The sequence below is a fragment of the Cryptomeria japonica genome, chromosome 5 (genome assembly GCF_030272615.1).
Source record: "Cryptomeria japonica chromosome 5, Sugi_1.0, whole genome shotgun sequence".
Lineage (NCBI taxonomy): Eukaryota > Viridiplantae > Streptophyta > Pinopsida > Cupressales > Cupressaceae > Cryptomeria > Cryptomeria japonica.
Window position 1 is genome coordinate 349648165 of NC_081409.1, and position 72089 is coordinate 349720253.

Here is a 72089-nt window from a genome sequence, read left to right on the forward strand (position 1 = left end):
CAAGGCCCTAATTTTAAATTAAATTAAGAGATTATTTTATCAAGGCACTAATTTTAAATTGAAATTTCTTGGGAGGTTGCATTATCATCCTTTATCTTTTTAGTGAATTTGCTTATTTAGTTGAAGAATGATTTTACTAGAAATTTTCATTATTCAATTATTTTGCAAATTTTAAATTTCCCTCCTTAGTGCATGAGTTTTACAACTATTAGTCCAACCTATAATTTTCATGTGAGAAGAAGTTGTAGAATTAAGGCTTCCCAAGGTTTAAATATCGAGGAGATGGAGCCTAATTTGGATAGCTTATTCCATCAGGATGTTGGTGGTTCTAGCAATCCTACAATTCTCCCCATTTATCCTCATTCTTTTCATAATTCTCACGATGTAGATGAATCACTAACTAGGATTTTCATTGACTAATTGGAGAAGATTGACAATCAATTTGAATACCTTCAATAATGGATGAGTCAACAATACCCAGAAAGTGAAGCTCTCCCATTGATTGAAGGATTGAAAAGAATGGTTCAAAGTGATAAACTTGTTGCTGATGTCTTGCGTGGAATTTCAAATATTGTTCATATTGATATTATGCCTATGAATATTTGTGCAGATGTCCTTGGCTATACACAATCTCCTAGTCAAGACAATCAATCCACTCCTATAAGTACCCCTACGAATAGTATTTCCACCTTTACATCAAACATCATGGCTACCTCTACACAAAATGTCATACCTACAAGTGTTAGTCAAGGGGGAAACTTCTCTAATCATATTTTTTTCATCTCTCCTCAAGTTAGTCTTCTATTTCTTACCCAATCTTCTCCCATACCTACTTGTCATAGTGTTCCACCTCCTTCCTATAACAATATCCCTCCTTATTCTCAACCCCTTCGTTCATTTAAAAATGTTACCCCTCCTCAATCCAACATGTCCAATTTCAATCCTTCTACTAAAGCTACCATCAATAGTCTTGCTCAAACAATGTCTTCTTTGTAACAACAAATAGCTTCCATGAATCAATCTTATTTTAATGTGCTCACATTTGATGTAGTGAATCCATTATCTAATGATGTTGTCCAAGTTGTCCCTCCTAAAGACGTGGAAGTTACTCAATTGGAGCTTTATAATGGAAGAGGTGATCCCTTGAATCATGTGAAAACATTTCAAACTTTGTGTAGTGACTTTGCTTTGTACAAAAGATTGTTGGGAAAATTGTTTACTAGAACACTAAGGGATAAATATTTTCAATGGTATTATTATTTATATGATTATTCTATTATTTCTTTTCAACAATTGGCTAATTCGTTCATTCAACAATTTCTTAATAATATTGGTCCTAAAATTACTTTGACTGATTTGATACATTATAAACAAGGTGTTAAAGATAAAGTGACTGATTTTATTTGTAGATATAAAAATTAATATTATCAAATTACTTTTCCTGTGCCCAATCAAGATATTCAAAGAATTTTAATTTCTAATTTGCAAAAATACACTAGGGATAAACTTCTCTTTTTTGAGTTTACTTCCTTTATGTAGTTGTGCGTAATACTTCACATCTTATCACGAGTTAATTGGAATGATCCTGTTCAATGGCTCCAAGTGACAAAACTCAAAGTGCTCAAAAACCTTTTGCAAATTTCAAACCGAATAAGGGATTCATCAAATTCAATGACAACAAAAATACTCAAGTAGCAGCTGCAACAGGTGTGCCTCCTTTGTCCAAATACATTAGAAAATAATTCACTCCTCTTAATGAATCTTTGCATAGTATTATGTCACAATTGTTACAAAGGAACGTGTTGAAAATTACCTCTATTAAACCAATTGATACAACTAATCCCTTTCCACCTTCTTATGATGATAAAGCCTTTAACCAATACCATCGTCAACCTCATCATGACATTGAAAAGTGTTATTCTTTGAGAAGTAAGATTCAAGACTTGATTGATAATAATACCATATCTATGGCTAGTGTGAATGATAAAGGAAACAAATTAATAGCTCCTTCTAATCAAAACCTCTAAATATTCAATAACCCTTTACCTTCCCATTCCACTAATGTGATTGAGACTGATCGTCTTGTTTCCTCTCCCGATGACCTTGGCCTTGAGTCTAATAATTTGGTGAACCGTATAGATCAAACTGAACCTTCTAAAGACTTATGCATTACATTTGATCCTAGTGTGACTATTCAAGCACCCAATGGACAACTTTACATGTATGCAAAAATCAAAGGCATACCTTCTCAAGAGGTGCTTATTGATCCAACTTGCATGGTTAATGTGATAACTAAACAATTGCTTTATTCTTTGCAATAGCATCAAGTAACATATGATGAAACTAATGTGATAGTTAGAGTTTATTATGGCTTCTCTTGTCCTTCTATTTGTTCTATCACACTTCCTATTGATGTTGGAACTAAATGCTTGAATGTCTTTGCTATCATTCCTACATTTGATCAATTTCATATGAAGTTGGGACATCCTTGGCTCTCTTGAATTCTATGGTTCATAAGTGTTTGAAATTTCCTCATAATGATAAAATCATAACTATTAATCATATCATATATCAACCTACGATGAGGCATGGAGATGTTTGTATTGATTTTTTTTGGTCCAAACAATTCCAACCTCTTCAACCTAGAAGTGATACTCTCTTTAAATCATATCAAAAATGAAAAAAAGAAGAGATTATTTTATCCTTGAGTAAACCTATAAATCCAATACTTAATGATCATGTGCCTCTTCTTACAAATAAGTCTATCCTTCCTCTTAAGGAAAGCAATATTCTTTCTGCTAAGGAAAAATCTATTCCTTCTCCGAAAGATAAGTCCATTCTTCCTCCCAAGGATAGAAAAGATCTTTATCTTAAGTGCCAATCTATTCCTCCTTCTAAGGATAAGAATATTCTTCTTCCTAAGGATATACCTATTCCTCCTCCTCATGATGGTCCTGGTCTCCTTCCTACACCTCCTATTCCTCCTTTATATGAAGTGGTTCTGCCTACTGCATCTTACAAAGGGAAGCAACCGACCTCTCCTATTGTTCAACCTAAAATACCATCTCCTATACATGCTTACTTGAAAGAAGAAAGTAAGCCTACACCTGATCTAGACCTAAACTTTGCAACCTTTGGTTAAATCTAAAAGAAACCATTATATGAGAGAAAATCAATGGAGATTGTTAGGAAACTCACAGATACTCAGAGGGGGGGTGAATCAGTATCTCAACTTAAAACATGCAGAACATATAGTAATAGTGTACCAGTATGCAAGAAATAATGCAATAAACATAAATGAAAGAAACCACATGAAAATCACACCATAACACAATGATTTAATGAGGAAACCCGGCGTGGGAAAAACCTTGGTGGGATTTGTAACCCACAATATTCACTTACTGGCCAATAAGAGAATATTACTTACACTAGGGGCCTGCACATGCAGGAACGCCAACTGCCTAGAGATCACTGCTCAAATGGGAAGTCTCGCTGACTTACAATGTGGATTATATAAATCCAATAACTTGAACTGTTTTACAATAGCATCTTCAATGCCAGATTCAGTACCGGTTCCTACTTCGTTCTTTACATATACCCCTTAACCTATATTTCGCATAATAGGTCTGCTTAATCTTTTCTCCTTACTTTTTCGCTTACATCACTTCCTTATAAAATGTCTACAACAATCTCTTTTATATATAGGAGTCATTTTACAATGATATCAAGTCAGCTTACAAAGTTTTTCAAATAATTAAAAAAAATGATATATCAAAAATCCTGTCGGCCTTTGTGCCGGTATACTTCCTTTCTCTATGTCAGTGTTGGTGTTCTAAGTGCCAGTGTAGAGTGTGTTTTGTTGATGCTAGTGTAATGCCTTTCCTGTGCCATAGGATTGTAAGGTTGCCATCAATGACAAAACCTTCAATCACATACAATGTCTCATTGGAGTGTGCATATGCCAACAATCTCCCCCTTTGGCATCGATGGCAACACTCATGAGAAATTTCAAAAGTGTATCAAAAATGTGAAGTCCAAAAATGATACCAAAAATGTGTACTCCCCCTGACCATATGATTCCTGTGATATTTGAATTTTCTCGTACCACTACTCCCCCTTTGGCATCAATGACAAAGGATGTCAAGTTGTCAATAGAGTTTGTAGTTTCAACCTTGTAACTGGGTAGTTACAATTTGAAATAGATCCACCAAAATTAAGTTTATACTCTCCATAAACTTTTTACTATCTCTTATTGTCGTCTCCGTCCTTTTAGCTATACCGATGTGATGGGATGGGGTTTGGGATAGACTAGCCTAGTCTATGCTCTTGGATCCTTCGCTTGGATCACCTGGTGTTCTCTCCACACCCTAGGGTCTCTAGGGCTTCCCTTGCTTTAGGAATCCCCTGACCCTGCTCAATCCACCCACCAATGAGTTGCAATGCTGCTCCTAAGGTCTCACCTACACAAGAGACTCAAAACCCCTTACTATGGCTAATAAGGGCTAGGCTTGTTCCACACCTTCCAAGGTCTCAAGGATAGGTCAGGTCTTTTTCATGGTTTTTCCACCAATGCATGTTCCCCCAAGAGGATTCAAGATTCCAACCCCTCGCCGATTTCACTATTTTGTTTTTTTGCTTACAAAATAGGGCTACAAGGATTTTGACCAATTAGGCCTCCTAATTGGTCCTTTAGGGCTCCCTCTCACAAACGATGCACAAACTATTAAAACTCCCAAAATGGACTACCATTCATTTGTCAAGGGCTCAAGGATTTCTCTAGTTTTGGGCCTCCAAATGGCCATATAGTGCCTTGGGTGAATTTTTGGGTTTTTAAGGGTTTTGTGAGGGTTTTATGCTCTGCTTGGGTCACAGTGTATGTTTTGTATTTTAGCCACCTTGTATGGATTGGTGGAGGCTCCTCCTTCACACCAATGGTGCTTCACACACTCCTCTACACCTCCTCCAAATGGTGCACTCTCCTCTAACCAACCTTGCTCTCTTAGACCTTTGGACCAACAACCATTCCTAACCGGGCACTGTCCAGTCTCGCCTAGGAGTGGCTAAATGGTTGGCTTCCCTACATCTTCAAAGGCCTTGATTGCATTGAATTATAGTACAAGGTCTTCTCTTCCATTCCCCATGGTTTCATGGTGGTTCCATAATGGGGAATGGAGTTAAGCATCCATTTACACAAACCAGTCCAAAACTGGACAGTGAGAAGACAATTTTCAAAATATTTACAAACACACCTCACTCACAAATAAAAACCTATTCTAAATGCTCAAAATGAGAGAAAAAACACCATACAAGACACTCCACACTATTTTTCACACAAATCAATCCATTAACTTGCTCAGTTGCTTCATTCAAACTGACTGATAACCAACAAAACAGTCACAGTCAAGCTTTCCTTACTTGGGTTGTACCACAATGATTAACCCCCACATATTTTAGGGTTTGAAACATCTTATACTACCTAGACCTCAGTCAGTGTGCCAAAATTAGGGCTCTCCACACTCAATAAGGGTCTTTGACCTTTTGGGTGGAAAAGTTGCTTGACAACTTTTAAAAGTTGTCATGCAACTTTTGCATCTTTTGAGCAACTTTGCCATTGTTGCTTTTCATGACTCCTGGGCCTATTTTGGGATATCCTAAGGAAATAAACATACCAATAAGACCTAACACACATCCAAGGCACACTCAACCTCTCCTGCACAAGAAATCACAACAAAAACACTAAGGACCCAAAACTAGGACCTAGTCAAGAACAAATGAGCTCATGGCTCTTATTACATATAGAATGGCTTCAAAAGAAGCATAACCCCAACAACAAAAAAGGAGGAAGAGCTTGGAAGGGTTCTCCTGCACCATACTCCCCCCTCTACACACAACTAAGAAATAGAAGAAGAGATGAGAGCCGGGTCTATGCCAAGTGTCTTGAACCTGCTCTCTTCAACCCAGGTAGCTTCAGACTCAAGCTGACCTGCCCACTTCACCAAGTGTTCCATGTAGACTTGGTGTCTGGTGGACTTCTTTAATATGGATTCCAAGATCTCCTCTGCTATTGGCTTCTTCACCTATGGTAAGACATTAACATCTAGGTCTTGCAGCACCTTGGCTTGGTTCTCCTTTTGCCCTGCTATTTCACCCTTGTACATGATTAGGTCAGCTTTATTAAAGACCAATGATATAGCCAAATTTGAAGGCAAGTCAACCTTGTAAGAATTATCCCCATACTTTGACAGAATTCTACAAGGTCCTACCCTCTTCATTTGCAGTTTGGTAGGCTCGCCACTTTGCATCCTAGCTTTGCTCAAATGGACCATCACAAAGTCACCCACCTTGAACTGAACCTCTCTCCTTTTCTCATCCATTTTGGCCTTTAGTTTTTGAGTGGATTCAAGGATGGATTTCTTGACTTGCTCTTGGACTTTCTTGATGGTTTGGGTGAAGTCCTCTGCTTGCCCACTCTTCATTTCCAATTTACCATGGTCTCTCAACTCACATACTCCTCTTGGATGTCTACCATACACAACCTCAAAATGACTTCTACCAGTGGTCCTATTCACACTATCATTATATGCATACTCTTCTTGAGGAATGATTAGGTCCCATGTCTGCCCATACTCCTTAGTTAAGCACCTCAACAAATTGCCTAACGCCCTATTGATAACTTCAGTTTGACCATCTGTTTGTGGATGGTAAGCTGAGCTAAAAGAGAGATTAGTTTCAAGTCTCCTCCATAATGTCTGCCAAAAATGGCCCATGAACTTGTTGTCCCTATTTGAAACAATGCTTAAAGGGAGTCCATGAATCCTAACAATCTCCTTAAAGAAGAGATGTTCAACATAGCTAGCATCATGTGTAGTTTTACATGGAATGAAATGGCTCATCTTGGAAAATCTAAATACTACCACATAGATGTTGTCCATACCTATCTTTGTCTTGGGAAGTCCTACTACAAAGTCCATGCTTATACATTCCCAAGGCCTGTTAGGGACCGACAATGGTTGATAGAGACCAGCATTGCTTGATCCTCCTTTTGCTCTTTGGCACACACCACATTGTTCTACATATCTTTTCACATCTCTTGGCAACTTTGGCCAATAGTAGTACCTCTGTACTAAATCCAAGGTTTTGTTGACTCCAAAGTGTCCACTTAAACTACCATTGTGTTTCTCTTGGATGAGGTTTTCCCTCATGGATCCTCTTGGTACACAGAACTGATTAGCTTTGAACAAGAGACCATTTTGGAGAGTGTAATCTGCATACTCACCATGGAAATGGTTCTCAAACTCCTTGCAAACCTTGTAAGCTGATGAGAAGTCTTCATCTCCTTCATAGAGGTCCTTGAAACCTTCTGTTCCTATACTCTGCAACTGTAGTTCTTGAACTGTCAACAACTTCCTGCTTAATGCATCTACCACCTTGTTAAGTTGCCCCTTCTTATGCTTGATGGTGAAGGTGAAGGATTGGAGGTATTCCATCCATTTCAAATGCCTATTACTAAGCTTCTCTTGAGTGTTAATGTAACTTAATGCCTGGTTGTCTATGAACACCACAAATTCCTTTGGAAGTAGGTAATGCCTCCATTTCTTTAGAGACTGCACTAATGCATACAACTCTAGGTCATAAGCTGAGTACTTCTTCTTTGCTTCATTAAGCTTCTCACTGAAAAATGCCACAGGTCTTCCCTCTTGACTCAATACACCACCTACTGCAATTCCACTTGCATCACACTCCAATGTGAATAGCTTATCAAAGGTAGGTAGGAGAAGGATAGGTTTTGTGGCTACTTCTTGCTTCAATAATTGAGATGCTTTGTTAGCCTGCTTAGTCCATTTAAACTTAGTTTTAAGGCCTCCTTTTATGGTGTCAAGGACTGGTGCACATATGCCACTAAATTTCCTCACAAACTTCCTATAGAATTGAGCTAATCCATGAAAACTCCTAACTTCAGTCCCTGTTCTAGGTGCAGGCCAATTCAAGATTGCCTCCACTTTGCTTGGATCCATCTTCAAGGTTCCCTTAGACACCACAAATCCTAAGTAGACCAACTCTTGCTTCAAGAAGTCATAGTTCTCTAGGTTGATGGATAACTTCTCCTTATGGAACCTCTCTAAGACTAACCTCAAATACTCAAGGTGGTCCTCTTTGGTTCTACTATAGATGAGTATGTCATCTAGGTATACCACCACAAACCTGCCGGTGAAATCCTTTAACACCTCATTCATCAACCTCATGAAGGTGCTTGGGGCATTGGTGAGTCCAAATGGCATCACAAGTCATTCATACAATCCTTCTCTGGTCTTGAAAGAAGTCTTCCACTCATCACCCTCCTTGATTCTAATCTGATGATAACCACTTTTAAGGTCCAATTTAGTGAAATACATAGCACCTCCTAGATAGTCCATCAAATCCTCTATTCTAGGAATAGGAAACCTATACCTTATGGTGATCCTATTGATTTCCCTTGAGTCAGTGCATAGCCTCCACTTGCCTCCTTTCTTTGATGATAGCACTACTAGGACTGCACATGGGCTAATGCTCTTCTTAATCAATCGTTGTTCCAATAACTCCCGCACTTGCCATGCTACCTCCTTGTTTTGATCAGGTGTGAGCTTGTATGCAACTTTGTTAGGTAGGGATGCTCCAGGAACAAAGCCTATTTGATGGCTTATAGACCTTCTAGGTGGGAGTGTTGCAGGTGCTCCATCACTCACTATGTCCTTATACTCTTGCAACATTTGCTTCATCTCCTTGGGTACTTCTGCCTGCAACTTGTCTTCTTCCTCCTTTGGTTTCACAAAGATGGCACACTTCACTATCTCCTCCTCATGTAGCAAGTTTAAGAACTCTTTACCAGTAGCCAGTAAGACACTAGGTGTTCTTGAAGTTCCCTCTTCATCCTCTATCAAAGACTGAATCTTGAAGGTCTTCCTATCCTTCTTGAATGATATGGAGTTCTCCTCTGCATCATAGATCACCTTCCTATCAAATTGCCAGGGTCTTCCTAGCAGCAGATGACAAACATCCATAGGCAACACATCACAAAGGATCTTATCCTTGTATCCTCCAATAGAAAACTCTACCCAAGTCTATTCATTGACTAGCACACTCTATCGTTTGTTCAACCAAGTCACCTTGTAAGGGCTAGTGTGGGGTATTCTTGTGAGTTTCAACTTCCTAACTGCCTCTTCTGATATGATGTTGTCAGTTGAGCTTGAATCAACTATCACCTTGCACACTTTACCAAGAACTTTGCATCTCACCCTAAACAATGCTCTCCTATGTTTGGGTTCCTCCTTAATCGGCTGTCTGATCAAAATCCTATTGAACATCAGATTCTCACCAATTTTTGATTCAATCTGGTTCACATCCGGTGTCTTGCTGCTTGAAGAGTCTTCATGAGCATAAGCAACCCTCTTCCCATTGTTTGATGAGGTAGGCTTGTCAGGGCATCTATATGTCGGGTTTCCCAATTGTCCACAGTTGTAACACTTCATAGTTGCAAAGTAGGAGTTACCTCTGTCGGTAACTCTACCCCTACTTGGACCACCTTGTGCACCTCTTCCTCTAGATTGGCCCCCTCTAAGATTGGTTTCACTGCCATGTTCAGTCAACTTGGCTTCTCCTTGGTTCCTCTGCTCATTTGACTTGCTTTGGTAACCACCTCAGTGGTTCATTTGGTCTCTACCTCTGCCTCTACCCTTGTTATTGGAGTCTCCTTTCCTTTTGTTCCTCTCTTCCACCTTGATAGCAAGTTGATGACATTTTTGAGTACTAGTAGGAGTCCATAAGCTTATCTCCTCTTGAATGTTCCACTTTAGGCCACTTAGATACCTAGCCACCTTAATAGATTCATCTTCTTGGACTTTGGATCTAAGTCAAAGTTTTTGAAATTCTTCGGTGTAGGAGGTCACATCAAGGTCTTTTTGCTTCAAACCCTATGTCTTCTTATGAAGTTGGACTTCATAATCCTCTGGTAAGTACTCCTTGATCTTACTCACCATGGCCTTCCAATTGGCAATAGGTAGCTTTCCCATGATAACTCTCTCTTCTTGCAGATACTTCCACCATCTCAAAGCTGCTCCCCTTAATCTTGATTTGGCAACTTTAACCTTCTGAGCCTCTGTCACTCCCTCACACTCAAAGTGATTTTCCATGCCCTCAATCCATTCCATGACAGTGTCAATGTCCATCCTTCCACTGAAATGTGGCAAACCTTCAAAAGCTTTGGTGTTCAAAGCCTTGATAGCCATCACAAATGGTTCTTCATTAAACAAGGGATTTGGTTTAGGTATAATGTCATCTATGTCAATGGTTTTCTTGCCTTTACCTTTGGTGTCTTCACCCCAAGGTCCTTATGTCCTCTGATCCACCACTTCCTATAGTTTATCCCTTATCTCACTCATACCTTCTTCAAAGAATCTATTTTTCTCCTTCTGCTCTTCTAGATACCTAGCCAGCTCTACATTAGTGACCATTCTGCTCTCCCCTACTGATTCACTAGTATATAGAGACATACACAGTCCTCCAAATCTTTAACTTGCTTTGATACCAATCTGATGGGATGGGGTTTGGGATAGACTAGCCTAGTCTATGCTCTTGGATCCTTCACTTGGATCACTTGGTGTTCTCTCCACACCCTAGGGTCTCTAGGACTTCCTTTGCTTGAGGAATCCCCTAAACTTGCCCAATCTAGCCACCAATGAGTTGCAATGCTGCTCCTAAGGTCTCACCTACTCATGAGACTCAAAACCCCTTACTATGGCTAATAAGGGCTAGGCTTGTTCCACACCTTCCAAGGTCTTAGAAAGGGTAGGTTAGGTCTTTTTCATGGTTTTTCCACCCATGCATGTGCCCCCAAGAGGTTCCAAGATTCCAAACCCTTACCGATTTCACTATATTGTGTTTTTGCTTACAAAATAGGGCTACAAGGATTTTAACCAATTAGGCCTCCTAACTGGTTCTTTAGGGCTCCCTCTCACAAATGATGCACAAACTACCCAAACTATCAAAATGGACTACCATTCATTTGGCAAGGGCTCAAGGATTTCCCTATTTTTGGGCCTCCAAGTGGTCGTACAGTGCCTTGGGTGAATTTTGGGGTTTTTAAGGGTTTTGTGAGGGTTTTATGCTCTACCTGGGTCACAGTGTATGTTTTGTGTTTTAGCCACCTTGTCTGGAATGGTGGAGGATCCTCCTTCACACCAATGGTGCTTTACACACTCCTCTACACCTCCTCCAAAGGGTGAACTCTCCTTTGACCAACCTTGCTCTCTCAAACCTCTGCACCAACAATAATTCCTAACCCAACACTGTCTAGTCTTGCCTAGGAGTGGCTAAATGGTTGGCTTCCCTGCATCTTCAAAGGCCCTACTTGCATTTAATTATAGTACAAGGTCTTCTCTTCCATTCCCCATGGTTTCATGGTGGTTCCACAATGGGGAACGGAGTTAAGCATCCATTTACACAAACTAGTCCAAAACTGGACAATGAGAAGACAATTTTCAAAATATTTACAAACACACCTCACTCACAAATCAAAACCTATTCTAAATGCTCAAAATGAGAGAAAAAACACCATACAAGACACTCCACACCATTTTACATGCAAATCAATCCATTAACTTGCTCAATCGCTTCATTCAAACTGACTGGTAACCAACAAAACATTCACAGTCAAGCTTTCCTTACTTAGGCCATACCACAATGATTAACCCCCACATATTTTAGCCTTTGAAACATATTATACTACCCAGACCTCAATCAGTGTGCCAAAATTAGGGCTCTCCATGCTCAATAAGGGTTTTTGACCTTTTGGGTGGAAAAGTTGCTTGACAACTTTTAAAAGTTGTCATGCATCTTTTGAGCAACTTTGCCATTGTTTCTTTTCATGAGTCCTAGGCCTATTTTGGGCTATCCTAAGGACATCAACATACCAATAAGGCCTAACACACATCCAAGGCACACTCAACCTCTCCTGCACAATAAATCATAACAAAAACACTAAGGACCCAAAACTAGGACCTAGTCAAGAACAAATGAGCTCATGGCTCTTATTACATATACAATGGCTTCAAAAGAAGCATAACCCCCCAAAAAAAAAGGAGGAAGAGCTTGGAAGGGTGCTCCTACACCACGGTGAGATGCTGCAAATGCTTTGCCAGTGTTTTCTATCCCTGTATTAGTGCCTTAGATATTTCCTTCCGCAATGATGCTAGATAGTCCAATCTTGGACTCAGTTTTAATCTTAGTTGCTTTGCCTTATTCACTATTCTCTCCTTTTCTCTTTCTAATTTAAGTAATTCTTCCTTAAAATTTGTTATCTTTTACTCAAAAACTGATAATGTATCAAGTGAGTTAACAAAATCATCAGCAAGTTTATTGATTTCATCCTGTACCTTGCTTATTTCCTTATCTATGTCTATAGTCAAAAAGTTTGTCTTACAAGTGTCTCTGTATAGAGTTTTGTACTCTTTCAATAAGTTACACAGTTCCGGTAGAAGTGTGTCAAAATCTCTGGTACACTTCTTTATTTGCTCATCAAAGAATCTTTGTTTTTCAATTTCTAATTTATCCTTCAATGCCTCTTCCTTTATTTTCTCAATGTTTTGTATGATATATTTACACAAGGTATCAAGTTGTCCTAAAGAATATTTATTGTCTATATTACAGTTAGGAGAAATTACCTTCAAAATTGGTATGGTGTCATCTATTGCCTTATAAGCTTGTGTGCTGCAATCTGTTATCTTTTTAATTGAATCTAATAGTACTTCAGTCGCAATAGTTGATTTGTAGCCTGATGATGAGGAACCTACATTCAGAGTACCACCGGTGGAAGTAACCAAGCTTGTTGTGACCTCTGGTAGGTCTGTTTGTGTCTGCATTTCTTTAAGCAATGGTTTGTGTACTTCTCTAGTTGTCGGTGGCACTGTTTCCTTATAAACCTGTTCCTATTGCTATTCTTGTTCTGAAGCCTTTTTCTCTGCTTGTTTCTCTGATTGTTGCATTGTCTCAGTCTTAGTCTGAGTTTCTACCTGTTGCTCTTTGTCATCTGTCGGTTTCTCTTATGTGTTTTCAGTTTGCTCATCTACTGGAGGCTCACTAGCCATGTTAGTCTTATCAGTTGTATCTTTGTCTACCACAATGTTGATCTTTTGAGTATCAACATCCACTGTATATAAGACTTTAGGATTAGGATTAACATCCTCTACATCCATACTTTCAACGGTCGGTTGATCTTTTGTAGCTATTGTTGTTACCGGTGGAGTAATCAAAGGAGGTGGGGGTAAGTTGTCTTTAACCTTGATACTAGGTGGTCCACCAACTTTACCTTTACCCTTGTCTCTTTCCTTCTGATAAACCTTTATAGGTTTGTGGCTCATGTATTCTTCTTGTTTTTCTTTTTCCACTAGGAAAATATCCCATGCATTTTCTGTCTCCTCAGTCACCTCATTAACTCTTCCAACCATTAAAGAAATGTGTCGGTGTGGAGTAGAAAATACTGACTAGTTGGCTTCAGCAATTAAGTCATCAATTTCTTTGGGTGAATTCATTAGGTATACAGCAAGTAGCTTTTCTACCTTTATTTTCTTGTCAAGTTCTATTACTGCTTGTCTTCTTGCTTCCAATCTCTTAAATAGTTCATCTGGTACTTCATCTGCTACTTCCATCAAAAATTTCTTATACGTATCCATATGTAATATAACACTATTTTCTACTTGTTCTTTTTCATCAGCTGTCAGAGTGTCATATAGTTTCTCGATATTATTCAATTTCCCTTCCTCTGTAATTTCATTCAACAGTATGTCAAGAGGAGCCAAGTCCTTATTTGTCTTCATCTTCTTCTTGGGTGTCAGTTTCTTCTTCTTTGGTGTAGCCTTTCTTACCAGAGATCTCACTACTTGTTATTCTTGTCTTGTCCTCCTAGGTGAGGGTGTGGTTGCTGGTGAGGGATTTCTTTTCCTTACAGCTCTCTTGAAAGTTGCAGGCATGTCATTCTTTGAAGATGTGCCTACCGGTGATAGGTGAGTTTCAAGTTGTGGAGCTACTAACTCATCCTCTGTTATACTGGTTTGTTTCATTACTTTTTCTTTGATTTCCTTTGCTTGCCTGGAACCTCTTCTTACAATTGCCTCAACCTTTTTCACTCTTTTATGGGATTGTATTTGGCTTTCAATAGTTTCTGCACTACCAAATACTTCTTCCTTAGGTTCTTTAGGGGCTTCCAGAAGTGCTTTAGCATATGTTTTAATTATATGATCACCTATTTTGTAGCCCATCTCTGTTACCCAGATTGTCTTAGGGATGACTGCTTCCATCCAGATCTCATCCTTTTTAATTACAAAACATACTTCATCCTTATATTTGTCAACAATCTTTTGTGATAATCTGATTCTTTTCTTCACTTTGGCCTTAAGTGCTTGAAAGAAATCATGGATATTGTTTTCCTTATCTTCTCTCATATTGTTGAATAGTTCAGTTAGTTGTTTACCTACCAGTATATCATATCCAAGTTCTTTGTAGCCTATACCGGGAACCTATTTGGTTATATGTAGCATCAGACATACTAGCAGATTTCCAAACCTGAATGTTCCTTTCTTGTCCTTCTTAATCTTGCCTAAGTTGTCAATTAATTCGTCCTTCAACCACTCACATACATCAATCTTTGCATTGTCTATGACCATGTCATAAGCACTCTTAATGCACAAACTTGACACTGAATTGAGTCTGTTTGCATGAGTTGCCTTATATCCTAATATCATGCTGATAAATCTTACATTAGTATCTTTTACATCATTTACTCTTAAGGACCTTTTATTAGATGTGGCACCAGTTAGGTTCATAACTAGGCCATTGGAAACCTTCTTGGTTTTGTCTAGCCTTTTACTGGTGGTCGGTAACCATGTGACATCTTTCACAGCTTCCTTGGTGATTTTGTGAATTGCATCTAACCAGAAAAATTCACCATGTACCTTGCTTAGGACTATCCTGATCACATCCTTGGGGAATTTTGGAATGCTAAGGATCTCTATAAATCCTAGGGTTTCAATGATCTTATGTTCATCTTTTACATTGCTGGATTCATCACATATGACAAATTTAAACATGGTTTTAATCTCTTCATCTCCTAGTTCCTCAATGTTGCAGTGAATGTAAATTCTGGGGTCTTTAGCATAAACATCTCCTTTAGGAATTTGAGAAAAAGCACCTAAAGTATCATCTTTCTTTGCTACCTCGGGAACTAATTGAAATACAGGTCTAGGTATTTTTACAACTTCAACAATAGTAGGGTTCGCTATATATTCAAGTGCTGAGGTGGATGCCATGATAAAATACCTTTTACTACCTTTAGGATGGATGATTGCTTGAAGTGTTCTTGCCTCTTGCTCGAAATGCCTTAGCTCGAAATCTTCGCGCTCTTCATAGGTTTGAAATATCGATGAAATGAAATGGAGCCAAATCCTCAAATTTATAGTGTCTTTTTGCCATCTACCACATTAAATGTATGTCGGTTAAGTATTCACTTAACATTGTCTACCGGTAATAAAGTAATTTCAAACTTCTCATCTCTAACAGAGGGAATAATAGCACATGTGTCATTAGATTGCCAAACCCTCAAGGAAACTTTCTTCAATTCGATGAAGAACTTCCTGCCGATGGAGCATCACTCTGTCTTGCCGGTGAAGCATCACTCTATCCTGCCAGTGAAGTATTCACTGGTTCTACCGGTGGAGGAGTATTCCCAATATTTAGATAAGCTTTTCTAATCCATTGTTTTGAGAATTCTTGCTTAGCCTCTTCAACTTTTTCTTTACCTTTCAAGCTAGAGCTTTTGTTGTCTACCGGTGATCCTTTACTTCTACAGAATTTTGCAATATGCCCAATCTTGTTACATGCATAACAAGTTACATTATTCTTCTGAATAGCTTTCCCATAACCTATGTTGGTTTGTGTTCTGCATTGATTAGATAAAAGTCCAAATCTTCCAAAAACATAACATCTCACATTCATTCTGCAATTCTCAGAATTGTGACCAACTTTGTTGCACTTAGAATATTGACTGGTGGGTGTGTTGATATTCTGATAATTTTTAGATCTACATTCATTTGCTCTATGACCATACTTATTACAGTTAAAGCATTTTCCATTGAATTTATAAGCATTAGGTTGCCTTACCGGTTTGCTGTGATCCTCTGTGTTAGCAGTACCGAAGCTTTCACCAACTTCAAAGCCAATTCCAGAAGTGTCACCTTTAGGTTTTTGATTCTTTAGCAAGGTGCCAAGTTCCTCTGAGCTTTTCTTGAATATTTCTTTATGTTGATTTGCAGTTTCTAGTTTTCTTTCTAAGACTTCTTTCTGTCTCATCAGTTCATTTGAGTCATTCTGAGTGTGCATCAGATCTATCTTTAATAGATCATTTTCATAGCTAAGTCTTGTGTTGTCATTTGCTGCATCACTTAGTCTTCTGGTCAATTCTTCTTCCTATCTTCAATCTCTTTACAAAATCTCATAGTGATATCCTGCATCTCATTCTTTGTAGTTATGTTCTCCAGTTTCAGCTTACTTAACATATCATTAAGTGATTCCTTCTCATCATTCTCATTTTGCATATTTTCACAAAGTTCACTTCTCTTATTACTTGCAATAGTAAGATTCTCTTGAAGTGCCTGAATGATATCTTGAGTTGCTTTAAAATCATCTTCTAGTTTGATATTTTTCAATTTTCCTGCATCATAGTCTGAGAGAGCTGCTTCAAGTTGCTTCATCAGATTTTTCATCCTTACCGGTGTCAAGATCTTCCTCAAGTTGTTAGGCTTCTAAAAATAGAGGACCAAGCTCTGATACCAATTGTTAGGAAACTCACATATACTGAGAGGGGGGGTGAATCAGTATCTAACTGGTAATTAGAATTTCTCAACTTAAAACATGCAAAACATATTGTAACAGTGTACTGGTATGCAAGAAATAATGCAATAAACAAAAATGAAAGAAACCGCATGAAAATCACACCATAACACAATGATTTAATGAGGAAACCTGGTGTGGGAAAAACTTCGGTGGGATTTGTGACCCACAATATTCACCTATTGGCCAATAAGAGAATATTTCTTACAATAGGGGCCTATACATGCAAGAAGGCCAACTGCCTAGAGCTCACTGCTCAAATGGGAAGTCTCACTGACTTACAATGTGGATTATATAAATCCAATAACTTGTACTATTTTACAATAGCATCTTCAATGCAAGATTTAGTACCGGTTCCTGCTCTATTCTTTACATATACCCCTTAACCTATATTTCGCATCATAGGTCTGCTAAATCTTTTCTCCTTACTTTTTCGCTTACATCACTTGCTTACAAAATGTCTACAATGATCTCTTTTATATATAAGAGTCATTTTAAAATGATATCAAGTCGGCTTCAAAGTTTTTCAAATAATAAACAAAACATGATATATCAAAAATCTTGTCGGCCTCTGTGCCGGTGCCGGTGTAGACTATGTTCTGTTGATGCTGGTGTAATGCCTTGCCAGTGCCATAGGATTGTAAGGTTGCCATCAATGACAAAACCTTCAATCACATACAATATCTCATTGGAGTGTGCATATGCCAGCAGAGATATCCTGCTAAAGCTCATGAACTTGCTTCCCAAACAATTTCTTCTCCCAAGACACCAAATATTGATATAATTTCATTTGTTCAACCTTTTCCTAACCAAGATGTTCAACCTAAATCTCCAAGACACAAAATTCTTAAGATAAATGATTGTTCAAGTTCTATTCCTATTAGAGCTATTATTTTGTTAATCGTGATGAAGAAATATGTGATAATGTTGTTAATGATGAAAATGTTGATATTATTTCTGACGATGAATAAAAAATATTTTCATGTTGATAATTATTTATATAAACAATTTTCAAAAACATTAATCCTAGCTCCTAGTAACAGACAAAGTTACTCATCAATAGACCATGGTCCTTGTTTTGAACTTGTGATAGCCCCATCTACTGTACTTAATGTTTCTCCTCTTGTGTGTTGTCCACCTTCCCAAAACAATGATGAGAAATATTTGTTGTCCCTAGTGTTGTCTACTTGAGGATGATGCAAAGCATTTAGATCTCTTTTCGTCTCTCCCATGTTGACTCAAAAGACACATGTGCCCTTCTTTGATGGTGGTTTCCTTTCTTTGGGGGATGAGGATAGTTCTCTATATATATGTAGACACACACATGCGCATGTGCATGCATGCACACACACACACATGATATACATTTCTTTTCATAAAAATCATACTGAATCTAGAGTTATGTGAAACCACTTCATGCTTTGTGTTTTGTGATCATTATCCTCTCTTAGGGACTAAATTATTGTGATAACATGCTTGTCTTTTTTGGTATATCCTACCTTAAAGAAATTGCTCCCGATAAGGCATGCACAATCACTTCAACATGGGGACATACACTTAGCTCAATGATTCTCTCTCTTGCATATCTTGATACTTAAAGTTACTTTGGGAACTTTGTTCTTTGCTATGTAATTTTTGGTATATTTTTTTTCTTGACTCATAGTAAGATAACCTTACTAGTTTGTAGTCATGCTTCTCTCTTTCTCTCATGATCTTCTATTTTTCCTTATCATTGAAGTTGTAAGATCCTAAAGTCCACTAGGGGCTTGGTGTATCTTTCCTCCTTAATGACTTGGTGAATGTTTTTCAATGTGAACCCTTTGTACTTTACCGAGAGTATGATTGAGTTCATACTCCCGCTAAAGTGGGGGCTAAATGTAGCATCCTAAAATTTTAACCCTTTTCAATTTAGACCACATTGGATCCTTACCTTAGCATTTGTGCCCCTTGGTCTTCTTTGGATGTGATTATGCTCATGCTCATTCCATATTGTATTATTTTTTGATATTTATATGCATAAGGAACTTAATCCTTGCCCCAAAATAGGGCAGGATCAAGAAGTGGCATCCTAGTCCTCAATACGACCATGGCACCATGCCATGGTCCCCCTCATTTTTGGGGCTCCTTTAAACCAATTTCACATTACAAATATGAGTGGGATTCCCTTCTTCGTATCAGCTCATGTCGAAAAATTAATTAGTTTTCCCAATAGGGAAGTATATAAAGAGGATTTTCCCTCTCATTTGGACACATCCACAAGAATCAAGAAGTATTGAGCACACACATGAGGTCAAGCATTCAAGACAAATTGACCATTTTTAGTCTTCCTTCAAGCCTTGGAGAAGAAATAAAGTCAAGATTCAAGAATTGAAGTGGAGATTTACATCCTATTTCATGAAACCCTAATTCCATGTGGCGGAAAGCAAAACTTCACAAGGAGGTACCATCGTTGAATTTCCAGTCATATTTCACCATCTCCCTCAAAAGGAGAATCTTTCCTTATAGTCATTTCAATTATCTTTATTTCAAATTCATGATTAATTCCAACACAAGGGTTTGACCTAAGACAGGGTTTGACCTAAGACAAGCCCCTATTGACAACCTCTTTACCCTTCTTTCTATGTGCAGGAAACAAGTACAAATATATACTCCTCAAATTAAGCTTTATTCATAGAGACAAATCATCCCCGTTTGGCGTGTGAAAATTTCAAAGGACTACTATGATGTACCATGGTCCCGACTTTTTAGGAGTTTTTTAGAAGATCAAATTTGACTCGACTTATACTGCTCAGATCCAAGTGCACATGAAAATTCCGCATATGTCGCTCACTATTTTCTCATTTTTTCCTTCATTTTTAAACACTTTACCTTAAGTAAGCATTTCAAATTATAAAAGAGAAGAGAAACCCAAAAAAAAAAAATCCAATCGATTTAGTATCTAGTCCTTCTCTAATTTGTGATTGAATCTAGTGGATTCCCTTCCCTCTTTTGAATGTAAAGGTTTTAAGTGAAATTGATTTAGTGGATTCTTCCTTCTATGTTGAAATTTTCCAAATAAAATTTTCCCCTTCACAGATACATTGTATTTACTCATCCATTGATATAAATATACAACTAGCAAGTAAAGATATGGGAGAAGATCAAAGATCATGTGATCATTGGAATTCAAATGCTCAACTATCTTCCACTTGAAGTCCAACCCATAGAACCGTGAATTTTGACATCATTTGTATTTCCACTTTTAATGTCACATTGTAACGAGCCCCGAAGAAGATTTTAATTTCTCTAAATTCTATTCAAGAACACTTGGATTGAGTCTTCTCCAAATTCAAGAGGACTCAAAAAAATCTAATAGTTGAACATATTATACTATATATCATAAAATAATTTCCTCCTTACTCAAATTATAACTAATATGCTCTAGCACCACATAGAAGACCATGCCCTAAATATTATTGGATGGATCATATATGATCCAGGCAATTCATACGTTATTAGTTTCAATCCACTCTCCAAAAACTACATAGCCTTTCTTCTCTCTTAGTAACATAGTAAGCAATATTTTCATCTTGGATGATTTCAGAAGACCTCATAGTGACATTATTGCCTAATTGAAAGGAATCAACTTCCACTCTAATCCATATTTCATTAACCAAATTATCTTACCTTGATTCTACAAGTCTATCCTTTTGGCTTTTGTCAGTTATCTAAGCTACCACGTATTTCTTATGGTCCACACCAGCAACTACCAACATACTATCAATTGATAACCTAACCTTTTCTAGTAGTCCAACTAACAGATATGGAAGTTTCACAAAATTATTATTCCCAAATGCAATAAATAAATTGAGGTCAACAAAAATTCTTCCCTCTAAATTCAAAATGTCAAAAGATACAACATATTCCTCCTTATAAATGTGATTAGAAGCTTCTAAAATCCTAATTCTTAATAAATGGAACCATAACAACTTTTTCACATGAGGTTCTAACATATTTCTCATGTTGTATATGTCTTTCACTTTGTGTTGCAAAAACTCTTGTGCTACTCTTATCACATCAAAATATTTCTTAAAAGAGGTTGGGACCAATTCCTAGCTATCAAATTTCTCAATAGAGGACTCTTCTTCCTCATCTTCACTGATAGAAACAATATCACAAGGTTCTACCTCTTCCTTCTCAATGTTCCTCTCCCACACCTTATTTGAGGGATTCTATGAATTAAAACAAATCTAGGGTCCGTTGTTTCCATTGTTTTTTATTAAGGGAAAATAGGTCTCAATGAGCCCCTGAAACCCATTACAGAAAAAGATCAAAAGACAGCCATTAAAGCACTACAAAAAGCAAGAGACAACAAACATATTAAAGATAGTTGACCAGCAAACAAAAGGAGAACAATAGAAAGACAAAAAACAACAAACAAGACCGACAAATAAAAAGAAAAGACTAGATAAAGTTCTTAAGAAGCTCGACAGCTTCGGACTCTAGTTGCTCCATGTTTTCAATAGTCTTCTTAATTTCCTCAATCTCCCTACTTTGGCTTTTCTTTTTTCTGGTGCTCGTGTGAGTTCTTCTACCATGACCGGTCTCCTTATCTTTAGGGATGTCTTACTTCACCTCAATGATGTCCCCAGAGACCTTATCCCCTTGGTCACTATCAAGCTTGCTGATAAGAACCTTCATACTTGCAGAGGCAGCCATTAACATCTTATGACTCTACTCCCCAATCTTCTCGAGTATGTTCTCAACCCCTTCTAGCCTTTTTTCAATAGCCCCAGCTCTATTATCCAGGATTTGGAAGCTATTACATTGAGCATTAATGATCTCCTTAGCATTACTGATTTCTTTAGTAAGTTCACTTAAACAATCAAGGAGGGAGCTAAATTTACCAGTGCCAATAGCTTCTAAAGTCTCAATTTTGCTGGCTTCTTGGGTTTGCCTGGATTTTATGCTTGTGATTTCCTTCTGAACCCAGAGGAAAACCTTATTGAAGCTATCGGTGCTATTTTTGATGCAAAGGTCAATATCTAGATGAGAGCCTTCCTAGACCTTGTCTCTCGTAGGATCCAAATTCACCTCTAGACCCACCCCCCTCACATCTGCACTCTTAGCTTCCATCATGGCGGTGTCCTCCTTGTTGCTAGACCCTTATCCTTAGACTCAATCGAGAAGGGTGAATAGTTCTCAGCTCCCACATCCTCATTTTTCAGAGTTTTCCTTTTATGCTTCTGGATAGAGACGATTTGGACCTCCTCATTGTGAGTCTCCATATCATCATCAATCTCGTCTTCCTCCTTATACCATATTTCATCATCCTCCACCTTCGGCTTCCTTCTATCCAACCCTTTACTTTGATTCTCTTTCCCTATTTTTCTTCTTCTCTTGCTCGACCCAACGATTTGGGGGTCATCCTCAACATTAGCTTTCATGTCATAACCTTCACCATCATCATCATCTGAATCTTCCCACTAATACATTTGGGGTCAAATTCTGATGGAGGTTTCCGACGGACAAGGAACATTGTGTGAAAATTTGATTTTTTTTTTTTAAAATGCCCATGTCCATCGGAATTCCGACGACATCGGGCATTTTATTAAAAAAAAAAAAAAGACAACGCATTTTCATTTTGAAAGCAAGCCGCACCTACCCCCCCCACCCCCCCGCCGGAGTGATCTCTACACTGCAAGAAAGGGTTTTTGGCTGAAGTTTCCACCTCTGGCTCGCTTTTGTCCACCTCTGGCCTCATCTTTGTTTCCTGGTATGTATGAATGGTGGATTCATTGTTATTCTCATGCCAATAAAATCTATTAGCTAATCTAAAACAACAACAATCACCTTCTTAACTGATTCTAGCTGAAATGTTTGCTGCCTCCCTCAAGCCACTCAAGAATGCACCATGCATTGTTGCAGGGTAATGCCTATTGGTGGCCTCTCTTGCAAAAAAACCCCTACCATCTCCCATGCTCTCTGGTAATATATCATAGTCATCACGACCAGATGCCCCAACTACAACATGTGAATAGGAACCGAGACTGAAGGGATCACTACCCCATCTCGTGAACACTGTTTGGAGAGGATCAGGGACTTACACACCTCTTGGCCCATAAATACATGCATATGCCAGCTAATTGGTCAATTCGATAGAACATACATACACAAACATTTAATTTCCAACTTGCTCAATTCAAAACAACACATACCTAATCATTAGTTTACTAGATTCAAAAAACAACACGTACCATAATTCGTTTGACCTAATCGCTCATTTCAAACACCTCAGAAAATTGTGAAGTCTCATAAATTATGAAGGTAAAAATCAAGAATGGGTATCCCCTATGAAGGATTAATAATCTCTTTGATTGTATGAGACGATCTATAATATTATCTAAGATAGATCCCTTAGATATGGCTGCCACAAATTGAGGATTAAGGAAGAGGATATTTAAAAGATAGATTTTAGAACTTATTATGGCTACCATGATTTCACATTAGTGTCATTTGAGTCAAATAATGCTACAACTTTCATGAATTTATTGAACATTTCACCAAGAGATTGAGGATAGTTTTATAATTCTTAAGGGAGAATAAGATCTTTGGTAAGCTATTAAAGTGTACTTTCTACAAGGACAAGGTGAATTATCTACACCTTATGATTTTAGTGGGAGGGATTGTAGTTGATCTAGAGAAAATAAAAGCAATTGTGGGGTTCCCTACACCACATAATGTAACAAAAATCTAGAGCTTGATGGGACTTGCAAGATACTACAATAAGTTTGTATAAGGATTTTCTAAAATTGTAGCACCAATCACTTCACTCCACAGAAAGGGAAAATATTTGAGTGGAATGAGAAGTGTGACCAAGCTTTCCAATTTTTGAAGAAGCTCATATCAGATCCTATATTGACTGTAGCTAATCCAAATGGGTAATTCATGGTGATAACAAAATGAATTAAGATAAGGAGTAGGAGGAGTGCTAATGCAAAATGGGCAAGTGGTTGCTTATTAGTCTAGTCCAAGTTGAAATAATATAGGTTAAACTTTGCATCCCATGACCTAGAGTTATTAGCCATAGTTCATGTGCTTTAGATGTGGAGGCACTATCTTTTGGGTAAGCCTTTTGAATTGAAGATTGACGACCTAGGCCTTAAATATATATTTACTCAACCCAATCTCAATGCTCACAAAAATAGATGGATATAGTTTCTTATTGAATATAAATTTGGGATTGAATACATTAAGGAGATGAAACATAGATAAATAGATGCTCTTAGTAGAAGAAGGCATCTAGCAGCCATGATTACTACAAGGTCTAATTTCAAAAAGTGGCTCATAATCTTCAAAGAGATTATTCCATGATGGAGAAAGATGTAGAGAAAAACCCCTTGGACCATCGATTTAATCGATATTTATTTAAGTTGGATGGATTATTAAGATACCAAGGGAGAATGTACATTCTAAACTTAGAGATTCGAGGAAGTTGATCTTAGAGGAGATCCACAACACACCATGGTAGAAAAATTGAGATCTTTATATTTTTAGCCAAGACTCGAGAAGGATGAGATTGAATTTGTAGCTTGATGATTGGAGTGCAAACACGATTACTACAAGGAGATGAAACATAGAAAAATAGATGCCCTTAGTAGAAGAAGGCATCTAGCAACCATTATTATTAAAAGGTCTAATTTGAGAAATTGGTTCATAATCTTCAAAGATATTATTCCATAATGGAGAAAGATGTAGAGAAAAACCCCTTGCACCATCAATTCAATAGATATTTGTTTTAGTTAGATGGATTATTAAGATACCAAGGGAGAATGTACATTCTAAACTTAGGGATTTGAGGAGGTTGATGTTAGAGGAGATCCACAGCACACCTTATTCAAGGTGCCTAGGACTAGCCAAGATGGTAGGAAAATTGAGATCTTTATATTTTTAGCCAAGAATCGAGAAGGATGAGATTGAATTTGTAGCTTGATGATTGGAGTGCAAACAAGACAAGACTAAGCATATACACCTAGTTGGGTTTGTATACTCACATGACATACTTAAATATAAATGACAAGTTATTAGTATGGATTTTATTTAAGGGTTGCCGATATTAAAGAATAAACATGATGTCATTTTGGTAGTTGTGGATAAGTTGACCAAGGTAGCATACTTCACCCAAAGGATTTTTTAGGATGGATTGTTTATGTTAGCTAAGAAGTTTATCTGAGAGATATTTCATTTGAATTGAGTACTTGAGATGATCATATCAAAATGAGATACTCATATAATTTCTAAATTTTGGAAAATATTGAATGAAATATTTGGGATAATATTGAATTTTAGTTTGACATACTACCCATAGACAAATTGACAAACAAAGATAGTGAAGCAAGTAGTCAAAGACCTCCTTAGGATGTATTCCATGGATTAATAGTCTACGTTGGAGGAGTATCTTCCATTGGAAGAGTTTGCATATAATAACTCCTATCATGCATCTTTGGGTATGACACCATTTAAATATCTTTATGGATGAAAGTATTGTACACATATCATTTGGGATATCTAGTTGAAGACAAGATTGGAATTGGTTCAAATATTCTTAGGAGATACATGATGAAATGAGATTAACCAAGGGGTGGTTAAAGGAGGTAGAAAACATATAGAAGAGCTATGCATGTAAGAATGGGACTTTCAAAACAAAGTCTTTTTGAGGGTTAAACCTCATAAGAGTTCTATATCATTGGAAAAATTAGCCAAACTAGTACCTAGAATTGTAGGTCTATTTGATGTGTCAGAAGTAATAACTATGGTTACATATATACATCTACACACATCCTATTCTAAACTGACCAAAAAAGTAGAAATCTCATGATGATAGAAATACGTTACAGTAACCATAGATATTCATGTAGACATGCTAGAAACACATCATGTTAATGTTTGTAGCTTTAGTCGAATGATCATTTAGAATACTAGTGAGTCACTATTTTGGAGTTGATTTCCATTCACTTGCTTACTTTCCACCATACATTGGAGTTTGTAAAGCTTTAAACCTCCTTCTATTTGTTTGCAAACAAGATCAAGGAGTCGTTTTTGACCCTACCCATGGGTTTTGAGGTTGCCAAGATCAATTAATGATCTTTTAGACAAAGTAGTAATGCCCAGCTGGCTGTCACAATCAATTATGACTGATTTTTACACTTTTGTTGAAGTTGTTTATGCTATCTTCCTCTTCCAAATAGTAGGTATGAAGGAAAACAAGCATCCAAAGATAGGGTATTAATAAAGAGCACAAATCAGACCTTTGGGAAAGAGTTTAGATAGTGTAAAGTGCAGGTCCAAAGTGAAAAACCAATGAAAGGGCAAAAATGCAGTCATAATTAACTTGACAGTGAACAACTTATTGTTTTGTAATTGCCAATGCATTTTTGTGTAGGGATAATGTGATTCTTTTGTGTCTCTAATGATAGACATGTTCTCATGTTCTAGAATGTAATTGGTTTTCATACTAAAGATGTGTTTGTAGAAAGCAAGAAAGGAAAAGTTGTCAATGTTGCATACTCCTTATGAGCAACTTTTGTAAACCTTGTTCTCTAACCCTTGGAAGGTGTAAAACTGTCTTTTCATGGCCTAATTAGCTTAGAATACTCAAAAATGTCTCTCAGAAAGTCTGCAACAGATAAACTTTTAGTAAGAATTTGCAGACACAATGCTCAGAAATTCACACAATCAGCTACATTAAATACATTCTCTATTAAGTTCAATGTTTTAAGATGAAAAAGAAGAGTTAAATGGTTCTGGTTCGATTTGCAATTTTTGTGAAGCTTTTGCACTGAAGTTTCCATAGCCTAATTTTTTTGCCTGTGAAGAAAGACCATGTCAGATAATATCAGCGAAGAACAAAATAAGGAGACAATTGCTAGATTATGGTCTAACTTGAACACAAAAGGTGATGGGAAATGTTATTGTCCCTAGAAAATTTGTAAGGGCTCAAAGACTAGAAGACTTCTAATCAAAATAGCTAAGAAACATTGTAGGCAACATGGTCACATTGAAGGGGGACATGATTATCATCCACTGGTAAGTTGTTCATTATATCGTTTTAACAATTTATATACATAAGAAATCACTTGATAATGAGATCATGATCACGGTTTATTTATGTATATCAATTTTATATAGGTGGAGCACCCTAGAGCACATGGTATGGATCAACAAAACCCTCAGAATATGGTTTTTGAAGTGGAGGAACATGGAGGTGTGAATATCGAAGCTAAAGATAATGATCCCATGGAAGATGACGATCATGCACCAGAAAACACAATTGAAGATGATGATACAAATACATTGATTCATGACACATTTAGTACTAACACAACTGATCATGATGATCAGGATGACCTTGATGTTCATGATTTACCTCTTCTTGAGAAGGCATATGAGCCCCTTTACAAAGGCTCCCAAACAACTCTTCTCTCTGTTGTATTGTTGTTGGTGAACTTGAAGGTTATGAATGGTTTATCCAACATAACAATCTCATGTATGTTAAGGTGTGTCATACATGTCATTATAGTTAATAAATGGTGAATCATGTACCATTAATATTCTTTATATTAACACCTCAAACTTTTTTTTTTGTTGTAGATTGATAGGTGAGTTTTTCTTACCACCATCAAATATTCTACCTCGCTCATACCAAGAATTATCTGCCATTATGAAAGATATTGGAATGGAGTATCAAACAATAGATGCTTGTCCCAATGATCATATTATATATCACAAACAACATGAATTTGGAACAGAATGCCCTGAATGTCATATCAGTAGATATCGAACAGATCAAATAACAAAAAAGGTGCCTCGCAAGGTTCTTCGTTATATTCCCATTATTCCACGTATGCAACGATCATTCAGGTGCACTAGCTTGGCACAATTTATGGATTACCATGCACGCAATAGAAGTCGAGATGACATTATTCAAATGCCTGTGGATGGTTCAGCATTTATGGACATAGAGGAAAAGTGGCCACACTTTAAAGAAGAACCTCATAATCTCAGACTTTCATTGGCAACAGATGGTGTCAATCCATTTGGAGAGTTGAGATCTGTTTACTTGGTGTGGCCTATTTTTGTTATCAACAATAATATTCCTCCATGGATGTCAATAAAGAGGGAGCACATAATGTTGGCAATGATTGTTCTAGGTATTTTATTATTTAATAGTCATCTACATTTAATTATAAATATTGTAGTAAAATGGTCATAATAATTATGTAATGTTTTTGTTCATTCCACTAGGCAAGTACCAAGTTAAAGATATGAATGTATATATTGAGCCTCTTATTGACGAGGTTTTGGAGTTATGGAATGGTGTGAACATGTATGACATCTCTAGACCAATAGGACAAAGACAATTTGAATTCCATGCAATGCTTGTATGAACAATACATGATGCCCCAGGGCTAACACATTTTTGTGGTACGTTATAGTGTTCAAGTTGCCCATGATAATTATAATTATAAAAATTAACAGATTTAATAGAATTATACACTATCTTGTAGGTCTTCAAACAAAGGGAAAATTTGCATGTCTAGTTTGTGGTCCAAAGATGAAATCCTGTCATTCAAAAAGTTTAGGAAAGTAGGTGTTTGATGAGTATAGGCACTTCCTTCACAAAAATCATAAGTACCAGAATATTGAAAAACATCTTTTCAATGGGAAAGAAGAGACTACATCAAAGCAACGAAGAATGACTCCTCACTTATGGAAGTTGGAATATAATAGAATTAATCGTCAAGGTAATGTCATTCCATCTAATGGTTTATGTTTGGAATTTGAATTTTTCTATCGTGTTTTGTTTACTGATGATGTAATTGATGATACTGAAGGTCATCAAGGCATGGATGGCCACCTTCCAAAGGGACTAAAAAGTTATCCCAGACAATTCAATAGGTTGCCTTACTCTGAGCAGCTACAAACTGTGCATTTGTTTGATATGATGCATATTGGAAAGAATATAATAGATACATTATGGAAAATATTGGATGGAAGCCGTGACAAAGAAAAAATTGTCAAAATTTGTAGTGACATTGTGGAATCCAATCATGCAATGAAAAATGTCATTCAATCAAATAGCAATGGAGATCAGATTAATATAAGTGCCCTTCCTTGGTTATTAACGAAGCAGCAAAGCAATTCTATAAAAGAAGTCATACGAAAAATTTGATTTCCCACAGGATTTGCTGCGAACATAAACAATCTCATATCAAAGAAGAGTGAATTTGGGCTAGGGATGAAAATGCATGATTGGCATACCTTCATTAAGGTAATTTGTGTTCTTGTGTATTTACTATATATTTGTATACAACACATGTACTTTTCATTGTATTATGTTAGAAAACAATGAAAAGATCATTTTATAATTGTTGCAATACGTTCTACCTCTATCTCTCCCAGACCACTTCGACAATAATATCAAGCAAGTCATATATGATCTTGGAAAATACATGAGGTAAGTAGTGATGTTTGTTCAATTTGTTGTATAGATATTATATTTGCCATTTGTTTTACTTGTTATGCAATATATTGTATATTATTTTGTAAAGTCTCGTTTATATATTTTTGCGTCTTCAATCTCTTTAATTAGGTGGTTGTCATCTAAAGAAATCTACAAGGAATATATAAAATATTGGAAGAGAAAAATCCCTCATCTAATGTGTGAAATGCAAAAGTGTCTACCTTCAACTTTTTTCAATGCACAAGAACACTACCTCATACACCAAGTTGAGGAGATCGAATTGTGTGGACCTGTACACACTAGGTCAATGTGGATGGTTGAGAAGCACTTGAAATTTTTGAAGGCTTCGGTTTGACAAAGAGCACATCCTGAGGGTTCTATGGTGGAGGGATATATGGTATACAAAACTATGGTGTACATTACTGAATATCTTCCTAAGTTTGCAGCAAAAATCCACGTAGATCGCATTTGGGATCCCAACCCCATTAATAAATTCGAAGGGGAGCACTTGATGGGGAAAGGTAGATTGAAGAAAGTGAGAGGTAATTATAAGATGTTATTGTAGTAAATTAATTCTTCATCTTCTAAATAAATCAGTTGTAAGTGGTCTATTAATAATTTGTACAGTTGGTTAGGAGTGGGATGCGCTACATTTGTATATTGCAAACAATCTTGATTGGATGACGGTGAGGATTGAATGATGTCAACATTTTGGTCGTGCATTAACATGGGATGGTGTCGCTTCATTGGTTAAAGAAGCTCATCGTAATGGAGATTCCAATGTTACACAAAGGGAAATTGATTTAGCATATGGTTTAAGAGATCAACAAGTACGTATAATTTTATTAATCACCCATATGTTTATCAACTCATGATGCAATAATTTTAATATGTTAGACATATTGTAGGTCAAACACCACAAGGCTATGTGCTGCAATGGTCATAAATTTCGCATCAAACAGTTGGACGACACGAAGAAAACTTGTGATTCTAGGATAACTGCAGTCTTTGAGGTGACCAATATTTCATCTAGAAACGACATACATCCTCAAGTGTCTCAAAATCGATACTATGGCATTTTGGATGATATACTTGAGTGTGACTTTAATTCCTTCAAATTAGTTATGTTCGTCGTCAAATGGTATAGGCTACGACTGAATATAAATGATCTTGATAGAACTGTTGTCGAACATGATAATGGATTTACAATGGTTAATACAAGGTCATTTGAACGAGTTGGGGATGAGCCCTATGTTCTTCCAAGTTAATGTGAGCAGGTATTTTACTCGGAGGTTCCACATAGTTCGGGTTGGTCATTTGTTGTTAGACATGATCAAAGAGGAAGGCTAATAATGTATAATGTGATGGAAGAAGAAGATACTAAAGAAGTAGAAGATGATATAGATGATCAAAATCGACAGTTACTCGATGATGTTCCTAACGGAAATGTACATGAAGAAGAAGCTGATGATGATGATGGTGTTGCTGCTGATGATGATGGTGATGGTGATGGTGATGGTGATGGTGTCGGTGATGGTGATGACGATGATGATGACAAACACAGTGACGATGATGACGATGATGATGACGACGAGGAGGAGGAGGATGATGATGATGATGATGATGATGATGATGATGATGATGATGATGATGATGATGATGATGATGATGATGATGATGATGGTCATGATGATGAGTTGGATGAAGAAGAAGATCAATGACATCAATGAAATGTATGAGATGCGATTATTATATTATCTATTTAATATTGATATCTTGATAGAAATTGATTTGACTTATATGGTTACATAAATAATTCATATGTTTTGAATTCTAATGCCATTACTTAATTAATTCATGATGCACCTCTAGCTATGTGATAGATGGTGATTTAAAATACATATGTGATGGATTACATGCTTATGATGATACATGTGACATTTTTTGAACTTTGTGTTTATTTATGGAATGTGGACTACTTATAAGCTATGTGATGGATGGTGATTTATGATACGTATGTGATGGATTACATGTTTATGATGATACATATGTGATTTTTATGATGCTCAATTACATATATGATGATACATATGTGATGCTTATGATGCTTATGATACTGCAGTATTTATTGTTTATCAAATTACAAATGTAATGCTTATGATGCTCAATTGTTGGTGCAGGAACCTGAACCCCTTTGACTAGGATCCTGCATAGTCTCATGGATCGATAGGTATAAGTCAATACACCTTATAGAAATAATATAGTTTTTAAAAATTACAAGAAAAACAAACTTCCTCAGTTTTTCAAGCCTCAACATTAGCAGCAAATCTAATACAGTTATCGACACTTGAGGCCCCAGTTGGACTTACTCAAATTTTAATCTCAACATCAACTTTATGGCTGACTTCTTCATCAATATTACCCTCATTTGCAAAATATCTCTCTCATTACCAACTAACTCTCTCATTTGATGGTGCACAGGTATCACCAAATAGGTATTTTGTCAAATGTGTCTTCCTCGAGTGAGGGAAATGTAGGAATAGAAGAGGAAAGTGAGACATGTAGTAGATCTCAAATAGGGAGATCAACTAGAGGTCAAAAGATTAGAAGAAAATTCAACAAACGCATGGAATTTTTTCTTGCTCAAGGGGGGTCATGTTCTTATGATGATGAGACCAAAGGCAACATTGAGGTGCCCTTGAGGTACAAACATCTACTGAAACAATGTGTACTCAGGGAACTTCCTCCAATAAACACTGATTTTTGTGTTAATGAGAGGATATATTGCATAGCACCTTCATTGTTACATGGTTTGGGCCTATTTTCCATGGATAGCATAAAGGTCTGTTACAACAAAGTTGCTAAATTGATGGAGTCTGTTGGACCTTGTTACAATTATAATGATTGGATGCAGATTGTTCTATATAAAAAAAGTATGTGTAGGTATGCACTATCAGCCAATTATATACAACAAAAAGATAAAGATCAAAGTAAACGAGTGGTTGTATACATTGATGGAAGGCCAAAAGAAACGAGGAATATTGCAGGTTTTATAAATAGTACACGACCTGGGTCAACTAATAAGCAACCCAATTGCATATTTGAGGCACGTGAGGGAAATTGTGTGTTTGTATGTGTGATAAAATCAATAAGTGCAGGGGAAGAGCTGCTAATCGATTACAATTTGAATCGTATAGATACAAACAAATTTACTATCATGGGGGTGGTACGTACTATATATATATCATTTAAGCCAACTTCCAATTAATGAATCCAATAAACCATTGTATTATTAAGTTTTTTTGCTAAGTCTATTAGTTTCATTTCGCTAACATTTTTATATTTTTTCTTTGTCACAGGGCCACATGGATCCACCACATAGCACAGATAGGGGTGTAGGTCCCAACACTTCTATGGAGCAGGTAAACCTCATGGTAATTGTACAAATTAGATAGAAGCAAACTGTTACATTATGATCTTTTCTTGAGTGTTTTGAAGTAATTTTGATAGTGTTAATTATATTCTTGTCACAGATGGATGTTCAGGATAAGGGAAAGGAACCTGTAGTACCTCAACACCTCCATAGGGATGTGGGGGGCTCGACAGTATTATGCGCTAATGACATCGCACTTAGCGCAAACTCTATGCAATTTGTACAAAAGAATATTAGAAAAATTAGGCAAGAGATTGTTGATTTGGCAACCATAAGTCCTCAGACTGATGAGATAACAAAGAGGGTACAACTATTGTTGATGACAATGGAAAACTTGCAAGTAAGCAGTAATGAAAGCTTTAATCATAACAAAAGTTCAATAATGGTTTATATTTTTATCTCTTTTATGTCATTAACTAAAATATGTATGTGTTGTTTTTACAAAAATTTATAGGGCCTCATCATCCTGGTGGTGATGATCAGGGTATTGCGAGTAGTTCAGGTGATGACCATGTTCTATATATTAAAACCACTCCTTTGGACTTGTGAACTTACTTTTTTAATGTTTTACATATTTAATGTATTACTCTTCAGGTGCTGACATGGGTCCGAGGTCAAGCCCAACTGTATTGCTGACTGCAATGTCAGCAACACGTAGCTTGGAGACATTGTCTATTGCACTGGCTCATGTTGACCCGCCCACTGGTGGTAGATCCCTCTTTTTCTCTCTCTTTCGTTATGTGTTTATTACCCTTGAATTGTTCTTTCTTGGAGGCATTTCATAGTGGATTCATTTACTGTGGCAAGAGATGCACATGAGGATGTCCCAGAGGTGAGTATTGTTGATAACATACCATCATTTCCTGGATCTTCCCATATTGCTAGTATGAGAACGTTGCAGGCCACATTGATGGTGAGCGACGAAGAATTGATTCCCTTGAAGATACAGAAGGTTCCAGGTACTTTAAAAATATTATTATATATAGTCTAATTGTAATTTACTTACTGATCACTCATTTTGGACTAATGATCGCATGTTGTTTTTGCAGGAAATGATATTTTTTATAAAAATCTTAATGACATTTCATTGTAGATATTCGGGTCCACCATACGTAAAAGGTGGAACATCATAGGTGAACTAACCCTTATCCACTATTTTGATTTCATATCATTGCTAGAATAGTTTTCCTTTTATCCATTTCTTGAACTATATCAAAGGTAGCTTTAGTTTCTCTCTAAATCTAACAGGTTTGTTTTTGCTTTAAAGGTGGAATGACCAAGAAAAAAAGTTAAAAGATGAACTCACAAACCGTATGGTAGGGTTGTTTGGAAATGACACATTCGACAAGACTAAGCTCCTAGAAAAAGTTGGCACATATCTAAAGTATGTGAGGGACCAATACAGGACACATTTAGAGAAGAATGTAAAGTATGAGCATCCCCCCATGATTCCAGAGAGGGACTAGAAGTACCTGATTTAGGATGCAAAGGAGAGAATTGAAAGGAAAAAAGGAAATACACCACCAAACACCAGAAGAAGGTATGTGATACTATTAAGAATGTGAGTATGTACTAATTATTCATTATATTTACATAATCTAACATATTTCAAACTTTTCATAGATTGAGTGACACGTCAAAGGTAACCAAGGAAAGACAAGAAAAGCATGGGCAACACAAACTCGGCTCTGGTGGTTATATGAAACTTGCCACATGAATTGTAAGAATCAGTAAATTAAGTATCACATCAAAATATTTATAATTTGTAAACAATTTTTTTTTGATCAAACAATACAAGAAAAATTCACAATACTAAGCAAAAATGCAGGGCTCTGAATTCAATAGAGCGCCCACGAAAGATGACAAGAGAATTGGCTACCAGCAAGGCTATATAGCCGTTGTTGAATGACTATGAGAATTGAGTGGGAAAACATGAGATTCTGATGCATCTGTCACAATGGTAATTAAGCTAAATGAAAATTATTTCAAATTGAATACTTAACCAATAATCTATTTGATGTTAAGTTTCAACATAAAGTGACTATATTTTTTTTAAATAAGCAAACAATGATAACACTACGCATGACATTGGAATGCAGCATGATAATCGTGGAACAGAACCTGTACATGAAGGTCTGGATGTGCATCCTAGTAGTGGAGGTATTCATTTGCTATTCAAATTTTTTTATGTAATTATTAATACAATTAAACATCTTAAATTGAAAATTAGTGTAGTAATTAATGTAACCTTTATTGTTAATATTTTAGAGCATGTAGTCGGTGGTGACCAAGTGGAGCATGATCCAAGTAGACAACATCAGGAATGTGATGTTCCCCAATCAGGTAAAGAGGACCACTGTTATTCCTTTAAACAAATTTAATTGCAATTGGTGTATTGATTAATGTAACGTTTCGTATTTCAACTCCAGAGGATCTAGAGGGTGCTCAGAATGTCAAGGTTGAGGCTAGACAAAATGATGTGGAAGATGATGTGGCCCCATCAGGTAAAGAGTGTAACAGTTGTGTTCTTTAAATTAATGAAATGCTTGTAACAATAATAAAAAAATGTTTTGAATTTAACCCAATTCTTTGTTTTTGCAAAGGACCCCCCTTTGGTTCAGCATCCTCATCCTTTGTATAGGACTAGGCATACATCAAGAGCACGAGAAGAGGGTAGAACATCTGAAGATGGGGGAAATGATGAAGAAACTGATGTTCCACTTAGTCTTTTCATAGCTTCAAATAAAAAACAAAGAAAGAAATGATTGTAATCTACCTTATTTGATAATGATTGATTTTTATGTGTAATGAATGTAATTATATGCTAATGAATGTTCATGAATGATATGTGTTAATGATTATTGATGAATGTTGCGTTTTAATGAAAGTTAATGAATTTTATGTGTTAATGAGTGTTATGTGATAATGAATGAATGTTATATTTTAAGAATGGATGAAAGAATGAATGAATGTTAGATGTTAATAGGGAATTTAGAGTGATGTTAGTGGGGGGAGGGAGAGGGGCCAAATGAGCTTCCACCTTCACGTGGTTGGCCCTGTTAAGTAGAGAATATTAAACTATTCTCGAAACAAAGCGAAGCTCAATTATAAGATGTGAAATGTTTGAAAGGTGAGAGTCCACAAACAGATGTGAAATGTTTAAGTAGGCCTCCCAATGAAGTGGATCTCATAGACATGAAGAATCCTATATAGAGAATCATTGAGAGCCCTTGAAGAAGAAAATTTTAACTTCGATGAAGCAATACATGATGGAGGAATATCTTGCAAGAGGAAATCAAAGTCATTATGGTGTCATCTAGATTTGAAATGTGGTCTACTTTTCAAAAAAGTAAAGATGCTTGATATGAATGTGTCATTGATTTGACAATTTCTAATGTCTGGTAGATGACTTTGATGCTCTCAAATTGTTCTTGAAGCTTATATGGCTTGGTTCTAATCCTTATAAGCTTTTAGACTGATTTAGGCACTATGATCTCACTGCAAATTTATCATTTATTGGTTGTTCTTTTGTTGATAGTGACATTTATCACTACTTTCATCTGAGGCAATCACTTCTCGATAGTCAAAAGGTTGCCCGAGGTCAAGATATATAATGGAAAAATGAACACGGAGAAGAACTTTTGTTTTTAAGTAACAAGGTATAGATCTACATTCTGCATGACACTTTTGTAAATCCATGCATATACTGCTCTTATATATAATTTACTTTGTTAAAGAAATGCTTCTTATTATTATTCCAAAGAGGTTTACCTCGGCTGGGCATGATTTGAAGGAAAATCTCTCCCTGCATAGGTAAGGAAAGAAAGCATCTAGATCCTATGTGTAAAACTTATATCCTTTCATAATCATGCAAGCATAACTTTCACAATCAAAGCCAAGTCTTGTCCAAAAAGCTGCAACTTCCACATCAAATGGGGAGGTAACTCCCCCCAAAAAAGCTTGGCATCATGCCCTCTGAGGGAACTTCATTGCTACAAACTAAATTGTATGCCTTCCATGACCATTCAAGAATCCCTTAATAGTGGCCCACACTAAGAGTGGCAATATATAACTATCTAGGTACTCTAATATTCCTTCCTCCCATCCCAGTGCAACATACCAATGCACAAATGACCATAGATTTATGGATATAGACAGTCCACATTCAAGTCATCTCACTATAGAAAATGGGTGGATTAAATCCATACAACTGCGTAACTTGTAGATCTAAAACAATGACGCATGTAAAACTCATCATCACATCAATAACTTGCAAACTGAGATACAAAGAAATACCATATGGATCTCAAGACAAAGACACCAAATCAACTCCAAATCCGATTTGCCAAACAATTCCACTAGTCAAGGAATCCATCAAGAAAATATTGTAGAGATGATGAGAGACTAATGATTGCATACCAACATCTCCTCAATGAGAAAGTTGCAAACAACCTCCTTGAATCATGCACTAAACATGCATGCAAACCCTCAACTATCTTTCATCTAGAGCCACCTATTGATGTTTTTTTATGCACCGCGAACACAATAAAATACCAAGGTATTCTATCATCTCTTGAACAAAGAAACTTTGAATGCTAAACAAAGTGATCAATCAAAGCAACTCCAAGGTTTACAATACGAACTATGCAACTTAATTGCATGGGATAGACTTAGTGAATATGGTGTGATTTTGCTGGAATCGCAAGGGGCCTTACGTTTTTCTTGAACTCTACCGAAACTTGGACTCTACACTAACTTTCTTGGAAAATAAAAGACAAAAGAGATAAAGGGTTTAGAGATCTAATTTAATCCTAAGAATAGTGACAATAAAGGATGATGATTTGATAGACGAATTCCATAATCAAGCTTTGCTTTGCCATGCAGAAAAAAGTACACAAAACTAATGCAATCTTCTATGGAATAACGAAGGGTTTTCATATCATGAACATTCATTCGAATACCCAAAACTAGTGCAATTTAAGTGAACATTCACAATTGAACTTATGCTTAATGAAGTTTAGACTAATCGTACATTGCAACTTACAACTAGCAAATTACAAATAGTATGAACAGGAATTCCATCAAGAAATCATCACATTTCTCCATTGCAATATATGAACTTTATCTAAACTTGAGAAGTAACAAGAAGTCATGCAACATGTAGAAATTACACGTAGAAATCCACCATGCTTGAATGAAGATCATGTATTAAAATCAACAAGTCTTGGCAACTTTTCCTTCTTTCCTCCTACTCTACTATACTTGCTATCTAACTACTATCTATGAACTATTAATTGTTGACTAGCAACTATTAACCTTTACAAATGAAAAGGCTAGGCGTTTTATAGACCCCCATTATAATGAATGACCCAGATTGACTATCAAATCAACAGTCAAGATAATATAGTGAAACCCTAATTAGGGCTTGTTATAACAAACTCCATTCTAGCCAATTAAATAATTACATTGAATAGGACACATGTCCACCTTGAATTCTAACCAATGAGGAAATAGGTTAGGTATGCTTGAACAAACTTTGATGCATTGCAATGTGTCACTAGCTCATTCATTAGATGAATCAAGTACGATGAACTTGGACATGTCAATGTGGCTTCACTTGATTAGGTTGACGATGATTGGATGCCAACTCAACTTGCCAAGTTGATCATCACAAAGCTTATGTGATTGAGCAATATCTCTTGATACTCAATGTTATCTAGTTTTCTCAACATGATGAAGGTGGTGGGACATATTCCCAAATTGTATCATCTAGATGATCAAGTCCTTAGATTTTGATTAATTCTTCTGAAACTATCTACTTGATCATGTTTGTGTCCTTCCATCTTCCTGATAGTTCTTGATCCTTTTATGTGACCGTGTGCTTAATGAAGTATATGTTTGATGATGCTTGGTCCTCCTTTTGTTGCATCTCCATACCGATGATGCTTGCTTCAAATTCATGGTGCATATACTTGACTTGAATAGCTTGCTTTGATGAAATCCTCTTTGAGATTCAAAAATCTACCTCTTTGTAGGGTAATTCACCTTGGTGAATATGTTTGATATAGACTTTGTAATGCCTAGGCTTGATGTAGAACCCACTTATTCTTGATCTATCCAACCTTGATCACCTTTGTAACTCTGACTTGAATACCTTGATCATTGGTGATTGATGTCTTACATATGGCCTATCGTGTTGTAGATCCCTTCATTTTAAAGCAATCCTTATTGATTTCTCCTTATTCTACTGATTGCTATTCTTGGATTTTTGAAGGGAATGCAAGATAGTCTTCTATTTCTTCCTTGTTGAATCCTCATAATATCTTGATCATCATTTGACATTGTCCTTGTGCCTTGAGATGCTCCTTCCTTTCTATTGCATTGTTGAAAGCTTTGAATAGGTTTAGCTCCTCATGTTGCCATCCTAAACTCGTGAATCTTGGTGTTGATATTGATGTGAAAACCATCCATGATGCCAATGTCCTCTTTCATGCCTTGAAGCCTCCTTTCATCAAGTGTCTTCATCCTTGCATTGAAGCATGATGTTGGCATGCTCTGCGTGCTGGTTAAGGTGTTCTTTTCCTTGTAATGAAGTCCTCACATCCTGAAAGCAAGAAAGAACATATCATGAATGAAATGAAAAACAAATAATGTATCACAAATAAATTTAATTTGATTTTATACCCTAATTCATAGACCTGCTCCCTAATTCTTCTCCTCTTAATTGGTTGCAAATTGAATTTGATGAGCATTTGATCTTTGTTTTATATGCTTCCTTTTTACCTTTGCCTTCATTTCACCTCCATAGGTCGGCCAGCCCAATAATTGTTTATTAAATTCATGAATTTACCTTCCTTCTATCTGACTTAAGGTGCTCTTCTATTGCTGAGTGGGTTTGGAGTCCTCTCATGCACAGATTTAGGCACAAATAACAAGAAGTTTTGCATAGATTGGGGTCGGTAATGTAGAAAATTACTGATTTTATCCTTTAAACGTTTGCATTTTTCCTCAAAATAAGGCCAACTTAGGGCTAGTTTACCCCCGAGTGGGTTTGAAAGGCTCATATGCACAGACTAGAGATGAGAGAGAGAGAGAGGGTGAGAGGAAGAGATAATGACCTGGAGAGGGTAGAGAAAGAGAAGTAGAGAGGGAGAGAAGAAGAGAGGGATGGAGAAAGAGACCTAGAGAGGGGAGAGAGAAGAGAGATAGTAGAGAGGGATATAGAAGAGAGATAGAATAGAGATACCAATGCCAATCTTTTTCTATAAATTTTTTTTTTCTGAGAAATCGGCCTACCGTCAGAATTCCAACATCAAAGCATAAAAATTTTGACAGAGGAGTGTCGTCGGATGCACAGCATCCTCGTTGAAACTCTCCTAGAGGCCATCGTAATTCTGATGCCAAAGGGTTAAAATTACGACGGCCTCCAGGAGAGTTCTGACGAGGATGCTGTGCATCCAACGACACTCCTCTGTTGAAATATTTATGCTTTGATGTCGGAATTCCGATGGTAGCTCGAGATCGAGACGGTATTCTGTCTGGGTATGAGTATCAATGGCGGCCGTTGGAAAGGATGGGGCTGATGTCAGAATTGTGATGACCACAAGGATAGTCGAAACTTCCGACAAAAAGTTTTTGACGGCTTTTTTTGTCGGTAGTGCGACAAAAATGCATCAGAATTCTAATGATTTGCCTTCGAAATTTTGACCCAAATGTACTAGTGTCCAATTCCTCGTCTAACTCATAAACCTCTGCAATGTTCAAATGGACAGTGGTATTCTTGATGTGATTGTACAAAATCACCATCAGACCCTCATGCATAGAAGGATTGGTTTTGGGGTTGGATATAGCATCCTTTATCCCAACATTTAGGGCACCGAATAAATAATATGGGATGGAAATTTTCTCTTTATACTGAAAATGGTTGAGAATAACAATACTTTTAGCATGGATAACACTATTCCAAATTGTAGAGCCACTCGATATCTGATCAGAGGCAAGGAAATCCTCCATGGTAGGGACCACATACAAGTCTTTAGCCTTCCAGATATCATTCCACTCTCCACTTCCCTAATAGATTCTCTAGACTTGTTTGTCTAGAAGGGTCTTGTTCAGGGTTCTAATATTTCTTAAGCCCAAAACCCCCGCCTTTTTGGGCTTACAAACATTTTCCCAGGCAATGAGGGAAACTCTCTTCTTCTCCTCAACCCCAGACCAGAGGAAAGCTTTCTGAATTTTCTCAATAGCATCTACAAATTTTTCAATAATTTTGAATAGGATTAAAGCATATACAGGAAGACTCTAGAGAGAAGATTTTAAAAGCTGGATTTTACCAGCTTGACTAAGAAGGGTCCCTTTCCAACTAGCTAGCTTCCTATTGAATCTGTCAACAAGACTGTTCCAAAACAAATCAATAGGTTTCATGCCTAAAGGAAGACTTAGGTAAATAGAAGGGGGCTTTCCAATTTGGCAACCAAGGATCCAAGCCATCCTAATTTGTCTATCCTCTGAGGTGTTGAAGAAGAAAATAGAGCTTTTCTCCCAATTAATCATTTGACCCGAAGAAAAACTATAATTTTTTAGAAAGCTCTTCATAGTGGAAGCTTATTTATCGATGAAGTGTCAATTAAGATGGAATAATCAAAAAATTGCTAGTAGGAACAATATTTGAAACCAGAAGAGGGAGAGATTCCCAGCAAAAGCGCCTGAGAAACAAATTTTCTAAAAAATCTTCCTAGACATTCAACCAGAATAATGAAAAGAATAGGGTAGATGGGATCCCCCTGCCTAATGCCCCTAGAATTTTTTAAGAAGGGAGAAGGCACACCATTCACAATGACAGAGAAAGAAGGAGTCGATATAAGTTGGTCAGTCAATCATCTGAATAAACCTATTACAAAAGCCAAAAGCACTGAGCCCCTTACCCCAGAAGCCCCGGTCCACACGATCATAAGCTTTAGATAGGTCCAACTTCATTAGGAAGCCTTGTTTCTTTGATTTCACCAGTGAGTGTATGTTGTCATGAATAGTAATGATAGAGACAAGGATTTATCTGCCAGGAAAGAAACTACTATGCTGGGGCGATATGATAGATGGGAGAATCATTAGTAGTCTGCTAGTAACCACCTTCAAGATAATTTTGAAGAAAGAATTGCATAATATTATCAGACGAAACTTATCCATAGAATCAGCCCTAGGACATTTGGGAATCAAAATCAAAATTGTAGCATTGAGTTCCTTTAGGATAATCCTAGCCCCAAAATATTCTTGCACACATTTAACCACATCACAATTAAGAATGTTCCAAAAGGCTTGAAAGAAGAATAGTGGAAACCCATCCAGACCTGGGGCTTTATTGCCATCAAAAGAGAAAAACACTTTCTTAACTTCCTCCTCAAAGGGAATGGCCACCAAAGCCTTATTCTGAACAGCATTAATGATGGAAGGAATGGTCTATGAGAGGGCCCTCTGATAACAATCATCCAGATCACAATCTGCTGAAAGAAGTGATTAGAAAAAATTCCTAGCTTCATTTCCAATCTCATCATCCTTCCTAGTTTCAATTCTACCAATTATCAAGTTTGAGATCCTCTTTGTAGCCTTATGTTTCATAGCAGTCATATGGAATAACCTTGTATTTCTGTCCCCAGCTTTAAGCCAAAGAGATCTGGACCACTGTTTCAAAAATTCTTCTTCTCTTCTGATAATCTTATGATACTTAACAAGCACTTCATGTTTATCCCTGATAGACACTTGATTATAACCACTGGTTTGGATTTTATCCTATATTTCCTTAAGCTCAAGCTGGGTTTTGGACTTGGCAAGAAAAAGATACCCAATAACTTCCTTGTTCTATTTCTTTATATTATCTTTCACGTACCTTAATTTTTTTTCCATTCTGTACATCGTGGTACCTTTGACATCAATAGACCAACACTTCTCAATAGTCTTCTCAAGATTAGGATGGTCTAGCCACATCCTTTCAAATCTAAATGAGAAGTTTCTTTTAACACTTATATTCTCAACAACAAAAACCACAGGAAAGTGGTCGGAGCTAATCCTAGCAATTGCCGATAAGGAGTACAGATAGTGGTTAAACCAATCATTAGAAATAAGGGCCCTATCAAGTCTAACTTGAATAAGATCTTCCCCCGCTCTATAGTTGGTCCAGGTAAAATTAGCACCTTGGAGTTCAATGTCATGCAGACCCTGGTTATTGATAAAGTTCAAAAGATCCAATCTAATTTCTAAATGAGAGGAGACACCTCCAAAATTCTCTTTGTCATGGAGAGGGGTGTTTAATTCCTCCATGACCATCCACATTTCATCCTTAAAGAGGGACCGAATGGCCTTCAGCTTCTTCCAAAATTTACATCTACCCAGTCTATTATTAGGGGCGTAAATGGTGGTCAGGAACCATGAGGTACCATCCCCTAAATGATGAAACCTAACAAAGGCCAAATTGCTTTCCTGCTTAATAGACACCCTAGTGACACGCCATAGATTCCAGAAAATGGCAATGTCCCCAGAAGCACCATTTGAGATACCTCCTAAAACTCTCCCATCCTTAAAAAGCTTAATCTTCTCAACTTTCTCTTTAGTAATTTTAGTTTCTTAGATAAGAACAATGTTCGGTTTATGCTCTCTAACTAAATTTGTAAGAACATCCCATTTATGTGGACTATTCAATCCACTTATATTCCATGAAATGATTTTCATTTTCTTTTTAGGGAACATACCTCATGGATGGTCATTTGAGTACCATCCGCTATATTCTTGCTTGCCACTTAATCTCTGATTTGGCTTGTTGATTTTATTCCAAGAGGAGAGGGGATAAAATCCGTATCATCTTTAGTCAAATTTTTTGTCTTGACAGGAGTAGCATGGGGTGGATTTCGGCCCCTTTTTTCCGACTTTCTTTCATTCCCCTACTTTGTTAATCTGGCTATCTTCCTCTTGGATGTTCTAGGTGATTGTCTTCTACTTGACACCATCAACCGTAGCCCACTTAGCACTTAAATTAAGTAGTGAGGTCATTGGGGACTACTTGAAGGTAGATTTCACCATATCCATTGATTGTTGTGATTCTAACAATGAGATCCCTTCTAGGACCGAACACCTCTAGGCTTCCTCATAGCCAGATCTAGGGCCATCTCTGTTACTATTTTCCATATTGTAATTCGAATCCGCTTCCTCCTTTGTCTTTAACACCACCTATATTTCTCCATCTTCCAGGTTATCACTTCGTTGTTCCTCCTGATTGGTCTTTTGTCATTCTCTCTCGTCTTTGCCTGTATGATCCTCTTTCCCTCCTTCAAGTGTCTAGTTTTTTGGGTTTTCCACAATAATGTTCCCCTATTTCTAAAAGGTGTCAGGTGTGATAACACTATGGGATTCTTCTACCATTTTCTCTTTTTCAACAATCTTTGGTTGCTTAGCAGGTTTTTTTGCTCTCCATTGTGTTGTCTTGTCTTTCTTCTCTTTCTCTTTGACGACCTATAGAGGGTATTTTCTAGCAGTATGCCCTAATTTTTTGTAGTGAAAACATGCAAAAAGGACACTTTCATATTTCTTAGGTTGGATCCATTTCCCCAGTCTGGAGTCAATCTTAATAGATAAGGGCATATCCGTGCCTTACATAACTCCCACACAAATCCTAGGAAAGGTAATTCTTCTTCTAGCTACTATGATAGGATCCATAGATAAGAGCTCCCCAAAGGAACTAGTGATTCCTTGAAAGACATATTCAATCCAGAACTCGAGGGGAAGGCCCAATAATCTGACCCAAACAGGAGCTTGTACAAAAAAAGATTTATTTAGGTCCATCTTAGGCAACCACTTTTGCAGAGTAAGCATTGATTTTCCAATCAACCAAGGACCATCACAAAGCACCCTCAACATGTCTTCCTTACATGAAAAGGCCATCGACAGTGCACCTTTGGGCATATAAGTGATCTCCACTTGACCTTTAAGTGCCCATTTACGTTTAGCAAATGCCCTCACAACATAAATATTTGACCTTGGGCCTAAAAAATTTCCAACCAGGATCATTGCCATAAGGTAAATATTATGCTCAATCATTGAGCTAGGGACTTCAACAAAAAATCTACCCTTATTTGGTTCTGAGATATTATGAAGTAGAGGGAGTGAGGGCTTTCCACTCGGTTTGACACTGAATAGAGAATTCCATGATCGACCACTGTCCCTTCGAATAGATCCCTTCCTAGGGTTGTCTCCAGCACATGATTCTCCATTTCATCCATTAGGATCGAGAGGCTTGTTGCCAGCTTGTGGGTCCCCATCCGCTGGGTCCTTTGCATTTAGCTCAAAGGAATCAGGGTGTTCCCAGGATTCATCCTTTCCATCCTCCCCCTGGTTTTCCTATCCATTGCAGGGTTTCATGCCTTGTCCTAAGTTCAAATTCAAAGTCACTCCCTTCTCCCGCTCCCACATCGCTCCATTCTAAGTAGTTTTCACTTTAGTCAATAACATAATTTTATGGTTCTTGTCCCTTGTTGCCATTGTTATCATGGTCTTTGTTGTCAAAATTTTTGTCTATCATAATCTCTAAATTTTCCTCTACCAACGTTCCCTTCCTTGCAATATTCTATATCACCATTCTCATTAGAATTAGTCCCTCTTCTTTTACAACCTCTACTTCCATCTCTTACCTCAAGCATGGGATTTTTAACCAATATTTTGGGGCATCACATGGGGATCTATTCTTGTTCAAATTAATCCACAAATCTCTTTGATAACTTCTCGAATCTTTCAATACACATATTGGTGAGTATGCATCTCTTTTAAACTTGGTTGCCGCAAAATTTCTCATTTCTCACATTTACCCCATGACATCAAGCTTTTATCAAATTCCAACATGTCAAGAAAATCTTCAATGATTGAATTGGTTTCATCTTCCAAATCCTTGAAATCCTTCTTTCAATCAACCAAGGTCTCACACAATAATAGGGACTACATAGATATTGAAGGATTTATAGTGGTTTGAACAACTCCCACTTCAAAATGACTATCTACTACATACAAGATGGCTAATTTGCATCCTTCTACAATTACTAATACCCTTTTGGGAGCCTTCCATCTACTTGAATTAAGAGTAACACTGTATCCTTGAGAGACCAATTACCCATCTGAAATTGAGTTATTTTGGAGTTGAGGGACATACCTACAATCTTGTAGAAGCCAACTATTTCAATTTGTTAGTTTCAACAAAATATATCATTTCCCAAAAATATTAAGAGATTTATCATCTGCAAGAAATATCTTACCAAAAACTTTGAAAGGTTTTGAAGAGAAAGCTACACAAAATATTATATATGATGGATTTGGGAATTCAAAATATTGTAAAACTTAATAAGAGTCAACCACATAAAATACTAGTTCTACAATGAAATACATCATACACCAATGAAGAACCTAAAAAACATGCAAAACATAAAATAGAAAAATTACACCATTCACATGCTCATTAGGGTTTGATCTCCATTGTTTCTTATCTCGATTGATCTTTCTTGATTTGATTATGGTTTCTCTCATATTTTATGTGTGTAGAAGAGCATAATAAAGAATGGATTGTGCTTGTGTGATTCACCAGAGTGTGGACACTTGATTGATTGATCGCTATATGGACGAAGGGAAATGATCCTCTTTTATAGAGAGTACCCTTGAAATGGCGAGATAGGATTAAGACGTGGAAGTATAAATGGTCGGCTCCGATTAGAGGGTAGGTAAAGAAAATAGGAAAACATTAGAGAGGTAGTTAAAGGTAAATTAAGAGATGAATGACACTTGTCAAGTAGGGAAAAGGCTAAAGAACTAATTAAATAAATAACAATCCATGATGCGGATGAACAATTTTGTCATGCAAGGATAGGTTGTGAGTGTGTGCAAAGTGAAAAGGCCAAAACTAATTCTTCAAGGAGGGAGGAGAAAAGGTCTCTACACAAGGCGTTGACAACCCAGTTTTCACGATGGTACTTGTCTAGGATGACACAGAAGTATTTTTTATCATTGAATGAATTTATTTCTACTTAATTTTATTAAATTTTTTATTATTTTTTATGTCACGAGTTTGCTTCTTGTGAGTTTTCACCAAAGTAACAATTATTTTTTTTGACATTTTTTTGTATTTTCAATAGGATTCCCTAAAAACATATGTGTAAAACCTTTAATGGTGCATTTTGTTTATAGGATCACCCAATGGTTCTCCTTCCATTGTTGATAAGTAATATGCACCTGATCCATAAATTTCTATGATCACGTAAGACCCAAGATAATTTGGTTCAAATTTGCCCCTTTTCTCTCTATCATGCTGATTTTTGGGGCTTTCGTTTACAACCAAGTCACCTATCTCAAATGGTTGAGGTTTCACCTTATGATTGTAACTATGGCTCATGGATTTTTTATATGCCTTTAGGTGATTGAATACACTCTATCGATGCTCATCTAACAATTCCAAATCTTGAAAATAGTAAATCATGTAGTCTTTATTACTAATCGACATCATTAAGGAGACTTGTAAATATGGCAACTTGAATTCAATGGGAAAGATGGTTTTAGAAAAATAGACAAGTTAATAGGAGGTAGCTCCAATAGGTGTGTGGATACTTGTGTGATAGGACAATAGTGCGAGGTTAAGTTGAATGTGCCAATTGCGGCCAACATCATTGACTATCTTTTTAAGGATTCTGAGAATAGTTTTGTTCAACGCATCATCTTGACCATTACCTTGGGTGTAGTATGGAGTCGAAAAGTGATGGTAAATATGGAAACAATCACAAAGCTCACGATCATCCTAATTTTTTAAAGGATGTCCATTATCTGTCAGGATGGTGATGGGAACATCGTATTGACAAATGGTGTAATTGAGACTGAGTCATCATTGATAAAAGGTCCATGGTGTGGTGATTGCTTGAAGCTCATGTGCTAGTGCATGTATGAGGTCTTTATGAATCTGTCATTGCTTGCATTTGTTGAAAAAAAACTATGCATCCTTTTCTATCATAGGCTAGTAGTAACCAATCCTCATGAGTTTCTTGGCTAACATTGGACTACTAAAGTGAGCCCCACATATACCTTCATGAAATTCACACAGTGTGATTTGAGCATCCTCACTCTCTACACATCTAAGAATGGTACCATCAAGATCCCATTAGTAGAGTGTGTTAGCTATGATGATGTAGAAATAGGTTTGGAAGATGAAGGTATGATGTTGGTTATTGGAAAGGTTGGGTGGAAAGGTGTTCTTGTGAAGGTAAGTGAAAATCTCATTGTACCAAGAGGAATTGGGACCAATAATGCATATTAACTTAGATGGAGTGATCTCATATTCAGGGACCAAAAGATTATCCACCAAGAACTCATAGCACATTGTGTTCGGTGGTAAATCAATCGAGGAAATGGTAACCATGGCATCTGCAAGTTGGTTATTTTCTTTCGGTATCTACTCAAAAACAATCTTTGTGAAGTACTTCTTAAAGTCATCTACCTTTTTCTTATAAGGCATTGGTTTTTCATCTTTGGTTTGATAATAATCATTTTTTTTATGAATCACAAGAGTCACCCAAAACATGAAGCTCTTGGATCTTCCACTGAATCATAATTTGTAAACTTATAGTCAATGGCCCTTATTCTACAATATTATTTGTACAAGGGAAGGATAACCGATATGACTTAGGAATAGAATCTATTTGAGATGTAATGAAAAGAATGCCTTCTCCTACTCCATGTTGTACGAAGGATCCATCAAAATATAACTACCATAATTTATAATTTTATCACTGTGAAGATGGATTCATTCTCAAATTCTGATACAGGATGAGAATTGTCAATCATTGGTGTATCTGCGATTTGATTTGCAATGACTTGTCCTTTGATGGATTTTTTGTCATCATACTTAATGTCAAATTTTCTTATTATTATTACCCACTTAGCTAGCCTACCTATGAGAATCACCTTGTTGAGTAGATATTTAAGTGTATCAATTCTTTCTATGAGCTTTATTTTCTGAGTTAGCATGTAATGACGCAATTTTTGAGAAGCAAAGACTACGACAAGACACACATGCTCAATTGGAGTCTAATTATTCTCATATCATACCAATGTGTGACTAATGTAGTAGATGGCACATTCTTTTATTTCATGATCCTATTGTGTCAAGAGTGCCCCAAGTGCTATCTTTGTTACTAATATGTAGAGTAACAATGATTTTCCTTGAATTGATGACATAAGAATTGGTGGATTCAAGAGATATTATTTGAGTAATTGAAAATCTTGTTGACACTTGTCATCCCACTTAAACTTGATATTTTTATGAAGGAAATGTTGAAATGAATGACACTTATTTACATGTTGTGCTATGAATCTGAAAATTGATTGAATCTTTCCTTGCAATGATCATAGTTGACTGATATTCTTAGGACGCATCTCTAAAATTGATTTTACTTTGGCTAGATCTACTTCAATGCCTCGTTGTAATACTATGTATCCTAGGAGTTTCTTGGAGGTCACCCCGCAAATACATTTCTTAGGATTTAATCTAACTTTATACTTTTCCAAACTATCAAAGACCATTGCTAAAATATCCAAATGTTCTTCCCTAGTAACTTATTTTCCTAAAATATCATCATGAAAAATTGTTGTCTTGGTTCTTTGATATGTAGAACCTACATTCTCCAAGTCAAAGGGCATGATATTCCAATAAAAATTAACCCATAGACATGTGAATGTTGTCTTATGTTGATCTTTAGGTGAGCTACCTTGATTTAATTGTATTTGAAGAATCCATCCATAAGTGACAACATTGCATGGCCTGTGCCTACTAGATTGACGATCAAATCAAAGTTTAATAATGGGAAATCATTATTGGGACAAGACTTGTTTATGTCTTTGAAATTGGTACATATCCTTATGTTTCCATCTAGTTTGTTAATAGGTACAAGATTGGAAATGCATTCAAGGTACTCAATTGGTCTAATGAAGCCAATATCCAATAATTTTCTAAGGTTAACTTTCACTAATAAGACCACTTGTGGATGCATCTTTCACAACTTTTGTTTAACTATTTGGCACCTAGAGTTACTGTCAAATAATATATAACCAAGTTAGGATCTAGTTTAGACATATCTGCATATGACCATGCAAAATTTATCTATATCTATTTGAAAAACCTTGTGAAATTTGTTCATTCAATTTCTATCAATGATTGAGCAAGGAAAATGATATGCAGTACTTCCTCAGTCTTAATATTTATTTTTATGGTCTCTTCAATCAACATAGGGACAAAAGAACAAACCTATGTCACACTTGTGACTAATTGGACATAGTTCGGCTAAACTTAGTCCGGCCAGACTGAGTTTGATCAAACTAAGTCCAACCAAACTATTTCCCTAGCGTGGACGTGGCACCTAAATGGCACCAATAGTTCGGCTAAACTTAGTTCAACCGAACTATTGGTACCATAATCTGGGTTTTTTGTGAGCACCTGAATGCGAAAGAGTAAAAATAATTTTAAAAAGTTCAGTTGAACTCAGTTGGGATGGACTAAGTTCAACCAAACTCATTTTGGTCGGACTAAGTTCGGTTGAATTCACCTATGTGGTAGGTGATCTGGTAGCCAAATCACCTATATTGTTTCATTTCTAAAACTTTTCACTTGTGGTGAATTTGTCTTCTGATAGAATATTTTTTTACAAAAAACAAAAATAACCCTATTGTAGAGCTCGAAGTCATGAATCTGGTCATATTTTGTTTTTCATATTTTCATCAATTATAGTATTTTTTTATTTTTTAAACATTGTGAGGAGGTTTTTTAAGTTCAAAAAGAGGCTGTTTTGAAATTAAAAAAAAATTAAATGATATTTAAAAAATATAATTTTCACTAGACGAGAAAATTTTCTACAAAAGGTTATAATTATTGTTTTGATAATGATAAATTTAGTAGACAAAAGGTGATGCCGAATGAAAACTACCAAATTCAGCTATGTTGGACTTAAAAATATTATTACAAGAAAAATATACATCAAAATTTAATATTTTTTTTAACACTACATATATATATATATATATATATATATATATATATATATATATATATATATATATATATATATATATATATATATATATCCTCTATTTGGAAAATTAAAACAAAAAAAAAAAGTTCATTTTCATGTTGTTTGGTGATGCAAACTAGAACCCCTAATTTTGAATATATTAAAAAAAAAGTCAAATTTTAAAAATTAAAAATAACAGACATAAATTTCATTAATATTTCTATATTTGACCAGTTTACATCATTTCAAAATTCAATTTAGAAATGACACTTTTACGCAGTCGAAGTTAAACAGTTTTAGTTGTGTTGGCCACTTCCTTTATAAAAGTGTGACACAACATTGTTCTTTTACCCATAGATGACTTCTATTGATATGATGTCATGGGGAGGGTGTCAAACCTTCCATGCTTTGGAACCTCAGAGAGGTTTTCACCATCAGATGCATCCTTTTTCTTAAGTTTTTTGCGGGGACATAAAGCATCAAATTGGAATTTTCACTAAAACACGCATCATTTGTTTTCATTTTAATATTTTTGTGACTAGACAGTCTGACACCCTCTCCAAAGTATTCCAGACTATTAAGTTCAATGATGTATCCTTTTTTATGGTCCCCAAGAAAGAGATCATCTCTTATGCTAAGGTAATCAATGAATGCCTCATCATTTTCGAATGTGGCAAATTGTAGATGTCTGTGTTGGTCCCAATCAATGAGTTGAGGGTGAATGAGGGGAAGGCCATCAATATGATAAAATTAGGTAGTTGTAAGGGTAATGACACAAGTCTTCGAGTATGTTAGTGAAGTCAACAAGGTCATTTTTGGTAATCTCCCCATCAGTCTCAATCATTAGAAAATCTATATCGACATCAGTAGAAAGAGACTCAACAATGAGAGTTCTCACTTTTTTCAGTTTTTTCCTTGAGCTTTGAGATGTAGAGGGTTCAATATTCCAAAAAGTCTTCATCCATGCTTTACCACTATCTTTCTTATCATGCGGTATAAAATCTAATGATGTTTGACCAACTTTGAATAGTTCTTTAAATTTTTCTTGCTTGGTGGGTTTGCCAAGTTGTATGAAGGTGTTTGCAAGCTCATAGTCACTGGATGATTTGTCAGAACCCCATTCTCATTCATTAGAATCTATGGAATAACAACATTCCTCATGTTCATCATTGGTGGAAGTAGGAGAAGTAATGTGCAATGTTGCTTGAGATTCAAGACCGCGTAACCTCAATGGTGCAAAACCAAGTCCCTTTGTCCTTTATTTATTTGGTACTAATTTAGGTTGTAATTTGTGTGGGGGAAAAAATGACACTAAGCAAACATGCCCTAATCTCACCTTCAATCACACATTTGTGGAATACGAAAGAGCCTAGAGGTATCACACAATTGGCTACTTCTTCTTGTGAAAGAGAGAGCCACGGGCTACCTATTAGGATTTCTATTCCTTTGTTGTAATTGAAAGATAAAATGATGCAAGTTCAATCCCTAACCCCAAAGTGCAAGTATGAACTAATAACAAGATTGCAGAATTGAACTTAAATAATGGAAAGCTGTAAACACAAGGACAAGACAAGAATGCAAATGCGTACCCGAAGTTAAAAACTGACTGAAAATGTTCGGGACGGGGGCGCGGGTGCCACTATCCTGATTCTGCCCCTGAAACTGCTTCAGAAACTGCTGTTTTGCAACCTGGAAAGCTGTCAAAAATGCTGAAAACTGCTGTCTCTCAGGACGACCAGGGCGCCCAGCGCCCTTGTCCCAGGGACCAGGGCGCGCAGCGCCCCTGTCCCAGGGACCAGGGCACGCAGTGCCCCTGTCCTGGTAGGACCAGGGCACCCCACGCCCCTGTCCTGGTCTTTTCCTCTGAAATTTGGTGGCAAGGTCGGTCTCAGTATGCTTCTCTCGAATCTGCAACCTGCGGCGTCATCTGAGTCCCGAAACCTGCACTTATATCTGAAAAGGGTATGGGCGGCTATATAGGGTTTTGCCTTAGTCAAACCCCCGCTTCAGTGATTTCCACCTCCACGAATAGCCAAGTTGTATTGTAAAGTGTATTGTGTGTGCAGACCTAGTGTGTGTGCAAGGTCCTTAAATGCAAGAAAGCAAACTAGAGCAACCTAGAAAGTAAACCCTAATTGCTTGTAAATGATAATGTAAATGCTCAAAATCAAGATGCAAAGTGATCTAAAGCATGAATAAGTGATATATTGAAGCTTATGCAAAGACATGAAAACAACATGAAATCATACCCAACCCCCAAGGGAGGGGTACAAGCCAATCTTCAGTCGGTAATCTCCTATTGTTCTTCAATGTCTTCCAAGCCCTAAATGGATGAATGAAATTGATAAATGCTTGATGGATGGATGTTGAATGTTATTGAAGTCTTCAAAGATCTGCTCTTTCACTACATATGAGGTCCTGAAATCAAAAATCGGATCCCTTCATATGAAGAAAGAGAGCTCTTATATATGAAACCCTAGGTCGTAATTTCGACTTTTGGCCGACCTAGAGATTGAATATCTCGCCAATTTCTTGGGGTTAAGCTTTATTTTATGATTGGATCGTGCTCCTAAAATTTCGAGAAAAATGTCCGGGACCATGTTGCACTCCGGGCGCCATGGTCTTGACAACTTTTCACCAAATTTTCAGGACTGTCGGATATGATGATTTTAGAGAGAATCCCGAAGTTACAGGTGATTTCGAGATGTTTTGACCCCCGAAATCAAGCCCCCAAGTTCAAAATAGGACCTAATTAGGGTTTTTGATTAAATGATGTATTGGAGGAACAAAATGAAAGGGGCCCAACTTTATGATATGGGAGATGATAAAATAGGACCTTAGACTTAATTAATTTAATTAATTAAGTGCTAAAGGGGAAATGCAATGCAAAATGCAAAATGCGCCAAGGTGGGTGCTAAACTAGGTGTGAAATTGTACCACCCTAGCAAGTGCGTACAATTTACGATGCTACATTTAGCCCCCACTTTAGTGGTCATATGAACACTACGTGCATATGCAAGCTAAAGTACAGAAAAGTAAACATTATTTGAAAAAGGATATATCCATAAGTCTGTCGAACGAAGCCCCGAGCGGTATCTGCAGTACACAGTTAGGAACCGCACCCTACAAAACATACGTTAGATCACAAAATCACCTAATGCTTACTAAGGAAGGTGATCAAAATTCGAGGGTAGCTATATGCCCCCCCCTGTTTCAGCTTGCTAATTTTAGTGAGTTGAAATAGGGTATCATGTTTACCACTTCGAATTGTTAAAGAATATTGATGACAAGTGCTCACAAGAAGATTTGATATGAGATCAAAAACTAATGGAGAATCATTTGGTAAGAAAGAGGACTAAATCTCAATTCCAACGCAACAAAGAGTGTGAGGATTTGAGAGTTCTCTAACACAAGATGAAGGATGTAAATGGAAACAAAATGCAAAGAGAAGAAAAGAAAGGAAAAAAGGCATGAATACACACATTGGTGATCCATGAGAAGAATAGTGAGAGAGAAAACATGGACTTCTCGCCCCTAGATCTTGTCTAGGTGATCCATGGGAAAAAGGACACGGAAAACTGGCCCCTAGAGTCTGTCTAGGTGATCCATGTAAGGGAGGAGAGTGAGAAAGTCTAGCCTTATGTTGCTAGTTCCACTCAACCTCGTGCATGTGTGTGTAAGGGAGGTTAGAAGCACCTCATAGGAGTCTATGCCCGAGTATGCTACAACCTGTATATGTATAGTACAAAAGTGTGACATCTCGCTCTAAGAGTCTGTGCTCTGGTTCCAAGAATAATCACCTTGCGTAAAAGAAAAATGGAGACATCTCGCTCTAAGAGTCTGTGCTCTGGTTCCGAGAATAATCCATTGCTCAAAAAGTGTAATGTTTATGTCATAAGAAAATTAGAACAAGGATACCTACCTTCATCACAAAAGAAGATACCCCAAAAATGCAACAATGTCATAGATCCAATCAAGAGATTTTTGCACTCTTTAAGCAAGGATAAGATAGTTGAGAAGGGATATCTTGTAGTATGTGTAAAGGAGATCCTTAGAGGAGAAGAGATCTTTGTACAAAAGACACCTATCCCCGAGAGGAATTGTCTTAGACAAATATAACATCTTCTAGAATAAGACAAAGAAGAGAATAAGAATGCAATACTTCCTTCTTTTGCGAGGTGAAAGTGATTCTTAATGAAGGATGACACTCTTTTTAACCCAATTGGGAGAGTGAATTCATTATGGATGTATTTTACCAAGTGCAAAAGAGGTTGTAGTCAAGGACTTACACCTCTTGTAAGAGAGAATCCTTGAACAAACAACAACAAATGCATACAAGGAATAACATCAAGTAATAAAGTTCACACCATCCAAAAAAAAAGGAAAAAGTGGATCCTTAGATAAAAATAAGGAAAGATCATTGCCTCAATGAGAAGGACTTACACAATCTTCTAGGGAGAGATTTGGACATAAGCAAAAGAAGAGATGTATGAAATCACTCTTGTCCCCATAGGAACAAGAGATAACATAGGAAATTAGGCTATTATGTTGCTTCAAAAATATGATTGCACTTGAAATTGTACCATCACGAATGACAATGAGCCCCCAGTAAATGAGCTACCAATGTCACATAATGATGAGCAACATAATAGCCATTAATGTTATTTAAAGACATGATAGATTGAATGAGGTACTTGAATATGACATGCTAAATGCTCAACTATAAGTGAGATCAAAAACATGTATAAAATGGTAAAAATTGAAGACAAAAAGTCACAAGAAATCTTAGAAGAGGGATGAGTGTAATTTATTAGAGCCTTATCCCTAGAGGAAAGGACTTTATGATGAATAGGAGATAAAGATTCATAAGTGGATTTAGAAATTTGAGGGGAGTCATAAAGATATTTGTTCATCACCAAGATTTCCTTATGAGGGGCATGAGAGTTGACAGAAGTAGAAGATGATTTAGTTGAAGTAAGATTTTCATCGCTACTAAATATAGCATTCACATTGAGAGATGGTCTTTTAGATGCTTTGGTACGTTTGCAGGGATTATAGCCGAGTCCAAAGGCATAATTGTGAAAATTAGTCTCTAGAGGAACTTTTATCCCTTGTTCATGAGCGCCACAACCATTTCCATGATACCCATGCTTAGCAAAAATGCGAAAACCACGACCATAACAATCAGCCATTTCAGGAAGAGAAGGTGGTTTTTCATAAGACAAAGAATCAAACTCTTCATAATTAGAGGTGTGAGGAGAAGAAGTTTGAGAAGTGGCCACAAAATTATTGCTCATAGGTTTAGGTAAGACTGATTGATCTCTAGTTTCTTCCTTCTCTTTAACTTTAAGCACTCTAGGAGGAACCCTATACTCACCTACAAAGGTGGGAGTGAAATCAAGAGATCCCCAATCGTCTTCAGTGAGAACCTTCTCAGGATCAAAAGCCTCTTCATGTGTAGATTCAAGTTGAGAAGAATCTTCATTCAAAGAATTTTGATTATCAGAGGATGATGATTCATCCATAGGTATCTTGTTTAACGAGTCATCACTAGAAGAGGAAGGCTTAGAAGAACTCCCTTTGGAAGTAGATGTTTGCAAACAAGCCTGAAGATTAGTATCACCTATCAAGGTATATGTCTTATTGTTATAAATAAATTTAACTTGTCTATGCAATGTAGAGGGGACAGCTTGCATACTGTGAATCCAAGGTCTCCCTAATAACAAGTTTTATGTTAGATTTCCTGACATAACATGGATAGGAGTAGGCAAAGTAACAGGTCCCACTGTGATGGGTAAGGTGATAATACCTAATGAAGACTTAGCCACATTATCAAAGCCTCGAATGGGACGAGAGTCAGGCTCAATAAGGGATGTATCCACATTCATCTTATGCAATAGATTAATGCTACATACATTAAGGCCAGAGCCATTATCTACTAGTGTTCGTCTTATAGTCGTGTCATTTATGATAACCACAATCATCAAGGTATCATATTGTTGTTGAATTTCACTAGTAGGCAACTGATCTTGGGTAAACACAATTTGAGCTTTAGGATTCATCACAGAGTTAACTAAAGATGCTATATTACTAGATGTATTCGGTGGAGGAACATTCAAATCTTTCAAGGCATCTTGTAACATTCCATGATGAGCGGAAGAAGTTTGGATCAAATCCCAAAGGGATATCTTAGTAGGGGTAGCTTTAAGTTGTTCTATGAGATCATATTCCTTACCAAGAACTTGTGAAATACGTGGAGCTTGCGGAAGAATTGGTTGAGAAGGAGGAAGTGAAGTTGGGATAACTGGAGGAGGATTAGGTTGCCTATTGTTTCTTGTGTTATAAGTATGAGCAACCGCATGATAACTCTCTCTAGTCAGTTGCTTAGCATACTCATAAGGGCTCTTAGAAGAATAACCTCCTTGCACAGTAATAATAGGTTTCTTAGGAGTGCAAAAAGAATCATTAGCATAACCACCTTGAACCACTAAGATAGGCTTATTTAAAGGTTGAGAATTTTGAGAAGGACAAGCACCTTGGACAGTGAAGAGAGGTTTGTTAGGTGTTTCATTCACATGTATCAAATTGATTGAGGATGGTTTAGAGGAATGAAAAAAAGTGTTGGAAGAATTGTTGATAGTCTTCTCTTGCACTAAAATCTTATCAATTTTAGGAGAGAGACAAGGGGTAGGCATTGATGTTCTAGTAGGAAAAGTAATACTAGGAGAGGTCATATCATCCTCTATCATCAAAGGATCTACATGGGGAATAAACTCTCTAGGAGAAGGATCAACACTACTCTCTAAAGTCTCACTTTTGAGAGGGAGATATTTGAAAGAAACGTTAACCATCTTGCTTTGAACTAGGGTTTCCTTATGAGTAGAACCAAGTTGAGGAGAGGGAGACGCTTTATTTTTAGAGGGAGAATAATTGAGATTCAAGGAAGGTGAGAAGCTATCAAGGGAGTTTTCAATCTTGATTTCATCCCCTTTGGCTAGGGGTAGAGAATAATCTATACCTTCTTCTAATGGTTCATCCCAAATAGTGAGGTTGTTGAAAGGAATGTTTGAAGTATTGTCAATTTCGGGAGAGGAGATAACATTGTTTATTAATTCCTCATCCTTGGGAGGGAGAGGATCAATAGATGTGTTAAACTCATCCTCTTTCCTCAAAATATATTCAATATGATCTTTAGGGGAGAGAGAATTAAGGAAATTGCTTATTATTTCATCTTCTTTCTCTAAGGGATGCTTATGAGTAAAACAAACTTTAGGAGAAGGGTAAGCATTCATCATTAATTCATCATCTCTAGTGGGAATTTTGTTGGAAAAGGAAATGCCATCACTAGGAAATGTAGGGATAATGTCATCTTCTTGTACAAAAGGATCCTCATGAAGGGAGTGTTTTTTAGGAGGAACATGAACATATTTCTCCAAACATTCATGCTTAGGAAGGAGATCTTTGAAAGAAGTGTTCATAACCTCTTGTTGCACTACCATGCCCCCATTGGAAGGACCAACTTTAGGAGAAGATAAGTCAATGTCCATCAATACCTTTTCACTTAGAGAGGCATCATGTAGGGAAGATGAAATAACATTAAGAAAGGTGTTTATGATATCATTTTCTTCCTCTAGGATAGCTAAATAGGAATGGCACATTTTCGGAGAATTGTCAAGATCACTCTTAAAGTCTTCATCCTTAGAGCATGGGAGAGTCTCAAAGGGATCGGTAGCAACTCTTTTAGGCACTAAAATGTTGTTATAGATGGGAGGAGGTTCTTTAGGAGAAGGAAAAATTGAAACAAGGGAAGCTAACCCACTATCACATCTATGAAATGAATGCATCATGACAACAATTCTCCTCTTTCAAATGATAACACATGAAAAATAGAAGGAAATGTTTAATTTTAACCAATGCAAGCACTTAGAATGTAGATTTAGAAAATGAAATTTATGATTCAAATGAGTTCCAAAATCAGATTTGAAATTATTGATCCCAATTAAGCTATCCACAAGTTCAACTTTGAATTGAAAAATTAGGGTTTTAGCAAAAATTTCCTCTAAATTTTTGAACCTTGCAAGAAATTAAAACTTGTAAATAGCATAAACACTCAAATTTGAAAACATAAATCAGAATTAGAGAAGATTGGAATTCACGTCGGGTTCACCAAAATGTGTAGGGGAAAAAATGACACTAAGCAAACATGCCCTAATCTCACCTTCAATCACACATTTGTGGAATACAAAAGAGCCTAGAGGTATCACACAATTGGCTACTTCTTCTTGTGAAAGAGAGAGCCATGGGCTACCTATTAGGATTTCTATTCCTTTGTTGTAATTGAAAGATAAAATGATGCAAGTTCAATCCCTAACCCCAAAGTGCAAGTATGAACTAATAACAAGATTGCAGAATTGAACTTAAATAATGGAAAGTTGTAAACACAAGGACAAGACAAGAATGCAAATACGTACCCGGAGTTAAAATCTGACTGAAAATGTTCGGGACGGGGGCGCGGGCGCCACTGTCCTGATTCTGCCCCTGAAACTGCTTCGGAAACTGCTGTTTTGCAACCTGGAAAGCTATCAAAAATGCTGAAAACTACTGTCTGTCAGGAGGACCAGGGCGCCCAGCGCCCCTGTCCCAGGGACCAGGGCGTCCCATGCCCCTGTCCTGGTCTTTTTCTCTAAAATTTGGTGGGAAGGTCAGTCTCAGTATGCTTCTCCCGGATCTGCAACCTACGGCGTCGTCTGAGTCCCGAAACATGCACTTATATCTGAAAAGGGTATGCGCGGCTATATAGGGTTTTGCCTTAGTCAAACCCCCGCTTTGGTGATTTCCACCTCCACGAATAGCCAAGTTGTATTGTAAAATGTATTGTGTGTGCAGACCTAGTGTGTGTGCAAGGTCCTTAAATGCAAGAAAGCAAACTAGAGCAACCTAGAAAGTAAACCCTAATTGCTTGTAAATGATAATGTAAATGCTCGAAATCAAGATGCAAAGTGATCTAAAGCATGAATAAGTGATATATTGAAGCTTATGCAAAGACATGAAAACAACATGAAATCATACCCAACCCCCAAGGGAGGGGTACAAGACAATCTTCAGTCGGTAATCTCCTATTGTTCTTCAATGTCTTCCAAGCCCTAAATGGATGAATGAAATTGATAAATGCTTGATGGATGGATGTTGAATGTTATTGAAGTCTTCAAAGATCTTCTCTTTCACTGCATATGAGGTCCTGAAATCAAAAATCGGATCCCTTCAAATGAAGAAAGAGAGCTCTTATATATGAAACCCTAGGTTGTAATTTCGACTTTTGGCCGACCTAGAGATTGAATATCCCGCCAATTTCTTGGGGTTAAGATTTATTTTATGATTGGATCGCGCTCCTAAAATTTTGGGAAAAATGTCCGGGACCATGTTGCACTCCGGGCGCCATGGTCCCGACAACTTTTCACCAAATTTTCAGGACTGTCGGATATGATGATTTTAGAGAGAATCCCGAAGTTACAGGTGATTTTGAGATGTTTTGACCCCAAAATCAAGCCCCCAAGTTCAAAATAGGACCTAATTAGGGTTTTTGATTAAATGATGTATTGGAGGAACAAAATGAAAAGGGAACACTTTAATGAAAGGGGCCCAACTTTATGATATGGGAGATGATAAAATAGGACCTTAGACCTAATTAATTTAATTAATTAAGTGCTAAAGGGGAAATGCAATGCAAAATGCAAAATGCGCCAAGGCGGGTGCTAAACTAGGTGTGAAATTGTACCACCCTAGCAAGTGGGTACAATTTACGACGCTACATAATTGTTCCATGATGCTTTTATTTTGTATTCCAAGAAGATCTTTTCCAACATATCCCTTATTTTGCAAGAACTTAAAGCCTTTTTCATAATTTTCAATTGGTATTGTGATGTTGTCTTGATTAGGCTATTCTTCTAGTTCTTTCTAGAAAATATATTAAATGTCTTCTTATTCCATTTCACGCCATCTTTTGAAACTGGTGGGATACCATTTTATGGTGGCTATTGATATCTATTTTGAAGGATGTGGTCTACCATAAATCTTATAGTAGTCCATTAGTTGCCTTAGATACATGGTTTGATTTATATTGTATTCTCTCATACCTTTGTCCTTTAATTTCTCTTTGAACTCTATTTCTTTTGAAGTCGAAGCTTTTAGTGATTCAGGATCAATATATGTTGAAGATATATTAGCTTACAGATTTATAGGGACTAAATTATTTCAGTTTGTGGTCATATATTATTACAATACATGTATGTGTTCAGATCACCTTTAATTGTGACTTCAGTCCCATTGCTGGGGAACTTGATACATTGATGGTAGGTCGAAGGAACTTATTTCATTGCATGTATCCAAGGTCATCCCAAAAGTATATTTAATGTGAGATCAAGATCAAGAACATGGAAAACCACATCCTTTGTTACTGACCCAATTCGGAGAGGTAGAGCGACTGGTCCTTTTGGGGAGCATTCTTCATCATCATATACCTCTATAGTGATCTTCTTTCTAGAATCCACAATATTTTTAGAGAACCCCAATGCTAAGAAAACTTTCAAAGTACAAATATTGAAACTTGCTCCTCCATCTATCAAGACTCATTTTATGTGGTGTTTATGGAAGCAAGATTCAATATGAAGTGGTGCATTGTGTGGTTGTTATGGAGATGCATCATATCCTTTGTTGAATGTAAGGCAAGAGGGGTAGAAATATGTCCTACCATGGCTTGAAACTTTCCAATGCCTACATTAGTAGGAAAAGATATCTCTTGCAAGATTTTATCTAAAATAGCTTTGTGCAAAGGTGAAATGCACAAAAGTTCAAGCATCGAAATGAGTGTGGGTGTCTTTCCCAATTGTTCTAAAGGGTCATAATGGTTGTTGGATGATGAGGTCATTTTGAATTTATGACCTTATAACATAACTTTACCTTCTCGAGTAGTGATGTTCCATTTAGGGGATTTGCCTTTTCTAGTTATGGTAGACACAAGGTTGTTCAATAAATAGTGATATATGTCATGACATAATCATAGGTCGATTTAGTTTAATTGGCATTATTGTCTATTTTAGGGGCCTTTCCTTTATCGTGTTTTGGAAATGGTTCCTTGAGCATGACATGTTCTTCATTGGAAGTGTGACCATCAACTTCAATTGCACCATCATGAATAAGATCTTGAATGAGATTCTTTAATTTGTGACAATCGCTAGTCTTATAGCCCTTGCTCTTGTGATATTCACAAAATTCATTGTCATTCAACCATGAGGGTTTTACCCTTGGCTCAAACGATTAATTATTTGGTAATGTAATGAGCTTATTGGTAACCAACATTTTCAATACACCTTCAATTGGTTCTCCCAAAGGTGTGTACTTCCTTGGAGGTCTTGGTGCTCTTTGTGTATTTACTTGATTATTGGATGAACTAGAACAAAGAAAGCTTATCATTATTTTGACCATATTGGCATCAACAACCCCATCATTAATTATATTCTTGTTCTTATTCCAAAATTGGGGTTTATCTTTACCATTTTCTTCATCTTTATTTTCTTGGAATATATTGATGGTGCCTTGCTAAATGAGGACCTTCTCAATAGATAGATCATTTTAAATAACTTATTGGAATTTAGATAAACATGCTTTATGAAAGTCATATCCAATATATTTATTCATGTTTTGGGTAAACATCTCAACTATTTTCTTTTGTGGAATGTGACATTGGCATCGACTAGACAAAATTCTCCATCATTGTAAAAATGATGTAAAAGATTCTCCATTTTTCTATATTTTGTTACATAAAGTGGTCACTGATACTTCACATTCAATTTTGTATAAAAGCTTTTTCCAGTTCACCTCATTACTTGATCCTAGGTGGTAGTTGTGAAAACCATTCCATGGCTTGTCCACCTAGACTTTGTGTAGAGAATCGCATGAAGTAAGAGTCTTCTCATACCCACTCTATGCAAGCCGTGAAAAATTCACTAATGTGTGCCATGGGATCTCCTTTTCGTTTATATTTGTCAAATTTAGGCTAAGGACATATGTCATGGATTATGTAATTTTTGGTTGGTGTTTTCATAGTTGTCATTTGTTGTTGAAAATCATTACTAGGTTGTTCTTAGTCTCTTTGAGCTATCCCTATTCCTAAACCATCTGGAGGAGGAGGGACATATTGAATGTAAGGATGATATTATTCATATATGTGTTCTGGTGGTGGAGGAATGTAACTGTTGTATGAGTCACCTAGTATTGTATCATGATGAGGTGCACAAGGCCTTGACCAATTGTATGTGTCATGACCATGTGTATAATTGGTATTGTAAGAATGATCTTGGGTATGGTCATCAAATTTGACATGTGGTCTTCTAGAATAGGTATTATCATGATTTTGAATATCCTCTTGTTGTTGGGTATAATCATTGGTATTCCTTTAGCCTTGAAAAGTACGTGCACAAGGTTGCTCATAAGCTTGCTTAGCATATTTGGTATGAGTATGAGAATTGGTCACTTTGATGTTTTGAAAGAGGGATGGGTGGCTTAGGCATTGTACAATCACATCTATGTCTGCCATCCTTGTCATTAGCTTGATTTGGATATTCTTCCAAGATTTGTGTCACATCAAAATCATGGGGTAACCTTGTAGCATCTTGAATCAACATGTAGAAAATTGTTTGATGATCTCTTCATAAAATTGTCTCAAGCTGCCTATTAAATCTTGCATTGGACTTGTGATCTTGAATTTCTGCGGTCGTAAAGGACTCATTGTCAAATTCTTGTGCATTATGTTATGGATTATAAAATTCTTCATCATCAAATGTGTATGAATCCATGTTTTGGGATCCTTGAGCTTCTTTGGCATGTCTTCTAGACCTTTGGGATTGGGTTTCAACCATGAAAAGACCTTGGCTAAAATAGAATATGGAAGAATGTGGAGATTATGAAGGATAAGGTAATTATGTAAATGAATAATTAATCTAGGGCTATCTTGCAATGTGCCAAAATGTTATTCCAAAGTTGATAAGATGATCAAAGCATGGTGTGGTTTCCTAGGAGATGACAAATTCCTATGGGTAAGTTGACCTTAACATGAGATGTCTAAATGGTAGCAAAGATGGTAAATCTAATGCAGGAACCACTTGGAGAGGTATATGATGTGTTTGCAAGATAATATAAGGACTACTAAACAACCTTTTGACTCTAGTTGAAAAGTGTAAATGGGAGTTTGAAAGTGATGTCTGAAAATGTTTGTAAATGAATGGAAACCCATGAAAAAGATAATGGTTGACTAAATGAAATCCTATGGAATCAACCTTAGAAACTCTTTGAATCTTAGAACCACAAATGCAATATATGTCCACAGACAGGTCTGAATCTCTTAAATACTCAATTTCAAAACCAAAAAAATGTAGTTTTCACAGTTGCAGTGTAAATCTCAGTTTTGTCCAAATACATGATATAATATCTCAGAAATGCACTAGAAAGTTGCACAAATGTGAAAGAATATCTCAAAAACATGCTTTCTCAGTTTGTAATTTTGTTTCAGTTCTATTTGTAAACGGACCAAAAATTTGCACAGACATGGCAGTATGTCCCAAAACCATGCTATAAGTGAACACGAACATGACCAAAATGAACGTATACATGCTAAAAGATATCATAGATGTGTTTTTGGTAAAACAAAATTGTTGTCTTAAGTCATTCCAAATTTTTCAAGCTATGACAATGTGATCAGATCTTAATGTTGATGTTTTGTGTCAAGTGTACACAACAAACAAGAAGACACAATGTTTAAAAGTATTTTCATCCAAATATGAGTGATGTTTGAAAAATGAATGAAAATCTGTGAAAACATAATGGTTGACTAAACAAAATCCTTTGGAATCAGCCTTAGAAGCTCTTTGAATCTTAGAACCATAGACGTAATATGAATCCATAGACATGTTTGAATGTCTCAAATACGTAGTTTTAGAATCCAAAAAATGTAGTTTTATAGTTGTAGTGTAAACCTCAATTTTGTCCAAATATATGGTATAATATCTCAAAAATATGCTAGAAAGTTGCATAGATGCGACAAAATATCTCAAAAATATATTTTCTCAGTTTATAATTTTGTTTCAGTTTTGCATGTAAATGAATTAGAAAGTTGCACAAACGTGGTAGTATATCTTAAAAATGCATTGGAAGTGACAACAAATATGACCAGAATGATAGTATACACACTAAAAGATGTCATAGATGCATTTTTGCTAAAAAATTCTATTTTCCCAAATTTGCCCAAATTTTTAAAGTTGTGACAATGTGACAAGATCTTAATGTTGATGTTTTGTGGCAAGAAGACGTGATGTTTTAAAGTGTTCTTGTCCACTAGGTGTGCCAAAATGTATACGATGGAATTGGAAATTCAAAATATTATAAAACTTAATAACATTCAATCACATAAAACCTTAGTTCTACAATAAAATCCACCATACACCAATGAAGAACCTAAAAACATAAAAAAAACAAAAAAAAACAAGATTATACCATTCACACACTCATTCGAGTTTGATTTCCATTGTTTCCTATCTTCACTAATCTTGATTGATTTTGATTATGGTTTCTCTCATATTTTATGTGTGCACAAGAGCTCAATAAAAAATGAATTGTGGTCATGTGATTCGACAGAGTGTAGACACTTGATTGATTGATCGTTATATGGAGGGATAGGGATGGGATCCTCATAATAGAGAGTACCCTGGAAACAAAGGGCTAGGATTAATAGGTGGAAGGATAAATGGTCAACTCAAATAAGGGGGTAGGTATATAAAATAGGAAAATATTAGTGAGGTGAGCAAAGGTAAATTAATAGATTAATGACACTTGTCATGGAGGGAAAAGGTTAATGAATTAATTAAATAAATAAAGATGTATTTAATTAATATAAGAGGTGGGGCCAATTAAATAAATAAAATATTTAATTAATTTAGGGAAATGATAATTTAACTAAATGAAAATATTTAATTAAATAAAAAAATGCTAGAAGAGGATAAATGAATTAATTAAATAAAAAATAATATATTTAATTAATAGAAGGCCTATGATAAAATATTTAATTAAATAAAATATTAATTTAATTAGGCTGGGACAATTTTAGGTTTCTACAAATACTATGAAATGATGCTCCTATATCAAGAACCTAAACATTTGTTGTAGTTTCTATTGTACTTAAAATAAAAGCACAAACGTCTTCCATATTTTCTCAGTTTCTTCATAACTACTACTTGGCTCTAACCAAGCTCTGATACCAATTATTGATTTTTAACAAGTGGATACACACAAAAGAGAAAAATGAAGAGGTGACAAACTACATTATGCAAGAAATTACATGGTTCACCATTAAAGGCTAAATCCACTAGAAAGTAGGGAGATATCTTATATTAATAGTTACATGATATAGGTCTGTACCCGTCCACTTATAGAAATATACAACTAGCAAATGAAGAAATGAGAGAAGATGAAAGGTCATGCAACTATTAGACTTCACATTACTGCATGGTTTTCCAACAAAATCATTATTGTAAACATAGGCAACAACATATAGAAACTTAAATTGACTACAAATCATGAGGTTAACATTCCTTTTTGTATCTTATGAAACTCCGGTCCAACTATTAATGTTATCATTGTTAAAGGGTTTCTATTTTTGTTAGGTTTAGGGTGGTGGATGCCACAAGCCTAACTGTAGGTTTTATGGAATAAGAGTTACAATGGTGCCTTATGCCTACTCTTTGAGTTCTATGGCCTACTCTATAACATATTGTTTTCAGTTGCAAGTTAAGTTATCATAGTTTCTCATTATTTTGGTATCATTAATTTCAACCCTAAGCTTCACTATATAATAATAATAATAATAATAATAATTTGTTTTTTCAATAATATCAATCTTTTAAGATTTTCTAAGGTGTAAGAGATTCTTTATGAGGTCATTGATGCTTTTACTTGATTAAATTGTTATAAACTTATCCTTTGTTTCACTCCACTCTGTAGCATACCATAGCTACAATAAAATCTGCCAAAAAGGAACATATCACACATACAGTATTACTAAACCATTACTAAACCAGGCAAAACAAACATCATGAAATGAACACTGAAGGAGTAAAAGAAATAAATTATCACATGGTGCTATAAAATTCATAAGCATATTTATCATTATTTCATGGCCCCACTATCTATATTTTATTAGACAAACCCTATAAAGGAGACATTAACATTGATGCACAAACTATAAATTATGTTTTATAATCCCTGCTATATATAATATGGTAGCCCAATAGCAAAATACCACTACCATGTAACAAATAAGACAAGTGGACAAAGACTAAATGCTTTCAATAGATAATGTTGTACCCTCTTATGAGCTCTAAGTTTTTGATTAAGTGAAAAGAAGGTTTTGAAGGGGCCCCGAAACCATTTTATAGAAGGATAATCAAAAGATAAGACATTAAAGACCAACTAGATAGAGAAAAGTAGAAAAAAGAGACAACTGACAAAGACAAAAAGCCAACAAGAAGCCAAAAGAGGCAAAGGGATAGCACAGAGAAAACTAAGGGATAGCCACAAGAAACAAACCCTAAGAAAGGTTTATGATAATCTTCGCCACTTCTTGCTCCAGCTGGACCATAAACGTAGGAGCGCTCTTCAATTCCTCCAGATCCTTAGCATGGTGGGTCATCTTCCTAGTACTAGATGGAGTTCTTTTTCCATGACCAGCAGTCCCCCTTTTAAGAGTCATAACCTTATCCTTAGTAGTATCAATAGTGCTCTTTTCCTGATGGATCTATTCCAGTTTGTTGATCATCATACTGAAGCTGTCGGCAAAGGTTTTTAGAATTTTTTGGCTTTGTCTTCCAATTTTTTTCAGGGTGTTCTCATGATCGAGAACCCGCTTCTCTAGATAATTGAATCTAGCCTCCACAACCTTAAATTGAGAGCCATATGCTCTAGTGATAGCGTCTGTATTGCTGATGGCTTTAGTCAATTCATTTAGGTAGTTAGACAGGTTATTGATCTTACATATTCCAACAGCTTCTAAGGTGTTCACTTTCCTAGATAAATAATCTGCCTTGTTCTTCAAACTGTCCATCTCTGAATAGACCCAATCAATAACCTTGCAGAACTCCATCATCCCACTCTTCGCGGTATTCAGCATGGTTAAAGGAGAGTTTCTGCTATCAATGTTGATCTCAGGGGCAAAATTATCCAAGGTCTCCATGTTAACATCAGTAGCATTGGGAGACAGAGTATCACCTTTCTTCACCATCTTCCCATATTCTTCAACATCATCTGTCCTTTTATTGGGATCCTTAGGATTGGGTTGGACATTAAGAAAATCATTCCCTTTATCCGGGCTAATTTCAGTGATAACATGGCTCCGCTTTTATTTCTTCTTTGGTGGTTGGGTTCATAATTACTATTAGTCTCCATCCCCTCCTCATCCTCTTCATTATCTTCAAGCCATTTGTCCTCCTCCTTGACCTTACTTCTTTTTCCTTTAACCCCTTTTCTAGCTTTCTTTTTTCCGGACCCAGAAGCCAAATCTTTGTCCTTCTCCTTGCTAGAACCCTTAGCAGAGGTAATCTTGTCACCATCATCATCCCACTTAGTATCAGACCCCTCGTCTTCACTGTCATCTGAGTTCTCAGACTCATCATCTGAATCTGAAAGCTTAGTTTTAAGTTAGCTCTAAGTTAACATGGGTGATTTCTTGTGATATTGGATTTATCTAAAATGAAAAGAAATAGTTTTAAGATGATTATATAAAATAGTCACCAGAGGAACAAATAGTCAACAAGGATCTATTGTAACATCTGAGTACATAAAGAATGGGCCAAGAATCTATTTTACAGTGATGTTCTTAGGATTAGGGTTTAATTCCAATGACCACTGGATTTTAAATAGGTTCACTTGTTAATTAAGTATTATCTTTTTATCTTCTCTCCTAACATTTACATATTGCAAATGAATTTCAATTTGCAACTGATAATTTCATTCAAAAAGATGACAAAAAATAACTTTGAAACAATTGAAACATTACAAACCCCATGCCTACAAACGAATTTCAACTCGCAACCAATATTTATATTTAAAATGCTTTAAATCTATCGAAAGCTCAAGAATCAAAATATGTGCATTGTTCAATCTAGTTTTTTTGTTGCCTTGATGATTGAAGATCATGATTATTATATACCAATGACTGAATATTTAGCGCCAATTGTAAAACCCCAACCCAGAACATAACTTACATGGAAGTCATTCTGAAGATCTCCAATCAAAATAACTAACTTTAGGCATAGGGAATCATACTTTCCAAAGTACACACAATGATACAGAATAATCAGATATGTTAAATCAATGACCAACAATACCATTTGATTTGAGAGTTATATGGTAGACATCCAACCATAGACCAGTTGCTACGCAGGTGCTTTTGGAATCAAATATTGTTTTTCCTTTTACTACATATGACCAAGAATATTATCTGATATGCTCTCTTAATGTATTTGGATGATGAGTTTCTAGATGATGTAGAATTTATGCACGCCTATGCAGCCAACTTCAAACATAGAAAGCGCAGAACGATTCGGTTTTGGTTGCTAGGGGAGAGGGACCAGTAGTAGTTATAACTAATTTTATGAGATGTATTCATCACATGGAATATCGTAAGACCTCTTTTTTAATTTGAAAATGTAAAATGCACGCTTAACTATCTACAACTAAGGTTTGAAGGCGTGACTGATCATGCAACTCCTCACAATTGTAAGGAAAGCACAGTGCGAAAAAATGCTTCCCCAATGTCAATTTGCAGGGGAAACAAGACTAGTGTGTTTTATAACTTTACATAATACTAAGATTAGCATATACAAAATAGAGACAATGTCAGAATTCAAACATACACAGAGATAAACACCATGAATTTACGTGGGAAAACCTTTCGGGAAAAAACCCACCATCGACAACAAGATCACTTTATTCTCAGTAAAGAAACTTTACAATGAAGTCTATTGTCACAACACAGATGTTCACTCTGATCACTTCAGTTAGACACCACAGTATACGGCTTATCATCAGAACAACCGCCATGTTCGAGTCTCCTCTTGGCTTCATATACATTTTCATGTCGACCGTTCAACTGTCAGTTTGCACCAATCGGTTAGACATCTAACTGTCTACGTCGGTCTACATTCGTGAGAAAACAATTATCCCACATCCATCTAGGAATCGAACTGGTTCGTATTCAAAAAACCCCAACTCAACCAAGTTGACTCCATCGGGTATCAGGAAGACAAACAATCAGCTATCCTGAACATCCGATCTTTCTGTCTGCACTCCGCCACCTGGCACCCCTTGATTGGTTCTGAGATCCTACTCTGACATATTAGCATGGCCTCACTATCCACCCAAAATTCTTCTTTGTCACTAGGTCGCAATGGAAAGTCTCATGAGAAATTTCCCATTGTGACATAGCGACCACCATCAGATCTTCTGCAGTCACCGTTCGATCATTTCGATCTGCTCGGCCTTTAATTCGCCTTAGCTGCTCTCCTTTCAGGTCCCACCACTTGGTCACCATGTTGCAAGGACTATACTAACGAGCAGTTTCCCATTGCGACATAATGACCACTATTGGATCAACCTTGATCGTCATTCAATCATCTCTGATTTGCACGACCCTTATCTCGCCTAGACTGCTCACTTGTGCCAAGCCCCGCCATGGTCGTCAAGTCGCAAGAAATAACATACGTGCATCTTTCCATAGTGGTAAAGTGATGATCATTGGATTAGGACCTAAATTGCAAGTCTTTTATCCTTTCATCCATCTGATAATCGATGCTACCCCGATGACTAAAGATGACTTCGTCGGGTCATCGGGATGACTTCGAACCTGATACTCTGAGCTCTGATATGTCAAGTTCATTGGCAAAGGATATACCGATAGAGTTCACAGATTTTATTCACACTGTTTCATCAGCTAGAGTTAACTTGATCAGTATGAACAAAGGTCAAGTGAATTAGAGGAATAATTCCAACAAACTCCCACTTGGCGAGGAATTCACTAGACTGCTTGGGCACTTTCCAAACATTATAGAGAGGGATGGGTACTGAGACCCATTGAGTTAGAACACCACCTGAACTTGTGAGTGCTCACCAGTTTTGTTAACACATCTGCAACATTTTCCTGAGTGTCTACCTTGTTCAGATTAACCTTTCCATCTTCTACCATGTCACGCACAAAATGGAATTGCACATCTATATGTTTAGACCTAGCATGGTATGTAGGATTATTCGATAAACATATAGCACTCTGACTGTCACTTCGCATTTCAACCTACCCTGCATCAAAACCAATATCTGTACTCAAACGCGTGAGCCAAACAATTTCTTTACAAGCATGTGTGGGTGCCATGTACTCTACCTCTGTAGTGGACAAAGCGACTACAGACTGTCACATTCTCATCCAACTTATTGCTCCACCATTCAGAACAAAAACGTATCCACTAGTGGATCTTCTGCTCTCAATGTCCCCTACCCAATCAAAATTTGCATAACCATAAATGCTGAGAGTTATCTTTGAATCATTTGATAACATAATGCAAAGTCTGAAGTACCCTTCAGATATTTGAAAACTCTCTTTACAGCATCCCAATGTGGTCATCCTGGGTTTGACATAAATCTACTTAATACTCCCACTAGTTGGGCAATGTTTGGCCTTGTACAAACCATTGCATACATCAAGCTACCAATAGCACTTGCATAAGGTATACTCTTCATGTCATCTATCTCCTCTAGAGATTTCGGACTATCATGCACAGATAGTTTGGTTCCCAACAAAATAGGAATAACCTGTCGTTTATAGTCAGACATATTAAACTTATCAAGAACACTAGTTATGTACTTTCTCTGGCTGAGCCATAGTTTTCTCTTAGACCTGTCCCTCTTGATTTCCATTCCCAGAATGTAGTTTGCTGACCCCAAATCTTTCATTTCGAACTTGAAGGATAATTAGGACTTCAATTCTGAGATCATACCTTTGTTATTTCCAAGGAACAACATGTCGTCAACATATAAAGAAATAATAAGGATCTTATCATCTTCAACCTTGTAGTAC